The sequence below is a fragment of the Akebia trifoliata genome, chromosome 3, assembly GCF_017979445.1.
Source record: "Akebia trifoliata isolate Shusen 1 chromosome 3, ASM1797944v1, whole genome shotgun sequence".
NCBI classification, from domain to species: domain Eukaryota; kingdom Viridiplantae; phylum Streptophyta; class Magnoliopsida; order Ranunculales; family Lardizabalaceae; genus Akebia; species Akebia trifoliata.
In genome coordinates, this window is record NC_141377.1 from 36817839 (window position 1) to 36874239 (window position 56401).

The window sequence follows — 56401 nt, forward strand, 5'->3', positions numbered from 1 at the left end:
AATAAATGGAAGTAATTTAAGAAAAAAAAAGTATTTTTAAGGTTGAAAAATGAAAATCAGTCCAACCAAATTGAATCAATCTAACCAATTTGATAAATGTTTGGTCCAATCATCGGTTCTGTCCATAAATCGTTATTATCTTCTTTTATTCCTTATTGAAACCCAAATCCTTGATCGAATGAAAACGAACAACAGATGGTTCGTTCAATGACCCATTTAAAATCCTTATTTTCTTACAAAATCCAAACCAAACTGGTTGGACCGCCAGTCTGGTCCAGTTTTGATACTACTTTATTTCTCCAACTTATTTGCAAGCTTTAGGCCTAAAATTGCTGAAACATTCCTCTTCATTTGCAGGGATCTTGTTTCCTCTACGTTTTCTCACATATCTTTTCGTTAAAAAGTTGGGGAAGTTTGTGAACTTAGGGTTAGGAAAACATCATGAAAAAGAAAACACCCTTGTTTCTAAAGAATTACAAGATACCATAATTTTATCAAAAAAATAACTATAATACCCTCTCTATCAGGGACCACCAAGCACCAACTAGGGTTAGGTATTTTAGTTTCAACTATATATTCCTTTAGATTCTATAAAACGGTTATCTAAAACTTCTTTCCATCCTAACTCATGTTTTTTGCATGAACCATGCACAATCATCAAGCTGATCTCTGCTTGAGGTGGGACCCACATCAAGTATCGCCGATGCCATGATAATCATAGAGGGATATGGCCCAGATTCAATATTAATATTTTGTAATATTAGAAACTCTTAACTTAATTATAGACTATAAACTAATCTATATCTTAATGATCTTAATGTGAAAATGATGTAATTAGTACATGAAGGCGGGTTTTGAACCACTTATATGCTTAATCGTCATTTTTTTTACTTTTTTTAGAAATACAATAATCACCTTAAGACCTATAGACCGTTCGGTCCAATCCCATGGCGGATTGGCCCATGACAATCCCCTTATTTCCACATCATTATATGATAATTCTTTATTTTAATGACTTCCATGTTTGTCAAGAATATTTCTTCACTCTACTTAGGAAGATCTCCTTGACTCACTCAATGTGGAAATTTCTCAAAAAGGAAGGATCCTCCAAAATATATTGATTGAATAAGAAGGATTACTTTTCTTATTGATCATTATGGAAATTCTCTAGCTAAGAAGAAAAATCACCCAATGATACTCTTCATAATAGAAAAGATCACCTGTCCTAGATGGAACCAAAAGTTTTGAGGTTAGTGATGTAGGGGATCCAAAAGTTTTGGGGTATATATATGGGTGGCGTTCGGAGGTTGTAAAGCGAGCCAAACATTGTGCCAAACAGTTTTTCACTGTATGGGTTAGAAGTTTTGGAATGGGCTTATTTTTTGTGAGGGTAATATCTATGATGAGCAGATCATCCTCACAAAAACTCAGCCCATTTCAAAATTTATAACCCCATCAAAAGTGGTTTACAAAAATCGAACAGTCCATAATTCTTTAACTTGTAAATTAGGGTTAAAAGTTTTGGAATGAGCTGATTTTTTGTAAGGATGATCTCTTCACCATAAAGATCATCCTCAGAAAAAATCAGCCCATTTTGAAACTTCTAACCCTTATTTTGAAAAATGTTTGGCTCTCCGTAGGGCTTCTGAACACTCCCCTATATATATATATGAACATACCAACCCCCCCCATAATATAATAATAAACTAAAAATAAAAATAGAGATAAAAAAAATAGAAGAGAAAGTTAGAAAATATTAAAAAGATGAATGAGTCAAAAACACTATCCTAAAGGGTTGGAAAGATCACGCGACGAATCACTACGTTGCCCCTTGAACAGAAAATTCGATTTCACCCAAAATGCATATGCCATGTTCAAAAAACAAACAAACGTAGTATAAATGACTACTTAAAGAAGTTAAGATTTTGACACAGCACCAATCAACTAAATGAATCATTTTACTCCATTCCACTCTGTCAAAATAAAAACGATTATGAAGGCTTAGAAAGATCATGCGACGAATCATGACGTTGCTCATTGCATTGAAAATTCGATTTCACCCAACATGCATATGCTATCTTAAATAAATAAATAAATAAAAGACAATCTTAGCATAAATGAATACCAAAAGAAGAAGTTAAGATTTTGGCACAACATTAGTCGACTGAATGAATCATTTTCCTCCATTCCACTCTTTCAAATTCAAGTCTTCTGTAATTGAGAGTGAATAATTAATATATGCTTTTTTTAATTATCTCCAGCCACGCTCTTTTGGATCTTGCTCTTGTTCTTTTAGGACCTTCAACTTGAATGTTTCTCCTAATTAGGATAGCCTTCATTGAATATGTCCAAACATCTTTTGAATGAAAGAACCTAACCTTTATAGTATTTACATAGAAAATTTTCAATTTATCTTTATCTTCAATATTCTTCCTCTCATTTTATATACTTTTCAATATTTAATAAATGAATATACAAATACATCATTACTAGATAAGTACTTCTCAAAACTTTAGGCTTTTATATTATTATACATTTTGCAATTTGTCAAGAGAATTTTAAAAGATAATAATACATTTTATTATATATTATTGATGTTATCTTGATTAAGGGTTTTTTTATTTATTTATCTTATCTAGATAAGCAAATATATTCATACATGAAACATCAAGATCTTTTTAAGTATGTTGATGGATCAAGAAATCTACCTCCTGAGTTTATTGAAGCAAAGGATAATGAAAATCCTATGGTTCGCGAGTGTAATCGTAACTTAGTTTATTCTCTCTAAATCTAGTCAGCCTCAGTACTTCTATTTTACGAGAGTCGCTAATGGAGAATCTTGCGAGCATCGCAAATGCCTTGGCTGCCATTTCACAAATGTATCTAAAAAGATCCAACCGATAATGACACCATTTAAGACCCAAAAGGAACATGTAGCCAATGAGAACATGCCTATGATGCAGCTAATGTTGAGCCCATTTTAGGGCCCAATGGTGATCATCTGATGGATACTTCGGTATTTTAATCTTTTTCTCAAACACATGATTGTCAATTGAATAATGATTTTATGATGCCCCGTTCTGACACATGCCCCTGATGTAACATGTGCTAGAACCATAGATTATTTTTCTAGGGATACACAATTGCACATATTTATGGGGATGTACAATTGTGCATCCAAAGGGGGAAAAAATCTATGGTTTTAGCCCATGTATGCCACGTCAGGGAGCATGAGTCAGAGGGGGGGTCCTAAAATCACGACTCTTATCAATTTATCATTTGATCACCATGAGATTGTGGGGGAGCTGTAATAGAGTATTAGTAGATATATTGTGAATGCATCCTATCGTAATGTGGTGTGGATGATATACACCATAACATAATTCTTTATCTAATTCCCATCAAGATTAGGATTAATAATAAGATTAATTAGAAAAAATTATCTATTATTGATAGTTTTCTTCTAATTTTGATTTCTTTCCATCAAACTCTACCTAAATCTTAAGGTTTTGAAAATCAAATCCAACATTATTCATTTTACCTAAAATTAACCACACTTTATGTTATTAAACCTTTTAAAGACATCAAAAAAGCAATGATCCAATGTTGGCGTTATTTTTAGTAACCCATTGTTAGATTATTCTTACAAAGATTTTTTTTTTCTTATCTTGGGTATCCCCACTCTTCGGGTGAGACTAATCCCACAATCACACACACCACCCTCTCAGAAAGTCTTATTTGCAACTGGTGGAGTCGAGGGTCAATTGTATCTTAGAGGGTGGCCCTAAGGAATTCATTGCTTCGTGGGGTTGCGAACACTTGACCTACCCTACCCGAGGAGCTTATCAAGGCTCGGCTTGCCACTAGGCCAAATCCTTGGGGTTAGTAAAGATAATTACTAATTGAACTATGATTTTGAAGCTTTTCAATCACTCAAATATGTAAAAACAATAGTTTACAATAATGTAAAAGAACGTAAATAACATTAGTTAAACAAGAATTTTGGGCCCTATACTGTTATGCCATTTGGTAACCTATCTCCTAATTTTAATGTAAAATCAATAATCAATAATCAATTATTGGTCTAATAATTTGATTATGAGGGATGTTCATGGCGTTTAATAATTGCTTGTATAAGCATTTAGTTTAAAGAAAATTTAAAGATTATCTTAAAAATAAAAGAAAGTAGTTTACATATCTCATTGAAGACTCAAAGTTCCGTTTGATAATCATCTGAAACGACCCTAAACCCTAATTAAAATCAATTTTTGGTATAAAAAAAAAATTTCAAGATGAGTGAAGTTATTGTTGTCTTTTTTTTTTCCCCTCTTTATATAACGGATTAATTTTATTTTTAATTTTTTGGTAGACATGGTAAGAAAATACAAAGAAATATTTGAAATAATTGACCGTGTGATATTAATGAATGATAAGGTTATTGAAATTGTTTTGTTATTCCAAAACAAAATTCAAAATCTAAAGAAACTCTTTATTTAATTTATTCTTTTTGAAAATATAATTAAATTTCAAATGTCAAACATAGTTCATATTCAAAATATATTATAGAACATGATGAGAAAACATAATAATTAATTATTACACTTAATTAAATTAACTCAATAAAGTATGATATAGTTTTGCATAGAGATGTAAGGGCATTTTCGTAGTTTAATTAAAATAAGTGGGTATTTGCATGAAGCAAAGTCTAGGTTGAATCTTCCCCAAGGCTGAGTAACCTGTAAAGTGAGTCCTCTTAACAACCTCATGTTTTTCTGCTTTTAACGGACGTTATGTTCATCAAAAAGACAGCTCAGCTCCTTTCCCCACACTACACTCTTTTTATTATTATAAATAAATCAGTTAAAATCCACGTGGAGATCTAATAGATAGTACAGGTGGAGAGAAGAGAGAGAAAGAAACCCCACTTCAATCAGTCTATCCTATTGTAAGGAGTTTCTTACAAGACACTTTGTAAGTAAAGTTAGACAAAAAGAGAGACGTGAGGAGCTCAATTAGTAACGGCATGTCTATCTCTGTCACTGTCACTATCCCATGTCTTCACTTTTCACGTGTTATATTTATTGTTTTAAAACTCGTCTGATTCGACTTGAAACTCAGCCGAGTTGACTCGATCGACTGAAACCATCTTTTTATTTTTTAACTTTAGGGCTGCAACCAGGGCAGGCTGACCTGGACTCAACCCGATTGATGGCCGAGCCTGGGTTAAGTTATTTTTTATGTTGTATTTTTTTTTTAAATATAAAATTTATTTATTTATTAAAATAAAATTAGAGATATTCAATAACCCTATCATTACCTAACTCGGACTTACCCGAGCTCAACCTGATTTTAGAAAATCAAGTTTGGGTTAGTGAGCTCAGGCCTGATGGTCGGGTTGAGGATTCTATGACTTGGGTTGAGCCTGGGTTTACCCTCCAACCTGTCCAGATTGCAACCTTAGTTAACTTGACACATCATCTTCTCAACTTGGTCGAATCAATCCGAAATACATTAAGTTGGGTTTAAAATATACAATTTATGCGACTATATTTAATATTTCTGGAAAGAGCAAAAGCTAAATATTTTTGTGAAATAGGCTTCCAAGGTCGTGAGATCGAATCCTCTCACTTTGCAATTTTACCCGATACACCTGTTTATAATGGTAAGTGTACTTGGGTTAGTCTCATTTCCAAGGGGGGAGGGGATACCCTATCATAAAAAAAAAAAAAGTCATCTGAGTCAACTCATTGGTTTGATTGATGGATCTTCATGTTGAGTCAAATTTTTGAGTTTTAAAACTATGGTTATATTTGTGTTCGTCCAACTTATTTGCAAGGAAAGTTCTAGCTTCAAGCAACGTTTGAGGATGCCCATCAAACAAACAACTAAGGTAGTAAGGTGGGAAGACAATTTGTCAACAAAAAAAGGTCGAAGATAATGAATGAATCTCTAGGAAATTTGTACTGATCCCTACATTCAAGATACTAGTTTTGATATAGGTTGAAGAGGACATTTAGGTCATTTTACACAAGTCTATTAGAGAATACTGAGATCAAATATTATTCCCATATTTGCAAAACAGAATCCGAATAAGGGTTCCCGAGTTTCTTTGTCCCAAATGTTTTTTCCATATGCATTTTGGAATTAAATACAAATATGTCATTTCTAAAGAGTCATGTTCTCCCATTGTTTAGAGAGATACATTCTTTTTATGAAAGAATTCTTTTACAACTTGTAGATACTTAAAATCGGTAAGAGAATATGTCACAAAAAAAAAAAAAAAAATACAGGAGGATATACATTGTATCTTATCACAAAAGGAAGGTAGTGATGGAAAGTAATATATAGCAATATCAATTAGGATATTCTACATTAGGTTGTACTAATAAATTAGAATATTTATATTAGGATGTTTTCATATCTTGGTTAATATATTCTTTATAAATATCCTATTAATATTAATGTATTAAAAACAATTTCTCTTCAGAATCAATTACAATCTCATTTAAAAATTTTCATTGCACCCTATTGGTATGATTTCACTCTATGAAAAAGAAAAATTGTGCTTCATCTTTTCTTCTTGTTCTTACTCTTCAATGGAGAAACAAAAAGATAGAATTTACCTTTTTCATACCAACAAAGAGAGTTTAAAAAAATTTAAAAATTAAAAAAAAAAAAAAAAAAAAACAAACAAATAGGGAGAGGTGTGCAATTTAGCAGAAGTAATATAAATTTAAAAAAATTAAGTATTTTTTATGTTGAGGTGCAACTGGGCAATGTTGGTCTACACGTATTTGATCCTTTCCCTTTACAAATGATTAAACCATTTCAATGAAAATTTTCTTAGTTTATCATTTATTAGGTTCTACTATATTTTTTCCTTGGGGCACCCTCTAGGGTCCAATTGACCCTTGAGTCAACTAGATGCACGTAGGACTTTTTGAGGGGGCAGTGCGTGTGATGATGGGATTAGTCTCACCCAAAGGGCGAGGATACCCATCATAAGCAACAACAACAATAACAAAACAAAAATAAACTATAATATTTCATGAATATATTCATTTTTAATTTTATCATTTTTGTTTCTTATTTAGTTTGCCGTCTATTAGGTCTAATATATTTTGTCTTATTGTCAGTCTTATGAATCTTTTATTTTAATTTGAGTAGGAGGTGAATACACATCAACGTCAATCATGTGTATATATATATATATTAGACAATGTAGTAATGCATTTATAGTAATCTCAGGAGAATTATCATTATATCTATGTGATTTTCAAGTTCGAAAAATCAACACTATGTGGATTGGAGTCACCACCATTCATTTTTTGAAAAGAGTGTGAATGACCACCTGGATAATAGTTTTGAAATTTTGATTTTTGGGCCTCATAGTGACTCTCAAAATTGGATAAGATAATTAGGGATGTCAATGGGTTGGGGTTTGGCCCGATCCGGTCCAAATCCCAACCCCGCCATGGATTGGGTTTAATTTAGTAATTTAGAACATTCAGTTATCGAGCCAAACTAAGACCACGTTATTATAGGTTCGAGTTTGGATTTTGAACATAGGCCTATTGGGCGGCACTATACCATATTAAAATATATTACATAATATTTTTTTAATAAATTAATAATGGTACCCATAAAATAATATAGAATGCAATTAATTTTGTCAAATCTAATGATACAATATTATTTTGATCATTTTATTGTTATTTAGTATGCTTTTAATACAACAAAAAATACTTAAAAATGGGTTTAGCCTAGCTTGGCCCGAATATAGTTGAATCGAGCTTGGACTAAGGTTTTATTTCTTAAGTTTGGCTCGATATTGGGTTCAAGCTAAGTTTTTTAGCCTTAAAATGTTCGACCCAGTTAAAGCTTAGCTCGAACCTAGTCCGATCTATTGACAATCCTAAAAGTAATCGATCTACCTAGAGTTTTGGTAAGGGGTTCAATTAGGGATTGTGGAAGATGTTAGGCACCCATCTCTCTTCAAATTTGGTGGTAATCTTAAAAACATGACCATTTTTAGAATAAAAGAAAGAAAATGACCAAAAATGATTGTACCCTTAAATGTAAAAGAATATCGATTTTGACTTAGATCATGAGGATCATCTCATGTCTTGCCTCAAAATCACATAATTTTTAAAAGTTTAGACTTTTATAGTCATGGATCTATTCTTATGAAAGAAGGGCCCAAATACCTTTAGCCTCAAAAAAGTTTTTTGGTGGTGTGAGCAAAAAGTGTGTATGGTTCAAAGAAAATAATTTTTTTTTTTAAATGACTTCAACCCCTACACTTTCGACCAAGTCAAAACTCGATCTACTGAGAGTAGGAGAATGACATCATTACATCTTAAGGGATTTCTAAACTAAAATTAAATAAAAAGGGAAGAGATAGAAGAGGGAGATGAAGAAAGGAATAAGGGGATTAAACTATATTATCATATTTTCAAGCCTATTTTGTCCTTGAGATCTTTTTCTTTTTAATATGTTTTTCTTGAATCTTAAAGGATGATTATTAAATCTTGATTTTTTTTTTTTTTTTTTTTATGTAGAGGTTTTAGATTAGTAGTTAAAATGATCAAAATGTAGGGATTTGAGATTGAGAGAAAAAAGATTTTTGTGTAGGGATTTGAGATTGGGAATTGAAATATTTGAGACTTGAAAGATGGGTATTCAAGCATGAGTTTTTAAATGGGAGATAGAGGTTTTTATAGTGACTTGAGATAGCTTTTAATATCAAATGGGTCAAAAATAGAAAGTGGGGGGAAAGACGTGAGATTTAGGCATAAAATGCTTGGAATTTTAGGTTTAAGAGGGGTAAATGTGGTAAAAGGAAAAAATTGATTGCTTTTGGCTCATATCGATAGATAAAATTCAAATAAATTGATTTTACAACCTATATCCTAGATTGCATGGTGGTTAAGTTAAATGGGTGTGGGTGTTTGGTTGAGAGAATAATTAATGTAAGAAATTAATTAGTTAAATTTTAGAAGAGTGACTATAATGATGATATGTGGCAAAAGAGTATAGAGATATATGGGTCAGGTGAGTTGATTAAGGAGAAGAAGTGTCGTATCGTATGAAGATAGCTTGTGATAAAAAAATTTAGAGAAAATGATGGAATTTGGTAATGACATTTGATATGGTGGAGGGGAAGGGGGTGGTGTGTATAGCTTTTGAAAATGATGAGGAGATTAGGTAGATTAGATTTGAGGGGTTGATTGTGATGGTGACATGTTACAATCTTGTAAGAATGAGCTTTTAATGTCTTATGAGATATAAATTGAGTTTTTAGATAATGTTGGATTTGGACTTTAGTTAAGAGTGGGCCTGGGTATGGCTTTAGGAGTGGTCTTTGGATATGTTGGCTTAGGTTTTGATTAAATAGGTTTTTTTAAGTTGGATTTAGAGGTTAGTTTAAGAATGGTGGGTCTAGAAATTGGCATTGGTTTAAGTTGTGATGGCTGAGGATTGGGAAGAGAATTATGGATTTTGAATTGAGAAATAGGATTAGGGATTTGTTTGGGCTAGACTTTGAGAAAATGTTCAGGTTATGAAGTGATTTGAAAATGGAGGCTTAAAAATGTATTTTGTTGTGAGTCCATATGCCAATTGAAGGCTTTAGGACTCTTATTTAGAAAAAGTGGTAGATTTTACACACTTGGACCTTTGTCAACAACTTAATTTAAAAATATATTTTTTGAGTGGGCCCGTGTAAATTGGAGTGTCTACAATCATTTATGAGAGAGAATGTTAAATTGGATGGCTATGTTCATATATGTATCAATAAATGTGGTCAATAAACACGTATCATACTATTATCTATGTATTAAATTTATAAGCCACAATATAAAATCAGAGAAAAGAGATTGGGCAAAGATTAAGGTAAAAAAAATGAATAAATAGATAACTAATTTTATTTTGAATCCTGATTTTCTAACTCCCCCTAAACTCTCTTGACGTAGATGTGCACAAAACCATATATTTCCTCGAGATACACAATTGCACATCCCCATAAATGTGTGAAGTTGTGTATCCCAAGGAAAAAACCTATGGTTCAATGCACAACCACGTTGGGGGAGTTTGTTAGGGGAGAGTCATTTTATCATTATTCTTTTATTTTATGTTAAGTAGGTTAATCATGAAGATAATAAACTTGGAAAAAATTGATTAATATGATTTTGACATATTTAACAAAAGTTAATTATAATCCAACTAAAAGAAATGTTCAAAGTTGAAAGTTTTAAAAATAAAGTAAAAAATAGATATAGACACTCATTCAATAAGATAAGGCGAGGAATCCATCTGAAGGATCTTCCCTTTTAAAAGGAACGTAATTATTTTATTTAAAATTCTATATATTTTTATAAAACTTGAATGTTTGAAATTAAAATGAAGTTTGTAAATATGAACCATTCATGTGTATTACTCAAATGCCTTCATCTTCAACATATAGAAGAAGAAAAAAAAAAGATCACTTAAACAACCTTGTCAAAGGGATTATTTCTACATAGTCTCTAAGTTTTTGGTGGTATCTTGATATGACATTTAGTAACTTTTGTATTTTTTAATGGTCCTTCATTATTGGCAAACTCAACGCTTTTTTATTTATTGTTGAGTTTGCAACTATTATTGTTGAACTCACTACTTTTTATTTATTGTCAAATTCGACAATAAATAAAACGGTGAATTCGACACCGGAAAAACCCATCCATTTTTTATTTTTGAGTTTTTCAACTAAAATGCATGGAAAGATCAACTAAAATTTTGAGATAATGACTTGTTTAGATGATTTCAAATAAAAAGAATCATTATTAATCAATTTTCATCTTGTGTACATTAATATTTTTAAAGAACCTAAATGATTGTGATTAATATAAAATGAGATTTTGCATCATCTAGACTAAATTAAAATAAATAATTATCTTTAAAAGAATAATAATAAAGTGACTCTAAAAAAATAAAAATAAAAATAAAAACTCAAAGTCTCAAATATACTCAATTGTCGTGGAATGTGTACAGAACCATATATTTTCCTTCTGTATCTCGAGGAAATCTATGGTTATGTGTACATGCCACAAAATCCGAATGAGATTGGATCGATTGAGTCAAATCACACATGGACATACTGACCTGACCTTAAAAATTGGATTTTCAAACCAAACTCAAAGAGATTCATAATGAGTCTTGTTACTTGCCCGCACTTTATTCACTCTTTGCGCTTATTTAAGTTTAAAAAATGAAATTACACTAATAACCTCATCAAATTACTCTACACACCCATCATCTTCTCCATCTACTTATCTATCGAATGAAATTTCCAACCATCTCTTCATCTACCTCTCTCTCTCAATCTTCATTTTCTTCATATTCATCTCCTTTTGAGTTTTATAAGAGGTTGAATAAATAGAGATTAGGTTATTTTTTCAAGAATCTTATTTCTTTGATATATATTGTATTAAATCATCAAAGAAGATGGAAAAATCACTATTAAAACCTTCAAAAAGACGATTTCAAATCAAAGAATTTAGAGTTTTTTTGACATATTTTATCTAGTAGATTCAAACGAAACTTGTTTTAGCCAATTCGGTAAATATCCTACCGAACAAAACTTTCTATCGAATCGAATATTACAAAACCAATTTGATGAGAGCCTACCGAAGCATTTATAGATTTTTTTGATAAATATTGTTTAGTAAATTCAGACCAAACTTGTTTTAGAAGATTTAGTAAGTATCCTCCCAGATGTAATTTTTTTATTGAACATTAGAAAATTTTCTTTGGTAGGCATCCACCTAATCAGTTTTGTTATATTCAGTAGGATACTTACACTTAGAATCAACTAAAATAAGTTCGATCTAAACTTATCGAACAAAATTTGTCAAAAAACTCTAAATTCTTCAATTTGAAATCATCGTTTTGAAGTTTTTATAGTGTTTTTTTTTTTTTCATATTCTTTGATGATTTAATGAAAAAATAATAATAATAAAAATAAATAAAATTCTTGAAGAAAAAAAAAATCTAAAACCTAATCTCCATTGCTTTAATCTTTCACAAAATTTAAAAGGAGATGTATGCCAAAAACAAGAAAAAGAAAATTGGAGGAGAGAGAGAGAGAGATGGTGGAGAAGAAGATGATTTGGATTTTTCAATCCATAAATGGAGAAATGGTGGGCGTAGGAAATGGGTAAAAATGTAATTTCCTCTTTTAATTTTTATTTTTTAAATTTAAGACGACTCATTCATAAATCATAATTCAGAGCTGCATAACCGTACGTGGGACACAAGGAAGATGGAGATGAGAGCGTGCGAAGACGTAACCGAGATAGGCCAAGACCTCACAACCCAAATCCCACCTATCGCCTTCTCTCTCTCAGATTCCTTCCTTCACTGCCATTGTTCCTCTTGTTTCCGCCCTCTTCTCAACCCTCATTTCCCTCCATTTCTCCCCAACTATCCCATTAATTCCCACTCTATCCCCATTCTCTACTGCTCCTCACACTGCTCCAACATCGATTCCCCTCGCCACGTGTCAAGTGGCGAATACCATCTCTTCCTCATTCTCCAATCACAACCCAATACGTGGCAAGGAGACACGTCAGATCTCCGCACCGCACTTCGTCTTCTCTTCGTTTTCGATAAGCTAGGGTTCCTCTCTCCCCAATCCGATAGAATTGGTGGGTTGATGTGTAATCGCGAGAAATTGAAGGAATCCGAAGAGAATTTGGCGAGAATTAGAGAGGGCGGGAGGTTGATGTCACTCGCGAGAAGAATGCGAGATGGAGAAGTTGAAGTAGGAGGAGAGATGAGGGAGGAGGAGGAGAAGGTGTTGTGTCTGGTGCTAACGAACGCCGTGGAGGTGCAGGTTAGTGAAGTGCGCACCCTTGGTATTGCTGTTTATGGCTCGAGTTTCTCTTGGATCAATCATAGTTGCTCGCCCAATGCTTGTTATCGGTTTTCATTGGTTGGGTCGGACTCAGATTCTCCTGGTTTTGGTGAATCGAGGATTATCGGACACGGGGATGAATCAATTGTAAGAAATAAGAACTAAGAAATGCTCCATGGATTTTTTATTATTGATTTTGATGTGTGTATGTTTGGAGAATTACAGAAAATTTTAAATTGGTTGCAGTTGAGGAGATGGGTTTGTGGTGAAAGCAAATTGAACAATGGTAATTATCAAAATCGGATGATTTTGAGGTTTTTTTTTTTTTACTAAGTTTGAAAATGCTTGATTTGTATAGATTATTATGTTAATGGTTCTACATTTTCGATTTTCTTAATTCAGAATTGTGTGATTATGGACCGAGAATCATTGTACGTAGCATCAAGCCAATTAAGAAATGCGAGAAAGTGTGTGTTTCATACACGGATTTGTTGCAACCGAAGGTAATTCAATATTTGTACCTGTATTGCCAATTTACGAGTGTAAAAAAACTTAATTTAGGTATTTGTGTGGTATGGGTGCGTTTTGTTCGTAAGATCCTAACTATTACACCAAAAGAACCTAGGCAGTAATGGTATGGAAAGTTACTCTTGGACTTGTCACACAACACCATGCTATGCAAACGATGTCTTCAATGACGCATTATGTATTGGATTTCACTCTGGCACCCTTCTTTTTGGTTCCCTAGGTAGCCCATTTCCTAAATCACGCCTTTTGAGTAACAACCTAACCAATTCACCAAAAGCCCCTTGGCAATAATGGTGTGGAAAGGTACGGGCTATCTCTTTGGGTGGTATGTTTGTATATTTTGATTTGGAAATCGAAACTTTTATATTCTGGAATTAAGAAAACATGTAGCCTTATTTGATTACATAATTTGCTAAATCGACACACATTTGTCGTGGATATTTGAGCCTTTGAGAACTGTAATTTATTATCGCATGAACTCTCAATAATGTTATCAACGTTGAGTTTATGAACAAGAAATAAGGTATTCTACTAATTGGTTTTTGAATCTGTTTTTAGCTAATGTGTCTTCAATTTTCACTGTTCATCCTTTCAAATTTCAATTTTGTTTCATGTTTGCTGATGTTTTTCATGCTCATATTCTTTAGTCAATGAGACAGTCGGAACTGTGGTCGAGGTATAGGTTTATTTGTAGCTGCGGACGGTGTAGTGCATCCCCACTAACATATGTAGATCATGTTTTGCAAGTAAGAAAATCTCATAAAACAAATGCCATATTTGAATCTAAACTAATCACATTCAACATTCTTTTGTTTTTAACTTCATTTAAAATTTTAACTCGAAGACTTATGAACAAAGATTAATATGATGATGTGTGGTGCTGCTCTCTAGGAAGATTCTGCTGCCAACTGCACCACAACGAACTTGAGTTGGGATCACAACTTTTATAGAAATGAAGCGTCTAAAGAGTTAAGTGAGTACCTAGATGAAACCATATCTGAATACTTGTTGGTCGGGAATCCCAAATCGTGCTGCGAGAAGTTGGAGAACATACTTGATGAAAGTTTTCGAGAAGAGTGGTTACAGCTAAAAGAAGATCCATCACGGCTGAAGTTCAAGTTGCATCCCCTGCATCATCTTTCTCTAAATGCCTACATTACATTAGCTTCTGCTTATAAGATCCATGCGAGTAACTTATTGGTTCCCCATTCAGGAACAGACGATCATAGGTCGGAAGCTTTTGAGCTGAGCAAGACTAGTGCGGCTTACTCGTTGTTACTCGCTGGTGCAACCCACCACTTGTTCCTTTCTGAATCGTCTTTAATTGCCACTACCGCCAATTTTTGGGTTAGCGCTGGGGATTCCTTATTGGGTCTTGCTAGAAACTTGATATGGAATTTGATTTGTAACCGGAAACTGCCCGAATTAGGCATGTCATTTCTGCCCACTGATAGACCTAGAAAATGCTCATTGGTGGAAAAATTGGAACTTGATTTGGTTTGCGGGCAATCTCAAAACATCTCAACGAAAGTGGAGTTTGAGGAGATATCCAAAGGTTTTATTCACTGTGCTTCGAGGATTTCTTGTAATATTTGGCCTTTCTTGACTAACGGTCACCATCACTTAGTTGATATCAAGGATCCCATTGATTTTAGCTGGCTTGGAATGACCAAGGATTCAAATGCAGGGGAGTCCCGATATATAACGGGCGGCACTGATGTGGTGTCTTATTGTGGGAATGGAGTGTGTTGTGGTTGTAGTCGTGAAGCAGAGGAAGAAAGGATAAGCTTTTTCTGGCTTGGTGTTCATTGCTTGCTCTATGGAGGATATCTAGCGAGCATTTGTTACGGTCATCCGTGCTATTTGACTGGTTATGTTAGAAATCTGCTCGCTGGCAGCTGATTTAATGAATTTGATTGATTGATTATTAACATGAATGTGGATCAAGTTGAGGAAGATTGTTCCTCTACACTGCGCCTGATCTGGCTAGCTTTGAGTTACTGAAAATTGGGATGTTGTAACCAAATTTACTCTTGTACATTTGAAAGATAAATCAGATTCTTCCTTGATCAAATACATGTCCTAAACTCACTTGATCAATTTATTTGATTTTTCATGGTGGTGCTTGATGTAGTAGTTGAAACATAACATGTGTCACAAATTTCTTCTGATGAAGCGCACCTTTCTTGGAGGTATATTAGAATCTAATGAACTACTTGAATTTGATGTGGACACACTTGAACTTGGAGGAGAGGAACAACTTGAACGAGAAAAACTTGGAGTAGAACTAATCTTTGGTATATATTCTCAGGTTCTTCAAAAGTCTATAGCACTCCCATTTCCATGCTGCCATCTCATTCATATATGTATCTCTAGAAATCACCAATTTACAAGAGATGGGATTGTGTAGACTTTGGATTCCTCTCTATATATATCTAATAAACATTCATTTTTCTCCCTTCGATCTAACTTTTCTTTTCTTCTTTCTAAAGGTGTATATATGAGGGAAGGCTCTAGGAATACCTGTTATGCTTGAACCAAACTTGTATCATGCAGTAGTTGTTTCTAGAGATCAGAAAGCCAAATACATGTATATATGTACAACGATGATGCTAAAGAATTATGTTGCTTTAGAACCACAGATAATCTCATAAGTCGTCAATTTATTTTATAGAGATTTAATTGGTTGTAGCATATTTCTTGTGTTATCTCAACTTCCTATTTCTTTAGAACTCTTAGTCCCAATAAGACAATTCCTTCGAAAATGTGTGCTAAAGCCCATATGAACTTCTCAATAAACAACAATGTTTGTAGAAGCTGTAAAATGTAAACCTTATATTTTTGTTGGAAATCCGTTTAGAATGTGGACAGTGTTCACAGCTTCTATCCAGTAATTATTATTTGCAAGAACTTTCTATTATAAGTGGCTCAGTCACAAAATCTTTTTATTTATTTGTATTTTTAAATGCAGATGATATTTAAATCAATCAAAATTAAACATTTTATACCTGTATTTGCTGATTAAGACCAGAGAACAGTGGATCTACCCAATGCACAAGTGCCACGTGTCTTAACATCCATAAAATAAACCACACCATTAAGTAAAACAGATTAAAGAAAACCATAGATCCCCTTGATCATTAATAGGTAAAACGCATACAAACAAAGATTTTACTTGGCAACACAGAGACTCTAAATAAAAATAAAAGGATACCTCAAGGCCCAAGAGAAACGATGAACGGCTAAGATGGATATAGAGAAATGCAAATTTCTAGGGATTGATACTGATTTCCTAGGGATTAGTTGCCCATCTCAACCATCCCCAATCACATTGAATTCTAGACAATAACTATATAAGTAGAACCCAAACTAGACATAACTTAGGGAATACTAAAAGCAGTACAATAGCAGTAACAGCAGACTCTGAAAACCCTAATTCTACTAAGGAACCAAGTTTGGTACAACAATAGCAGTGGGACTAAGAGAAGGTGGTGGTGGAGTGATGGAGTCAGTGGCATCGCAGTAGCCACGGAGAATATCACCTTCCTCGGCTGTGAAGCCGAGTGAGCCAAGCATGGATGGCCAACAATGGTGTTCGATGATCCCAATGGCTCGGCAACAGTTTGGTCCTAGGTATGTCTCACCATTGAGGAAGAAGAGGATCACCTCTCCAGTGCAAGATCGAAGCTCAACTAACGAATTCCAGCACTCATATTGACCATCTGATTGTAATCGGGCAGCCAAGCTTGTCCCATGGGGATGAGACCGTGCCATTGCCATGGATTCCATGCTCCATGTTAGTAACATAGTGAGAAAGAAGAGCTTGAAAGCTAACTGAGCTGCCATTGGAGAGAGAGAGATGTTGTGGCCATTGTTGGGAAGGTTTGGCATATTTATGGAGTGGAGATTTACGTTACGTGCATGGGGAGATGAGGGGACCATGCGTGTGTTTTAAAACATAGTGAGTCGACTCAAAAATCATCCGAGTCTACTTGACTCGATTGAATTTTAAAAATTGAATTCGGCTGTGTTTTTAAGGACCCAGACTGTACAGGTGGTCCAACCAGATTTTGTGATAAAATTGATTCGATTTATGAACCATCAGTTATATATTTCCTTCCTTAGTAAGATTTTAATCCTTAGTAAGGGTTGTTTTACTCAAAATAGATTACGAGTCAAAAGTACCTTGAGATTTGTAATCAAGTCCTTGAGATTCGTAACAAATCTTGAGATCATATGTTTCTTCAGAAGTCATTTTCATGTGACATAAATCACCGAGTTGACCTGTGAGTCATCAAGTTCACTCGAACGAGTTGCCATAAAACATTGATTAGAAAATCTATATAGCTTAAAACTTCCATTATTAGGATACATTATTTCATCATCAAAGCACTAATCCATCTCCAAAGTAATAAACAGTTTGTAACGGTTCTTTAATATCATATCTGGGTGATTTAAGGATATCTTTCGTCTTCCTCTATCTCATCTCAATCGGCTGATCGGACGGACCAGGTCACAGCTTGGATAAAGTAGTTCAAGTTTTATGATTGCTTTAGTCGTTTTCAGTTTTTTGCTAGCTTCAAATTTCATATTCCCATCTCAGCCGTTGGTTGGACATCAGGTGCCCAACGTTTGTGGGCTGCTTTGGGCTCACATGGATCTGTCACATTGGTCAAATAACATCTCAACCTGCTAAAGTTTATGGCTTAAATTAGATTTTAAAAAAAATAAAAAATTAAAACATAAATAAATAAATGTTTTTGATAGGATGAAAAACTTTAAAACTGTATGTCTACTAACTCTCAAGTTTTAAATTCAAATCCAACAGTTAAAAATTACCTCTTGATCATTCCTTGGAGGTATTAATTTTAATGGGTCTGATTTTATCCAAAATTTGAGTGATCTGAACTTCGCAGGTTTGGTTCCTTGGAGTAATTCAGAATTAAAAAAAAAAGGGTTAATGACCCTTGATGGAGTCGGATCTGGGTCAGATGCAGATCCATACTTATATCCACCTAGATTTGAATGATATATATTACTTTGAAAATTGCACTTATATTTTTCAAGATATCTTTCTTCCACTGCATTAATATAACATGAATTCCTATATTCAAAAAAAAATTATAATGCCAAAATAGAATAGCATAGCAATTAGAAAAGAAATATATAAAAAACAATGTCGAACGTTTTCAAATATCTAACCCGATTGTAATAAATTAGCTATACACAAATATAGCACAAAAATGTTCGAACGTTTTCGATGATGGTGTCATTCCTCTGCTCAATGAATCAATAATAATTTCGAAGAATAAAAAATGCAAAATCTGCAAATAGCAGGTATTACAAGTTAAATCACATCAACAAACTAAATTACAACTTTGCTGCAAACGAACCATCCGCAGAGTGGATTTAGTCTTCATCAAAGCCACCATCATTTCCATCTGCATCATCATCATCATCTGCATGAGCTTCATCACCGTCACCAACAGGATTGCTGTAGATGACTGCATTATTTTCCATCTCATTGACATGGCTCTCTAGTGCATCAATCATGAGTTCATCCTTCACTCGCATGGTTTCCAAGTTTTTATCACCGAAAAATGCAGCATAGGGTTTTGAAACCTGCAAGAAGAATTTTGTTTATAATGGATTTACAAATGTAAAATGAGATGTCAAAGAGTTTTAGAAGCAATAAAAGATATTTAACCTTGAATAGACAATTCCGTTGTTGAGCACTCTCGACCAAGTTGCACCAATGCCTATCTTGCTTCAATGTCGATGCAGAACCCACCACCTTAAGGTACATAATACAAAACTTCGTCAACCACACAGCATCTCAAAATGTCTTGGCAGAGATCAGAATGAAATGTTGATCCCAAGACATTGTTTCAGAATTGTCTCAGCCAATAAGATCTCCATTTTTATTATTATAATAATGACTAATAATAATGCTTTACCAGGACAGAAGACCTTGCTCTGGTAATCCCGACATTCATTCTCCGGAAGTCTGCCACAAAACCAATGCCTCCATTTTTGTTAGCTCTAACACATGAAAAGATCGCAACATCTTTCTCCCGGCCCTGTAAAAAGAATATAGGTTCTACTTTATATCAAAACTGGAAGAAAAACAGTACTCATGAGACCACATAGATGTTACCAAAGGCAACAAAGGCTATGGTTCACATGCAGGTGGAATGCATTCAATAGGCTCAGTTCTTGTCAAGATCTTATCAGATTGGCCCCAGAATCCAGATTGATCCCAACCAAATCCAAACACGAGAACAGCCCTAAACCATAGCTTAACTAATGTGGATGTGTAGAATGTTTTTTTTCCAACAATAATATGGAGCTACATCACCTGGAAACCATCAACTGTATTTATATCCACCAATTTATCTGACTCCACACCAAAAGTACTGCGAAAGCGTTCACGCAAGCGCTTCACTTGATGTCTATACGGGGATATGATTGCAAGACGAGAACTTGACTTAAGCTCCGGATTACTGGTCACCAATTTATGATACATGAGGAGAATAAACTCAACCTCATCGGCATTTACCCAAGATCCGCTTCCTGAGGGTTGGAATTCAACCCCTTCTTCAATGTCAAAGAAACAAAATGGCCCAAAGCAACGGTAATCATGCCATGATCTTTTAGTCTGGTCCTTGACATCTGGTCCATCCTCCAAAGCCTCAGAATAGAATTCTTTTGAAGGAAAGCTTCTTATCTGTTAGAGAAATTGATGTTTAACTATTAGGTCACCACACGAATAATTGATTTTTCACAATTATACGTTCATGTTTTGCAGACTTAAACCTCTGGATGCATGCGATATTGGGTCTTTAGCATCTGTACTGGATAACCGGCTCTTTGGAATCTCTTGAACAAACTCGTGCCATATCTACAATAGATGAATAAAAAAATAACAAATTTAAAACCATAGAAATAATTATGCAACAGTACAATAGAAAGGTTCAAATCATGAATGAAGTGTTTTACCCGAATCTCTCAGCGGTAGGAGAAATTACAGTAGCAGGCAATTGAACTGGATCACCAACCTAAAACATGACACTAGCGATTTGAGAAAAAGATACACACTTCTCGAAGTAAATCTAAAAATGAAAATGGTCATTAGACATTAAAAAAAATGAAGTTCCAAAATAGAAGAGAATATTGAGATGCTCATTTCTCAGTTTGATGATAAGAGCCTGAGGATGACCACTGGAAATTTCTTTAGTTATTGAACAAAACGACAACAGTTTCCTCCTTTTACCATCATAAACTCAATAATCAGCATTTCCGACCAGTTGCCATGCTGAAATTGTTGAGAGTATGTTTTCCTCCACTCTCGGGTGTCATACCCCAGTCTAACCCAGTGACCCTCTTATATTCATAGTTCTCCCCCTCTCCAACTGATTGGTCTTTTAGAGTAGTTGGTTGGTTAACATGGTATCAAAGCGCTAGGCTTGTATAGGTCACGGGTTTGATTCTTTCCAACCTTATGGGTGAGGGGGAGTATAAGTGTATATTTCCTCCACTCTCAGGTGTGTCATACCCCAGTTAAGCACTGTGACCTTCTTATATTCATAGTTCTCCCCATCTCCAACAGATTGGTCTTTTGGAGTAGTTGGTTGGTTAACATGGTATCAGAGTGCTAGGTTCGTATAAGTCACGGATTCAATTCTTTCCCCCCTTATGGGCGAGAGGGAGTGTTGAGTGTATAGTATCCTCCACTCTTGGGTGTCTCATATACCCCAGTTAAGCCCTGTGACCCTCTTATAATCATTGTTCTCCCCGTCCAACTGATTGTTCTTTTGGAGTAGTTGGTTGGTTAACAGATATGGCCTTATTTTGCTAGCCACAAAGCCTTGAGCATTGTGTTTTAAAAAGTCTGTAAAGATAACACCCTAGCTTTCTAGACTTACATCACAGAAAATAGAAACAGAGGGGGATTTGAATAAAGAATTCAGTAGTCCTAAGGTTTCCGAAAACCTGAATCCCGTATCCTTCATTTCTAAAATGGAAAATGTTATATTGAGTTTCAGAAAGAAAAGTGCAATCATGGTACCAAAAAGGCAATTGATATACTACACACTTCCAAAATCCCTAAATAATGATTATAGAATATGAAAGAAGCTACAAAGAAATGAAAAGGTATCGGATTCTATTTATACTGTATCTGAAATGATATATGAGAAGATAACTTAGCCGCCCCCCTCCCAATCAAGGCCAGCTGCTTCGCAGGTAGGCCCACTTAGGTTAGGGGGGCATTGTCCCTCAGTTCTTACCAACCTCCGGTGTGTAATCGACATGTTGCTAGCTTATTATCGGTCGAATAAGAATCATTGATTCCCTCTGCTGTCCATTTCTTAGCAATATAAATAGAGGTACGGGCACGAGCATGTCAAGTAGATAAAGAGAAAGCACTTGAAAATAATAAAAAAATTGACAGCACAATAATCACAGATTTTGGAGAATCCCCAAGTGCATTCCTATAATTAAGGAATTAGCATAAGAAAATTACCAGAAATACTTGTTTGCATCCATGGGCTAATGGGACAAGAGTTGCAGGTTCCACCTATAATAAAAATATCACATATCAGAATGAGGTCCTGATGGGACTGGAAAAAACTCCTAACACATATCGAAGGGACAAATGCAAAGCCATTGAAACATTTCCTTGCAGAGAACATTTGGAGATCTTAAAAAGAACATACCAAAATGTGAAATAAAAGTGCACATGATCATAACTGAAAGTCACAGCAACTCAAAGCCCCAAATACACCCAACCCCAACAACACCATGCTCTACAAAGTTCAACCCACTTGAAGATGGTCTTCAACAAAAAAAAAAGCACCTTTAAAGTATTTGCACAGTTTACTCCAAAAAGATAACCCAAGACATCAAGAGTCACTTCTTGTGGAGTCTTTTCCTCTCCCTGGAATACCCTTTTGTTCCTCTCTTTCGAAAGCCCCCAACTTACCCCCAGTGTATTAAAAATCGTAAGCCTTGAGGCATGAGGTTTAAACTTCATGCCTTGAGGCTTTAGCCTCAGCAAACCTCAAAGGTGTAAGGTGTACACCTCGAAACTCACGCCTCAATTGGTTCGGCAGTCACCAATATCATGAGTCAAAAAAATCGATTTTTTTTTTGTTTTCTTGCTCTATTTTACACAAATACCCCCCCCCCCCCCCCCTCTCCTCCTCTCCCAAAATGTCTTTTATTAACTAAAATCTACTACATAGAAGTGTTTTTTGTCTTCAAAACATACATTACCAAGAGATCTCTTAAGATCACTCTTTGAAACCCTAAAAACTCCGTACACCAAGATTTCTTCTAAGAGGCTCCAATACTCATTTGATTTCGAATCTGTCGGTTCCTACAACTTTCTTACAAAGATTATGGTCAAATAGAACCAACAAATCAAGGATTTTCTAAGGTTTGAGGTATGTGGTTTTTCTATGTACATTCTTGAATTTTTTACCTATTTTTTCTTCAAAAACTCATATTTCTCTTTTGGTCCTGCGTTTGATACATTTGATTTTTGTTTTATTCTTCCTATTTATGATGGTGGTTGATAGAAATGTGTAGAGGAAGTGCAAAAATATGGGGGTAAAAAAATCTCCCAATGTCCAAGCAAATTTGGTTTCTCAATTCTTTTTTATTTGCAGTCGAAGGAGCATTTTGGGGCAATGGATTTACACCATCATCGTCAACATTAACAACATACATATCCATAGGTCCCCTAATCCCCCTAGAAGAAACAACTCCAAACTTCGAACCCCCATCACTACTACCTCCTCCAAGACCCAATGCGGAACCAACATCTTCTATAGGGCCACCAAAATATACTCCTTCATTAGCCAAGTTTTCAAAATGCCCTTGGGTCATGATTTTCTTTCTTGCCTCTTCAATAAATAATCTTTCATCACGATTTTAGAACAATATAAGCATTTTATTGCTTAGACATTAAGAGTTTTTTTTTTTAAATGTTTTTTTCAATGTGTAATAGTTCATCTTTTGTGAACATGATACGTTCAGTTGGAAGTTATGGGAAAGGTTGAAGCCACCAACTGCACCTGAAATGTGTACTTGGATTTTGAAAGAAGAGGTGAAAATTGTAAATAAAATGATGGATAAATACGAGAAAATTTGGATATAATCGGGAGTACCATTATGATGGCTAGTTGAAAGGATAGATGAGGAAAATAATTGATAAACTTCCTCGTTAATAATCCTAAAGGGAGTATGTTCTTGAGGTTTGTTGATGCATCTAATGTGACTAAAGATGCTAATTTGATGTTCGAAGTGTTAGATGCAGTCATGCAGTTGTTGATGAGGTTGGAGAGGAGTTAACTGTGCAGGTTCTTATATTCGATTTTGGGTGTAGCCCTTGCATCGACTTGATTCTTGACGAACTACTTAGACATGTTCTTGCATTAAAGAATGCAAATAAGGTAGCAAATTTTATTTATGGCTATGGATGGGTGCTAGCTTTGATGAGAAGCTATACAAAAAAAAAAAAAAAAAGATTACTAAACCTACACTGACTCGATTCGCCAATGCTTACTTAACAACGTAGAATATAATGCAACGTAAGCAACCTCTTGAGGCCATGTTTACATCCGAAAAGTGAGCAATGAGCTCTTCGGCAAAAAAAAATAAGTGAAAGATTTGGTTTTGAAAGACAATTTTTTTGTCCGATATTTTTTTCGCAATAAAGACTATGAAGCCCTCAATAGGTGTTTTGAGAAGGGTGGATTCAAAGAAAGAGCCGACAATGGGTTTATATATGAGTCTATGTATGCTGCAAAAAGAAGAAATTGCAAAGAACTTAGGTGGTGATGAAGACAAGTACAAACCCATATGGGTAATAGTTGATTGGAAGTGGGACTTTCACTTGCATCTACATCTTCATGCCACGACATATTACTTGAACCCTCAATACCATTATGAGCCTAACTTCTCTACCCACCATGAAGTCAAGTATGAATTGTATAGTTATATGAAGAATTTGATTGTAGATCCAAACGAGAGAGGAGCCTCACATGCAGATTGAAGACTTCACACATAAAAAAGGCTTCTTTGGTCTCAATCAAGCAATTTCTACTTGGAACAAGCGTAATCCAGATAAGTTTTTAAAAGAGTTTTTTACTTCTAAGTTCTAATTATTATTATTATTTTCTTAATCATATGTTAAGTTTTCAGCATTTCAATAATTTATCATACTTATATCTTGTTAATGTCAATCATGTGATAGCAAATTGATGGATTGCTTATGGAGATACAACACCAGCATGGGCAAGATGTTGTGAGAATCTTGAGCCTTACATTCACATTTTCAGGGTGTGAAAGAAACTAGAGTGCATTTAATCAGGTAATTTATCATACTTATATCTTGTTAATGTCAATTATAGAGTGTTACTTATTATTTCCTTCCTCAATAGGTGCACACTAAGAAAAGAAATCGATTGGAGCAACATCTAGGCTCAACTTCTTAGTATATGTCATGAACAATAGGAGGATGAGGCAAAGACAATTGAAATTGAGAGAGAAAATAGATGAAGATCCATTGTTGGTGGAACAAATCGAGTCGGATAATGAGTGACTTATTGACCATAATCATGAGGATGGGGATCATGGGGTTGATGAGAACGAGGCCCATGAGGGCAAAGATGAGGACATTGAAATGACATCCTCTTCAATTCTAACATCTCATACCACATCAACCACTTATAATCGGAAGAGAAAAAGACCAATGAGTCAGGATAAGGGAAGAGGTGAGCAATTAATTAGTTTAGTCTAGGTTATTCACTTGTTCTTAACTTATACAATTATACTTACACAAGTTATACATAATTCCAAGCTTTCTTCAATTCTATTTTATAGTAATTACTATAATTTTGAATTTGTTTAGATGCAAAAAAAAAACAAAGGCAAAGCAACCAACCCATTACATTTGATAGATGAAGATGAATACAAAGACATAAAGACAGATCTAGAAGATGATAGAGGAATCCAATATCATGATGACTCTTTGGAGGACCCTACTTGTGAAGATGATTTTTAATTGTTTTAATTCTTATCTCATTTATAATAAGGTCTAAAACTTCATTCCTAGGCCTAGAGTAGTTGTTTATTAGATGTTTGATACTCTTTGAGTCATGATACATTGTTATTTTGCTATTATATAATTTATTACATAGCTACTTCCCTATATTTTTATTGTTTAATTTTTCTTTGATGCTTGAAGGTTGCTTACTTGTCTTTATATTTTTTCTGAATTTATTATAATTTTTATATATTTTTTAGGATTTAAAAAAAAAAAATTAATTGAGGCTGACGCCTCACCTTAAGTACACCTTAGGTACTTTAAAACACTGCTAACCACTAGGGGTGTCAACGGATAGTCGAAAATTTGAATCCAATTCGAATTCAAATTCGAAAAATCGGATATTATTCAAAAATTTCGGATATCGGATTCGAATTCAAATAGTTTTATACATTCAAATCCTTATTAGATACGGATTTAGATATTACCAGTTCGAATCCGATAATATCCGATTCGAAATAATATATAATATATAATATATATTATTTTATTTTATTTATTTATTATATACATAGTATAATATATAATAGGATTTTTTTATTAATGAAAAATCAGTTGGATAAGGAAAAATTTTATTTTCTTTAATATACAAATTAGTCGAATTCAGATAGAGTTTTAGAACATCCATCAGATTCGATTTCGAATTCGGATATTAGATAAAAATTTTGGATTCAGATTCAGATATTGTTGTATCCGAACCGATAAGCATCCATTGACAGCCCTACTAACCGCAAAAGGAAGGATAGCCCACAAGAAACTTTTTTCTTTTGGAGCAAATATCATGGGTCCAACGTAGGAATAGAGAAAAAACTGAATTTGGGAATACCCCATCCAATTGAGAGAGAGGGTGTTAGACAAATAGAAGAATTAGAAGGGAAATGCAATAGAGTGAGAATTCTGGATTCCCCGTCTCTCTTACCAAGGAAACAAAAATTTGGAGAAATGAAATCACGCTTAATCAAGTTATCAAGGGTAAGGGTTCTTTCAAGGGAAGCCGTCCAAAGAAAGCAACTTTGGTTGGAAAGAGGAGACTGGAGACCAAATTCCTTGCTTTGAGAAAACAAGATCAAATGGTGGCAATAATACTTTGTGAAAGGAACGGACGGAGAATCTTTTGTCCTTGCTCTCACTCCACTCTCTTTGGTCTTCCTCATTTTCGGTAAAAAGAAGGGGTGATAAGATCTAGAAGGCGCTGCCTCGTTGATTTATCAATCGTTAAAATTTCTTCAGAAGCCCAAGTCCCAAGAGATTTTTTGCCCATTGCGAATCAAACAATCTTGCACTGTCGAATTCTTTTTCAGTGAGGCTGCATAAAGGGAAGGAAACTGTAGCGACTTGTACAACCACACATGTCCTCCAAAAACCTCACCTTATCCCTCTTCCCACCCTAAAACTAACCCTTTTATTGAACTGTTGAGACCCCTTTCCAGACACTACAACCAAAGGAAGACTTGGAATCTCCACTCTCCCATTCGAAAATTTTCTCCCCTTACTTTGCTTTAATAACTCTTCTCCACAAACTACTACTCTCCTCTCCAAACCACCACAACCACTTTCCCAGAAGAGCCTTATTTGTTCTCTTCAAACCTCTGATCCCCAAGCCACCATTCCTTTTTGAGGAGCAAACAACTTGTCACTTTACCAAATGGAACTTCCTATTCTCCTCTTTGTCATTCCACAGAAAATCCCTCACAATCATGGCTAAAGGCATCAATTGAATAAGCAGCACCTAGTTATAACAATAATTTTACAAAATATTAAGATACTTACAGCTTGAGCAGCTTCATCTATTATAACAACATCAAACACACGATTCAATTTACTGAAAAGAGTTGAACCGCTGAAACTAAGGGTGGAAAAGACCTGCCAATTCATAGAGAAATCACCCAGAATTTAAATAAATAAAAAAATGATGCCTGATACCAGTTTCAGTATTAACATAAAGTTAACCACATACAATTGCAGCTTCATCAAGAACTGAAGCACGGATACTATCCCGATCCCCTCCTGTAGCTCCATGTTTTCTTGTATCAGCCAATGAGTGAACCATTGCAGAAAGTTTTTGGTCCACCTGCACACGGAAATCCTCATATCACACAGGTTTGACCAGAAACAAAGTGCAGTTCAAGATTTGTATAGAAGGTTCTCGGATACGCACAAGGTAATCCATCGACACTGCCTGAACAGAATGATGCGGCTTTAGACCAATTCGCACAATTTTAGGATTATATGCATGGTTGTTCTCATCACGAATACCTGAATGTATAAAATATAACAATAAGAATTCTTCTTATTGAAAGAATGTACAGATAAAAGAGGGGGATAAAAAGAAAACTGAATATTCACAAGAATAAGGTTAACCACACTAAAATGCATACTAGCTTTTCTCACTATAAATCATTTACAGGTAAGTGTTCTAGATCTTAAACATTTCCAATTACTTGCAACTAAAGCATTCCACATGAACAGCAGCGTCATCAACCATCCATTCATCTCCAAATAACAATTCTATTGAAACGAAAACAATAGAAGTAAAAAAAGTTAGGCCACTGTGTTGTCCAGCTAAGAAGTTTATAAAGAAATATTAAGCACTGTCTATTGAAGCTTGTGCATGCATGTGGCAGGTTTTCTTACAATAGTTGTGCAGGTAGCACAACCATGGAAAAGGGATATTTGAAAATATTGTGAATAACTAGAATTACCATGATCAGTCATGTAAACTAAGTTGATTTAAGTGACCTAGGCTAAAATGATTTATAAATAAAAGGGAACATAAGTATGGTTCAAAATTTCATTCTGTTTTGGAATGTTTTGATGGAACATTCCGATTCCACCGAGACTGAACGAATGAATCGGGAATGTTTCGGATTGTCTCGGAATGCTTTGGGGCCAAGACCATCTCAACTTTTCTCCTAATAGAAACATTGCCTCGAAATGAGATTTTAAACCTTACGTTACATTATATATATAAAATCCTCATACTCATAAGAGGTCAAACTGTTTTAGAATTCACCCATAATATAAGAGATTCAAAATGTATTAAATTTCTTATGTACCATACTTAGAAATCTGTACACCTTCAGAAAAACCTCTGATCTAAATGACAAGTCCCCTCATCAGTACCAAACCGCATTCATTCTGTTATCATGAAAAAGGTAGCAGGACCAAGTTAGAGACTGGGAAACTCCTACCTGTATTTAGCACGCGTAGCACAATCTCATCCAGTGCAGAATTGGATGGAGCACAAACCAGTACACGTACACGATATTTGCGATTGGAGTTGACTACTTCAGGTTTCTGCAGAAGAAAGTAAACAATAGGAACATATGGAACTTTGAGGGCACCCTCGTAAAGAGTCTACACCTACATAAACTTCTTTTATATGAAAAACCTATATGAACCTACCAAATCATTGCCTGTGGTCGGAAAAAAGCCATCATCACCATCAAGGGGCATAATTTTGTCTCTCGGATTAGTATCGTATAACCAAGGAGATGCTTGTTTCCAATGATTGTATCTGTAAAACCTCTAAAGACATTTCAGAAGCCATTTGCACCACTCCAGTGTTTGACGCTATTTACAATAATAATATACTCTTTGCATGCAGGAATATGATATTTGCCTATAAACCATGATAAACAATTTTGTATACGATGAATTGTCCAAAACTATAATGCAACTCTGTCCATTCATATCCATATGATTGATGTTGATACATGGGAAAACATAGAAACTTGTGAGTTTGTGAAAATATGGCATTTCAAAACATAAACATTGCATGCCACTCTATAAGAAAATTCTTACAGCATTCTCGTGAAGCATCATGTATTTCAATTGAGCTTGCATACCATGACATGGACAAGTAATGCTAATACAATATTGCATGTTTTTCATACCACCACACCACACATGGTTCAAAACATTTGCATCAGGAATGCTTCGGGTTTCTCTTGGATTGCCTAGGTTTGTCTTGTATTGTATCAGTCAGGACTCCCCTGACCTGAGCAATAGCCTGACATGAGGTTTGTATGCCACTTCATGCTATAAAAAATTCCATATCTATTATTAGGCTATGTTACCCTTACTTCTACAAGGTTTAGTTAATTTTGTGAAATTCCTGCTGATAACAACACACATTTGTGTTCCATCTACTTGCAAACAAGGACTTCCACAAGCTATAAGCATTCTTCAACTCACACTAGAAAGATTGTCTATCACCAACCTTTGTTTGCACCACACAGCCCTTGAAGTTGATCAACAGAAAAAAAAATTATGGGTCGATCAACAGAATTTTTAAATACAACCAAAATGGCGATATACCACTTTCTTCGTCACCCTAGAATTTATCATCACCAACTCAATCATGATAGTACCTAAGATTTATTTAGAGATAAGAGCATATCTCTTAGGCATACCTTACAAAACCCTTCAATGAGCTGTTGACTTCATGGAAAAAGTTTAAATAGAGGCATAATCAGTAAATATGTAACTTCTCTCCATGTTTGTTTTTCCAGTACAACCTTACCAATGGCCACACTCAAATATACAATTATACATAAATACATACATAAAGTAGTTGCGAGATCAAAAAAATACATGTAGACAATAATCAATAATTCAATATCACTAATGTTTTTTTTCCAGCATAAATACGTACATTGCTAGATCAAAAAAACATGGAGAAAACAATCAAGAATTCAATATCACCCATGTTTTCAATTTATGCGTTGATGTAGGCCTAAAAAATGGCCCCCTTGGTCCTAATTTCTTAACTTTCTCAATTTTGTAATGCAAGCGGATGCAACCTTAGTGACTTTTGTCAAACAAGAGAAATTGCCCAAAATTACATTGAGATATATAAGGATGATAAAATGTCTACCATATAATGAATAAGATATTCTAGGAAAAAAAAAAGATATTACTCTGATCCTAACAAAACAATAAATAATAAGTGAATAAGCAATCACATTTACTTTTCAGGCATAGGTAACTCTGGCCCACGTCTTAGATCACGCGATCCCCACCTACATGAAAAGGAAATAAAATTATAGTTTATAAAAGTGAATATAGGAATGGGAAAAGTGAAGTTAAAAAATCCATTAGAAAATGCAAATTTTTGTGACAAGTTGTATACAAAAGAAAGAATGAAAAAAGTACATTACTTAGTTTGCACTCTTGCTGGAGTTGCATGCAAAATTGCACTTAGGAGTCCAAGAATGGTTTGAGTTTTCCCTGTTCCCGGGGGACCCTAAAAAGAAGCATTTGATCAGTTTTCACACATGCCAAATACCAAGCATATAAATTGAACTTTAGAAAACAAAAACTGTATTTCCAAAAACAGACATACCATTTTGCAAGTTATTTGCATGGACAAACAATATAAGTTTTGGGAGCCTTGTGCTAAGTTGGTAAGTTACACTCCATAAATTTTCTCCTTGGATGATGTTAACCAACCAACTATTCTAGAAGACTCCGATCTGTTGAAGAGGGAGTGAACTATGAATATAAGAGGGTCATGGTGACACACCCAAGAGTGGAGGAAAATATACACTCAACACTCCCCCTCACCCATAAGGGTGGAAAGAATTGAACCCGTGACATACACGAACCTAGTGCCTTGATACCATGTTAACCAACCAACTACTCCAAAAGACCAATTTGTCGGAGAGGGGGAGAACTATGAAATATAAGAGGGTCATGGGGCTTAACTGGGGTATGACACACCCGAGAATGGAGGAAATATACACTCAACAGATGATAAAAAACAACATACCAGACAGGCATCAGATATTCTATTACTATAGAGCTCCAATGATGCAATGAGTACACTGCAACAGGCAGTTGTCACAAAAGGTCACATGAGACTAGTATGAAAGTAGGGTGTTAATGAGGGGGGCCAAGGGTCCCAGTCCACCTAATCCCAACGTGTGAACCTAGAGTCTTAAGACAAAGCTCAGCTGGCATCCAAGAAGGACCCAAGTGCGCAATGAAAAATGGGAAAGCATGGTTAAATTTGATCCAAAATTCTAAAATTTGGCTATGGTGAACTTAAATCCTCAAGATATCAATACTAATTCATGAAAGTTTATAGAGTACTTGTACAATATATGGAAACTATCAATAAAAAAATTGCTGGAAATTTGAGAAAGCTGGAAACTCTGAGAGCCAAATTAACACACTAACTGCTCAAAAGTCATGTCACTTTGGTACGTAAATAAAAAAATAATCCAACATAACAGCCTGCAACCTAAGGAAGTCATAACCAACAAATCCCCATTAAAGAAATTAATCATGATTCAATTCAATAAAACTAAAGATCAAAATTACAGGTTATAAAATGTTTATGCAAGTTATTTAAATTTTTATTTCAAATAAATTAAAACAAAATATTCGTTTAGTAATTTACAAAATCATATATAATTTGTTAATATATTATTAGTGCACGTACTTATAGCCAACAATAGAGTCTCAATAAAAAATTTGTATATTTAATTAACAATATAGATTCTTGACCGTTGTACATAATAAGTTTCCAATTGATTTCCTATTTCTTAATAACTGATTTTTTTAAACTTAATCTTATTTTCTCAAAAGATTAACTCTACGAAATTTCAATCAATTAATGCTACAGAACATGTATAAAATCAAACATAAATATGTATTTTCGCATCCCTTTTTTTCTTGTATATTTTTTTTGTTGATTAATGAAATTGCTTTGCTTATCAAGAAAAAGAAAAATCAAAAGAAATATGAGCTTTCTCAATTGTTTTTTAATTTTACCGTAAAAAACTCATAAAAATGCGTCATTAGGCTCTAATCAATTTACACACATTTAACCTAAATTTACCCTTATAAACAAATGGAGAAGAAAAAGCTCAACGTGAAAAAAAGAAATAGTGTGTTTGAGCTTCATTCAATAAAGATTTGAAGTTTTTTTTCATCCAAAACAGTGCAAATGGAATGATAGCTATGTATTCAAAACAAATAAAATTGCAATTCCAAGTGGAAAGAATGAGCAAAGAGAGACTCTAGAACTGTTTAGAGAGGTGTTCCATGTCTATTAAATTAATTTGATACAAATCGACTAACTTTTGCAATTTTAAACTATTTCCAAAACATATAACCTAAAAGTAAATTGTATTGAATTTTCTAAAGTAAACCATGGGGAAAGTAATTGTAGAAATAACTAAATAATGTATTATGTTATGTTAAAGTGGTTCTAGCATAATATTTAGTAGTATGGGGAGTATCTTGTAATTATAACAAGTTTTCTATATAAATTATAAGAGAAGGGCTAATTAACCCTAATCTCATTTTTTCCTGTTCTTAATCTCATCTTCTCCTCTCTTCTCCATTTATTTTCACTCCTTTGTTCTTCTCATCGAATTTACAACTTGGTATCAGAGCATTTGATCATCAAAGGAATCCAGTTGTTTTTTCGCATCTCTGTCGAAGAACACAACAGTAGCTGCTGATGTCAGCAGAGTTTGGTCGAAAAATAAATGGCTTGAATCACCATGATTTGTAGAGGTTTTTAATATTTTTTTCCCGAATTTTAGATGAGTTCTTAATTGAGTTTGTGGAGTTTTTTTTTTTTTGAATTGAAAAAATCAGATTCTTGAAGTTTTGTTCGTTTGATTTCGTGGTTTTTCGCAAGGGTTTGCTTGATGGATTTGGTCAATATGAAAATTCTTTACACATTGAAAGTGGTCTCGCTCAATTTCGTGATGATTTGAAGCTTTGGTGAAGAAAATACTCCAATAGTTTTGCCGCCCAGCCTATTTTGTTCCGTTTTTTTTTTTTTTTTTTTTTTTGTCTTTTCTTCGATTTTTGTTAGATCTAAATCATATCCAACAAGTTTCTTTGCTCGTTTTGAAGCAAATATGTCGGTGGATAGTAGTCCAAACGTTAGTGGATCCAATCAGGGTGCTTCAGTGACTATTCCTCCAATAATGGGTTATGGAGATAACCCGGGAGCTCAAATTATGACAATAAAATTGGATGGTACCAACTTCCTAGAGTGGTCTCAATCCGTTAAGATATATATCGGCGGAAGAGGAAAATTAGGGTACCTCACAGATCGTATTGCAAAGCCCAAGGAGGAGGATTTTTTGTATGATCGGTGGGAACAAGATAATCTGACAGTAATGTCATGGTTATTGAATTCCATGCAACCCCAACTTAGTAAGAATTATTTATTCCTAGATACAGCAAATCAGATTTGGGAAAAGATTACTAGGACTTATTCTTAGAAGAAGAATGTTGCTCGTGTCTTTCAACTTCACCAAGAAGTGACCAATTTTTATTAGGGGGAGACAAGCCTGGCAACATATTACTCAAATCTTCAAGCATTATGGGAGGAGTTGGATCACTATCAGGTGATTAAGTGGAAGAATGATGATGATGTTGAGGAGTTTAGAAATTTAACCAACCAAAATAGTCTTCGCATTTTTAGCTAGCCTCAGCCCAATTTATGAGTTTATTCGGGTTCAAATTTTGGATCGTGACTCCATTCCACATATTGAAGATGTATACTCTCTTGTACAAAACGAGGAGAGCCGACAAACTGTGATGCAACCTCTCAACCCCCCCCCCCCCCCCAACTCTCATCTCCTCCATGTCTAGCAAAGGTAATAAAGGAGGATTTAAACAGAGTGTGAAAGGGGGTGATGAAAAAGACCATCTTCAATATGACCATTGTGAAAAAACTAGGCACACCAGGGAGACATGTTGGGATTTGATTGGTAGACTGACAAAGTTTAACAAAGGCAAACCACAACTACAAAAGTCTTATGCTCATATTGCCATACACGACCAACCACAGTCTAGTTCCACTAGTTCTAATCTTCAGCTAAATTATCTACATCCAGAGAAGAAATAGAGCATCTAAGCAAGCCCCTTACAAAGCTCGAAGGATCCACCAGTTCCTCCTCTTTTGCCCAATTAGGTAATACATATCTCTACAAATACTGTTAGTTTCATTTCTTCTCATCCCTCCTGGATCATAGATTCAGGAGCCTCTGATCACATGATTGGTACGCCTTCCCTATTTTATTCTTATTAGTTATTGTCTCGTAAAGACAAGGTTAAAATAATAGATGGTTCACTCTCTACCGTTTTTGGTAAAGGGGAGATTAAAGTTGGTGACTCCTTGTCTTTATCATCTGTGATTCATGTTCCTAACATGTCCATCAATCTTCTTTTTGGAAGTAGCCTCACAAAATCCTTACATTGTTCAATCACATTCTTACCTGATCATTGTGTTTTTCAAGACTTGGGTTTTGGGGAAGACGATTGGTAAGGGTCGAGAAGTGAATGGTCTCTATGTTTTTTATTCATCTTCAGCACCATCCACAATTCTTCGGTCAGTTAGTCAAAGTAGTTGTCTTAGTCAATCTTATCAATTCATTTTCTTGTGGCATGCCTGCTTGGGCCATTTATCTCTTCAGTCTTTAAAAGTTTTGTTTCCTTCCTTATTCAAGTCAGTATCTGTTTTGAGTCTTCAATGTGAAGTTTGTCAATTGACCACGCATTGTAGAACTTTTTTTTCATCCAAATGATAAAGATCTATTTCTACTTTTACAATTGTGCACACTGATGTATGGGGACCAGCTCCTACTATAGCTGACGGGGGATACAGAAATTTTATTTCATTTGTACATGATTACAACATACACACTTGGACTTATCTGATCCGCACTAGAGATGAAGTTCCTCGATAGATAAAATAGTTTCACAAGATGATTCAAACTTTATTTGAAAAGTTTATAAAAATATTCAGATTGGATAATGCTCAAGAATACTTTGAAGGAAAATCGAAACAGTACCTTATAGAGCATGGGATTGTTCACTAGAGTTCATGTTAGGAGTGCACATTGGATTGGATAAATCCGAGATCCAAACCAATCCGAAGCCTTTGGATTGGATTGGTTCGGATTAAACACACCCACGGTTTGGGTACGGATTGAAGAAAAAAAATCCGAATAATTTGGTTCGGTTCCGGATTAGGATATAATAGAACCGAACCAATCCGAAATCCGAACCAATTATATATATAAAATAAAATTTTCGATTTTTTATTTCTTTTTTCTTCCCATTCGAAGAATTCTGAAAACAAAACCCTAGCAGCTGTCGTTATCAATCTCAGTTGTCTCTCTCACTCACCTCACCTCACCGCCTCGCCAACTTATCAGAAAATGAAGATTGAACTTTCTCTCTCTCTCTCTCTCTCTCTCTCTCTCTATGATTCAAAAAGCTTCGATAAATCTCAAAGCTATCGATCTCTCAGGCGCCTTCAATTAATGGTAAACAAATTTAAATTCTTCTCGAATGGATCTTCAATATATTTCTTATTTGTTTAGGAGAATAACATAAAATGACTTAAATGCCATTATTTTAAACCTCAAGCCAAAACCTCTTCATTTTTCTTTGAGAATTTTTTTCATTTTCAACTTATTGAACTAATCCTCTATCTCATCTTCTATAAAATATACTGTTTTCTACTTATTGAATCTCATCTACATCAAATTTCTTAAATGAAATATAGAAATTTTTTAATTTTTTTATTACCCCAAAGTCTACGCTTAAAAAAAGTCCTACTTGTTTTTAAGGTTTGAAGATTTGAGGACATAGAATATTTGGATTGAGGAAGAAGGTATCCATCTTCAATAAGTATGAGAACCGAGAACCGATCCGAATCAATCCGAACCAAGATTGGATTGGATTGGTTCGGTTCTATAGGGTAATTGGATTGGTTTGGTTTCAAATTTGTAGAACCGATCATGTTTAGTTTGGTTCCAATTTTGTCAAAATCCGAACCAATCCGAACCATGTGCACCCCTAGTTCATGTCTTTATACCTCTCAAAAAAATGGTGTAGCTGAGAGGAAGAATTGCCATCTTCTAGAAGTTGATCGAGGGATGCAGTTGTCTATGTTTGTCCCTAAGAAATTCTAGGGTGATGCATTGCTTATAGCTACCTATCTTAGAAATCGTATGCCATCGTGGGTCAACAATTTCCAGTCTCCTCTTCAACAGTTAATTCCAGGTCATTTTCCGATCCATTTGCCTTTACGGGTTTTTGGTTGCTTGTGTTTCATTCATATTCTAAGTCCCAACCGTACTAAGTTAAATGCTAAAGCTAATCGAGGTGTTTTTTTGGGATACTTGTTTACTCATAACGGATATAGGTGCTTGGATCCATCCACTAGAAAATGATGTCTTCAGGGATGTCTCATTCTTTGAGTCTACTCTATTTTTTCATTGAATGCCATTCTTTAGAGGGAGACGAGTATTGAAAAGTCACAGAATCATGATCCAAACCCATTACCTTCGTTGCCATGTAGCTCCTCTACAGACTAATATATGTAACCCTTCATTGTTAGAGTCTGTGTCATAGAAGTCAATAGATAAGGGAAAAGAGCCTATGTCACGGGAGTCAACAGATAAAGAAAAAGATCTAAAAGTTTATTCATGTCACACGAACTAGTTGGATTCTCTGTCACACGATCTTGATATACCTATTGCCTTACGTAAGGGAACTCGCTCCTGCACTATGCACCCAATTTCTAACCACATCTCTTATTCTTTACCATCTCCTGCATATTGCGCATTTGTTTCGTTAATTTCTTCTATTCTCATTCTTAACAGCATTGCAAAAGCTTTTAAAAGTCTTGAATGGAAAAAGGCAATCTAAGAAAAAATGGATGCTTAATTAAAGAATAATACATGGGAGATAGTAACTTTGCTAGAAGGAAAAGAACCAATAGGTTGCAAGTGCGTGTTTACCATAAAGCATAAAACTGATGGCACAGTGGAAAGATAGGGCACAACTTATAGCAGAAGGATATACTCAAACTCAAGGAATTGATTAAACAGAAATATTTGCTCCTGTAGTCAAGATGAACATTATTAAGGTGTTGTTATCCCTAACTACAAATTTATCTTGGCCTTTACATCAGCTAGATGTAAAAAAATGCCTTCTTAAATGGAGAACTAAAAGAAGTATACATGCATCCTCCTCCAGGGTTTCAAACTCTAAAAAATGAAGGAAGAGTGTGTAGATTGAAAAAATCAATTATGGGTTGAAACAGTCTTCCCGGGCTTGGTTCGATAGGTTCAATAAAGTGGTGAAACAAGTAGGATACACTCCAAGTCATGCGAATCATAGTTTTTTTGTGAAAAAGGAGAATGACTTCATCACAATACTCATTGTATATGTTGATGATACAGTGGTGACGAGAAATTGCCCCATGAGATACAGAGGTTGAACAAGTTATTGGCCACTGAATTTGAGATTAAAGACCTAGGAGATCTAAAATATTTCCTTGGAATTGAAGTGGCTCGATCCAAGAAAGGAATTTTTATTTTCCAATGCAAGTATGTGTTGGACTTACTTCTTGATGTCAAACCTTCAGATACTCCAATGGATCCCTATCAGAGGCTTGATAGCACAAAATGTGAATTGTTAATAGATATTGAAAATTTTCAGAGACCGGTAGGTCGTCTCTTGTACTTGCAATTGATTAGACCAGATATAGCATATGTGATCAATGCTATTAGTCAATATATGCGTGCCCCAAGGACTCCTCACCTTAAAGCGATAGAAAGAGTCCTAAGGTACTTGAAGGCTCTCCTTGGTAGGAGAATTTTATATGCTAATCATGGTTATTTCATAATAGAAGCATTCACAGATGCAAATTGAGCTGGAGCCAAAGATGATTGTCGATCTACTTCAAGGTATTGCACACTTGTTAGAAAGTTACTTGGAAAAGCAAGAAACAAATTGTGATTTCTTTGTCCAGTGCTGAGGGAAAATATCGAGTCATGGCTCGAGGTACGGTAGAGATTATTAGGGTATGAATCTTATTAGGTAAACTTGGTGTTAAAGAGGCAGAACTTGTGAGACTTTACTATGATAACAAAGTAGCCATCAATATGGCACTTAACCCTATCATACGAAGCATATTGAGATTGACAGACACTTTATTAAAGAGAAAGTGGAGTCTAAAATTATGTGCCTCTCATATGTGAAGTTAAGAGGATTAACTAGCAAATGTGTTGACTAAAAGGGTTCCAAAGAAACAACTGGATAAAGTTTTTGGCAAGTTGGGCATAATTAATATCTATGCCCCACTTGAGGGGGAGTGTAGAATTAGCTAAATAATGTATTATGTTATATTAGAGTGGCTCTAGCATAATATTTAGTAGTATGGGGAGTATCTTGTAATTATAACAAATTTTATATAAATAATGAGAGGGGCTGATTAACCCTAATCTCATATTTTCATGTCCCTAATCTCTTCTTCTCTTCTCCTCTCCATCTATTTTCCCTCCTCCTCCTCATCGAATTTAAAACTGTAATTTCATTTTGGGTATCAAAAATTTAGATTTTATTCAACCAAATTTAACTGAATTATATTTATGTCTATTTGAATACCTTGGCTTGGAGTTTGAGATCAAGCCTCAATACCTAGATGACAATTTAAAAAGCATACGGAAAGAGAATGGTACATATGGCTTCCAATCACAAAATAAAAGCATTGCATGAAAGAGCCAAACCTGTATCAAGACAAACTTTTTACGGAAAGAGCAATAGAGGAATGTTTTGATTCAGAAAATACTAGATGGACTAGCTATCCATTACTTTAGGCTACAAGGAAATAATGTCCCAAAATAAGGGCAATATACCCTACTTAAAGATAAATTCAGCCGATAAAAAATGCTTTGAAGAGAGCCAAACCTGTATCAAGACAAACTTTTACGTCAAGAAAGACCCGCCTGCAATAGAGGAATGTTTTGATTCAGAAAATACTAGATGGACTAGCTATGAGAAAACCAAAAAGAGAGAAGAAATAAAAAAAATTACTTTAGGCTACAAGGAAATAATGTCCCAAAATAAGGGCAATATACCCTACTTAAAGATAAATTCAGCCGATAAAAAATGCTTTCAGTTAAGAATAATGAAACAAGAATGAAATAATTGAAGTGTAAGACTCACACGTATAGCTTCCAGTTGTGATACATTGTGATTACTTTCAAGAAATTCCATAAGAGGTTTAGGAATTTTCCAGGCCCGATCTTCAGAATTAGCATCACCATCAGCAGCTGACAAAATCAAGTCCTTGAAAGAGAGAGAGCCGATAGACCACATACCCACATATTCACGAACTATTGTTGACAAACTGGCTATCTGTATAGCATGTCGCATTTCATCCAAAGTTTACCCAAAATAAAATAAAACCTTGTGTAACCAATCTTCATCAGACTCAAAATCATATGATGGATGGAAAGGGTAAACTGAAATTTAAAAAATCCAAAACTAATATATTAACAGACAAGGTCGAACATTTTCATGGATTGCATTACAAAATGTTCATTCACCTACTAATTACAAACTACTAACTCACTTATCAAAAAAATGTTTATCTAATCCCTAGGTATTTCCATCGATCAATTAAATAATCATCTACAAGCTTGTTTCTTTAAAGAGATAACTATTGAAAGCATGCAAAGACATTCAAACTCTACATGACTTTTACTAACTTAGAAAAAGTATGATAAGGTACCTAGAGAGTAAACTAGTTAAGTATTAGGAAGGAAAGGAGACACAAATGGATATCTTGACAAAATTAAGGACATGTACAAGAGATCTATGATTAGTGCATGAACAAATGGTGAAGAGACCATTGAGCTCCTAGATGTAGTTGGCTTACATAAATGATCATCTCTAAGTCCTATATGTTTGTTTTAGTTATAGATGTAGTAACTTTTCACAACAAGGGACATTGTAGATGGCATCGTATTATTTGATGAGTAGAGAAGGAGTCAACCCAAAAACTATAACTTTAGAGAGTTACTTTGGATGCCAAAGGCATTAGACTAAGTAGGACCAACACAGGGTACATGCAGAACAGCTTTAGTAAGGGCATGCATAAAGCGACAAGTAAGGTCCAATAAAAATCGATGCTAGGAAATAACCTGAAGTAAACATGTGACTTATCTTGATTTATTACTTACGAGGATGGAAAGATGGAGGAGTACGTTACATAGAATTAGAACTGATGGTTAAAGTAGATGTGTGCTTCTAGAGTGCTATGTGACCGATGCATTCCCATCAAATTAAAAGGGACATTCGATCAGATTTCAATAAGACCAGTTATCCTTTACAGAGCTAAATGTTGAGCAATCAGGAAACATGTTCACATCTTGAGCATAGTAGAGGTGTGGATGTTGAGATGGGTGAACTTTAAGACAGATAAAATTAGAAATGAACTCATCCATGAAATCTTTGCAGTATCCCTAAGAGGTCCCTTGTCGATAAGTGTTGTATGTGGAGCCAATTTGCTCTCTAAATGTATATACATATAGATATATCAGAAACCATCTCTTCTATATATATAGGAGATTGTTTACAGCAGTGAAGAATGGATAATGTAGAATGGTTCGAGAAACTAAAAAAATAGACTTAAAAAAAAAACACAAAAATGTTCTAAGCCCCCAGTAGATGCAGGTAATGTATTTTTACCATAATCGGAATTTTTAAGGGATGCAATATGTTATTAATACGAATATGATCATGTTTGCCAGGAAAAAAAATTAAAATATATTAACTAATGAAGTCAACCAAAAAAAAAGAAAAAGACACAATAGACTTAAATCAAAGAAGTGTCCATTTCATTTCGAAAAAAACATACAATGCTGCTCATTTCACTAAATCATTGTTTCCATAATAGAATCTTACCTTTAGAATCCACACTCCTCTTTTAGATTCATCTGATGCAGTAAAAATAGAATGCATCTTCAATAGCCTCGGACAGGATTTGATTTCATCTATATTCGTTTGTTGGACCTCCCCAGCTAGAAATGTGCGAAGTTTAAGACGATCCCTACCCTCGCGATGTAACACCAATGCAAAAGCATATGTACTAGGAAGTGATGATCCCTCTTGAAACTGCAAAGTAACCATTCTAATTTGTTGATCTCGAGTCATCAAAAAAAAAAAAAAATTCCATTTACCGACTGATGATTCATGAAACATTTAATAGGAAAAAAAAAAAAAAAAAAAATCTACAACTTTTACAAAGAGAAAAGAATGCACAAGTCAAGTAAAGTACAAAGGTCAAAAACTCAAAGGACCTTTGGACTTCAATCAGACAGAACCCATAAAAACAATCAGAATGAAAAATCAAATTAATTTTAAAACCAAAAAAACAAATAGTGTGGCATCTCAAAAAAATGAACTATCGAGAAATTTATGACACTTAAATCGCTTATACAATAGGATGGATGAAGGGCCCCAAGCTCAGGGCGCATTGGCATGCAATTCAAATATGCTACAAATTTCTCAGTTTAAAAGATCACACACAGACGCACGCACAACACACAAGCGCGCGCAGACACACACACAAACGCACATGCAGACCGTAGACGCATGCAACCACCCCCCCCCCCCCCCCCCCCTCCCCCCCAAAACCAACCCCACTCCACCCACCCACACACTCACACCAAGCACAGGGTGCATTGGCATGCAATTCAAATATGTTACAAAAGTACTCAGTTCAAAAGATCACCCACATATCCCCATGCACAATTTACAAACACATAAATTATAAAATCCATACAACAACAAACAAATAAAATTTCTAGGCACTAAATTAGTCTATTACCTTCTCTTTAGAAAGAAGTAAAAGATCATTTTCTGAGATTGCTTCACCCTCATCAGGGTCATAGCCCACCACTGCTAAGTGAAACCCATCAGCCTCACTACTCATAGTGATTGCACCCAACTTCCATTCTGTCACTGAAATGTCAAAATGAAGACACCCAAATCCATAACAACAATTTTGCTCCCCTTTGTCGCAATTTAAACCTCAAAACATAAAAATTAAGTAAAAACGAGCTATAAATTTAAGGAAAAAAGATACCCTCTTCTTCATCACTTCCTTGAACAATCTGGGCTTTCACTTCTTCGAACAAAAGGGGTTCAAATGTTCCAATATAATCTTCGATGTCTTTGTAAGTTTCTTTCACTTTCTTCAAAACCAAGGCAGTTTCTTTGCCAATGTCTTTGCTTTTCTTCTGCTTCAACAATTTGCAAAATAGAATAAAATAACTAAAAATGATAGAAAATAATGAACATTGCACTGAAGTCTGAAGATGAAAGAAAGAAATTGAGGAACGAAAATTAAAGAAGAATATTACACTGGATTCCCTAAGGAGTTGAAGGTAATCCCAACTGAGAACGATTTTATGAAAGCGTGCAATGATATGGGCATCTTTATTCTTCTCCACCGCCATCCCAAGATCTATGGGAGAGAGAGAGAGGAACCTAATTTGAATTGAGAGAAGAGAAACCTAATTTCTCCCGCTCTCTTTAGATTGAAAGAGAAGAGAAGAGAAGAGAAGGAAAAGTTTCCCCTGTTTGGTTAGCATTCATAAAAGAAGAGAAAATAAAATTATTTTTATCAAATAACTATTATACCCTTGGTAGTCTAAAGAATAAAATTCTACTTGTACAATGATACAAAAAATAAATATCTAAACTCATTTATAAAGAATATGATAAATATTCATTTTTCAACCAAATATCATACTAAGAAATTATTTTTAGTCAAATGACTATTATACCCTTCATAGTCTATAAATAAAAATTACATTATATTAAAGAGTCGATAAATGAGGTGAGCTGTAAGAAATTATTTTTATTCAAATAACTATTATACCCTTCATAATCTACAAATAACGATTGCACTCTACTAAAGAGTCAATAAATGAGTTGAACTGTAAGAAATTATTTTTAGTCAAATGACTATTATTCCCCTCACCTAACACAGTCATGCCAAAATCTATGTCAATATATGACTCAAAATAATCAACCACCAAGCTCTATTCGGATATATGGAAGTATAACAACACCCTTCACGAAAATTGCAAGGGAACGATAAAATGAATTAACTTTAAAGACTCCATTATCAGTCTTTGAGCATAATTCTATTGTCTTCTTGTAAGAGGGAAAAAGGGAGATATTAGGATTATGATTAATGAGACTCGCTAAAGAATCGATCTCCTAGCCATTAATATTTTTCCTAAAGAAGCATCACAACAACATCCTAACATACGATCCTATAAATATGACATGAGCAAATTCCATTAATATTGAATTATTCCAGCATTTAATGCAGATCTGAGAAAAAATCTTAACGAAGTCTGAGCAAAATTTGAAAAAAAAAAATCTTAGCAGGGTCTAAGCAAAATTTGAGAAAAATCTCAACAAGGTTTGAACAAAATTTGAGAAAAATCTTAACAGGGTTTGAGAAAAATCTGTGAAAATTCCCAACAAGGTCTGAGCAAAATTTGAGAAAATCTCAACAGGTCTGAGAAAAAATCTCAACAGAGTCTGAGCAAAATCTAAGAAAAAATCTCAATAAGATCTGAGAAAAAATCTCAACAAGGTCTGAGCAAAATTTGAGAAAACATCTCAGCCAGGTCTGAGCAAAATTTGAGAAATAATAAATGTTTTACTCTACCTATTATAGATAAAAGAATAATGAACTATTCTCTAGGCAAAATCAAATGTGAGATAAGAAACACTTATGCTTGAACCTTAAGGGTTTTCAAAAAAATGTTAGCAAGAGGGTAACCTTAAATTCAGGGTAACCATTATCCTTAATGATTGAAATTGATCAAGCTTGAGAATAAAATACCCCTAGTTTGGCAAAAAATATTGCACTTGAGATAATTGAATATAATTTGAAAAAAAACAAATGCCTTTAGTATAAAGGGGAAAAACTATATGTTTTAGAAAAGGAAAGTGCCCATTATTATGAAGGTTTGAAATATTTGATTACTACAAACGTAATAAAGATTTAACTTTTAATTTTAACTTTTTATATTGAAGATTTTGAGTTAGGCTTAAGGGAACAAAATATTTCCTTTTGTTATTCATCATAGAATCCATCATTCTCCCTCTTGATTTACTTAGGGAAGCAAAAAAAATTTAAATCAATCGTAGATAAGATACTCGTGACTTCTGAGTTTTTGCTAGATTTAAGCTGGGTATTGAAGCTTAGTCATTCGGACTTTTGATGTTTCGGCTCAGATCGTCTTTTCAGATTTTCAACTCGATAGAGATTTTCTTTTAATCGCTCTAACTTTTACCTAGATTGCTTTTTTAGATTTTTAATCTAGTGAGCATGCTACTAGTTTTTGCCCAGATCGTCTTTTCAAGTTTTCGATCTAGCGAGCTTACAATTTTTTTCTTTTATTTTTTTCTTACTTTGATTGTTGTCAAGGTCGTCATTTTAGATTTTCAACCTTACGAACTTGCCTTAATTGTTGCCTAAGTTGCCCTTTCAAGTTTTCAATCTAATAGGTTTTTTTTTCTTTTCGAACTTCTGGAATTATTGTCTGATTATGCTTTGCTATCTTCCTTGACTTTTTCGCATGGTACTTAAGAGGACCTCCATACGTAAGCTTAGGTTTAGGCATAGAAAGAAATAAAGTTTAAGGCTCAAATCCCGAATGCCTCTTGTATGATGTTTCTTTTATAAAAAAAATTTCTTTGAATTTTTTTTTTACGTCGTCGAGCTTGAAGTAACTTCTCAAGTTGCCTACGTATCCTAGAATTTTAGGGTCAAACCAAAATGTAGTTCGAATCATTCCCTCCCTTGGGTTAGGTGGTCTGGTTGAGAAAGAAATAGGCAATTTTTTTAAAAAAATCACTAATAATTATGGGTTAACAATGAGTTATATCTTATTAGAAGGTTTAGTATATAATCTACTTGTAAAGTCTATGTATTTAGGACTTTAGAAACCATTTTCTAAATCGTGATCATCATGCGGTATCCAAGTTTATAGATTTTAGGAATGCCTTCTATAGCATGCTAACAAATGATTAATTATCGTACATTGATGTTGAATATTATCGTTATTGTGGTGATCAATAGAGGGTGGTGTAGTTCTTTTTCATGGGTTGGTCTTTTATGAACTTTTTTGTGTACACTATGTGGTTAGCAAAAGAATGTTTGTTTCATGGATTATACTTTTATTGCTTTGAAGTTATTATTAATTGAATAATTTATATATTTTGGTGAATTCAGTATGTTTCTATTATATAAACATCTTTGTTTATTAATATGACGATCACATGTATATTTTGTTGATGGATGTTTTTATTTTATTTTATTTTACACTTGTTGGTGTGATTATTACAGTTTATTATGACTTTTTATTCCTCTTGCGGACGAGATATGGCGTTGCATACGTCCAACACAAAATGTAGTAAAGGTAGACAATTCTATATGTGTCCATTAGGGAAGGTAATGAATAATTTACATTAATTTGTATCAATCATAAATATAATATTACATATTTTTAATAAAATGTATATATTTTTTCCATTTATAGGATCATAAAAATGATTTCACATGGTTTGATGAAATTGTGAAGATAGATTATGAAGATAATAAGTTTGTAAAGAAAAGACAAAAACAAGTCTTTGGGGACGGGACTGGGTCTTATATGCATTAATAGACTGCAATATATTATAGTATATGATAATATTAGTTTAATAATCTTTCATAGTTGTCATTTCTTTATTAAGTAATTGTATGTATTATAAAACATGTTATTCTTTCTAGAATATGGTTGACCATGACATATAGTAGGCAATGATCAGTTATGAATACAGATTTTTTCTTTATATAGTTTATGTATGATGATACAAGTTTTATTATATGGTAGCTATCATATTTTTATACAAGTTTTCTTTTTCATATGTCCAATATTTAGGGGAGGTTTTGCCAAATTTTTTAAAAAAAAGAACTATATTTTGAGTTGAAAATAATGTTATAATGTTTTATTGAACAGAAATAGTAACTGTTATTTTTTTGGAGTATAAGTTGTTGAGTTATAATATTAAAAATAGTAATTATTACATATAAGGGCATTCTGGTCATTTTAACAAAATTCAAAATAGTTTCCAAACATAAAACTCTGTCAGAAGTACTTTTAACAATACTTCTCAAAATCTACATCCAAACATATAACACGTATTTAGCTACTTCAGACAGTATATCAAAAAGTACTTATACGAGTACTTATGTTCTAAGTACTTCTGGCTCTTGTATCTACACAGGCCCTTAATTTTGAATATGGTAGAAATAATGTTGAGAATTGAAATAACTGAGGTGAAAGACTGAAAAAAAAAAAATTATTGTATTCAAATATATATATGAATAATTCAAATTGACGATAATTAAGAGAAAGTTGATTGAGATGTCTTAGGCACGTTTCATGAAGACCGGTTGGATTACTAAATCGAAGAAAATGTGTGGATGGGTAGGTAAAATATGATATGTTCTAAGCGAAGAACTAGTCATTTGAGCTGAAGTTAAGGAGATTTTAAATGGGTTTAAGAGACTAGCTTTCTTTTAAATCCAAAAGAAAGTCAAATAATAGTACAAAATATAGGATTATCTTGTCTTAAGATTCTTATTTAGTAGATATGACATTTTGATTTAAATGATGACATATGTTGCGTTGACGATCAAAACGTTGGACGTGTTGAACGTGATTAGTCAGTATGACCCAACACACTTAATGCCGGTTAACGATCACACCCATCAAAATTACTACCTTTCAATTTCAGTTGATACCAAGTCACCAAAGCTCTTGATTGCCATTGTTGAAGTAATACTCATTTAATTATTGTTTTAGTTCAACATTTCTACAGGAATTCCCTTTCAACGCTCTAATTAGGCCCTGTTGAACTAAGATGTTGTTGCCCCATTCTATACCATTGACTAAAACTACCATTTTCATTGAATCTCTTAACCTTGAACTATGTGTTTGAACTCTTCACTATCATCATATTGAACACCAAAATGAATATTGTGAAACAACGAAATAGTAATGAAAACAAAAAAAGAGTAGTTGTGTTTTTTCTAATTCGTGGTCGTAGGTATACTTCCAAACCACATAAACCATTTTTTTTCATGTGCAATTTGTCTTTTGTTCTCTTTGTTGCTTCGTTATTTCATATTAAGAACTATGAGGAGGCCTACTTGAATGTTAAATATCAAGGCCTTAGTACTTGTTTTTAGGGTTGGGTAGGTGCAAGTTATTAGGCTAACATGTCCGATTACCAATCTTATTTGAAGTAAATATTGATCCATTGTATCTTTCAAAAGATTTTCATTCATAACTATTTTTTTTTTTCAAATTTATATTTCTTTTAAGCTAAATTTTTTATAACATCCTTAACAACTAATTGTAAGATATCAAAATATTAGATACAGATAACATTATAGTAGTTTTCACCAGCTCATTTAACATTTCTTGGGGAACAGTTAGCTTGCGCGTCACGAAAGTAATACGTGTCATCCATCTTTAAATTTTAAAAGAAATTTAATTTGTACATTTAATTTTAGCATAGCTAAGATTTACATTCACTTAATTTTCTTCTTGTCAAATTTGGAAATACTAGATACATTTTAATATTTGTGTAACAGGCGCCAATCCTACTAACTAACTTGCGCCAAGTAGTTTTATATTGGTTATATAGAAAATAATAGGAGAAAAGTTTGTTCCATATCATTAAACATGCCATGTGACACACTCTTTTGGGCCCACATTTCTATTTGTGTATCGTCCCCAATTGGAGAGTTCTATGTGATCCAAATTAGTAGATCATTTGCTAAAGGTATGATTGTGATCATTATCTATCTTAGGTGAGAGTAATCCAATATGGATTCCAACCCTATTCTTATTTTATTAAGTTACTACTGAGAGTGCAAAATCATAATTCAACAGTTACCCTTAAAACACTCCCTACATCAAATCTATAAAGTCTATCTAAACTATCAAACCCAAAACATCTTTGAAATATATCTAAGAAAGAGAAAGACAAAGAGATCCTCTTCTTATTTAATTAAGTTACTACTGAGAGTACAAAATCATAATTCAACAGTTACCCTTAAAACACTCTCTACATCAAATCTATAAAGTCTATCTAAACTATCAAACCCAAGACATCTTTGAAATATATCTAAGGAAGAGAAAGACAAAGAGATCTAAATCTTCCAAAAAATCTATAGTCTTTTAATGGAAGAAGTTCTACAAAGTCTAAGAAAAACCTATAGTGGTTTAACAGAGATGGACATCGTTGCGGCGCAACTATTGGTTGAGCTTAGTAGAGACGAGAAGCTGTTGTTTCGACCAAAGAACAGGAGGTCTCGTTCCTTGGCTAGTATTTACGAGACAACCGCGCCATTGAAAGAAGACGACATGTTAAGGAAGCCCAATGCTTGATCTTGGGTTTTAGTTGAAAAACTAGAAAGATTGTTTGTTCCTTGATTTCTTGGAATAAGCTTTCAAATTGTTTTTCAAGAGATATTGATGTATTATTAATAAAGCAAGTATTCTTCTTCTTGCAGGGAAAGAGAGATTGATGTGTCTTATAACTTTTTTGTCATTGATTTTGTTGAATTCATCATCATTTTAGTTGTAATTAATAACTTATATTACTATCCAATCATATGAACTCACTTCTTAGAGTTTTTGAATCTATATCCTATTGTTGAATATGTCAACATAAGACAACTTTTGAAACCATCAATCCTAACAGCTATTCTTCAATGAGTTCTTTTTTTTTTACTATTCGATGAATTTCAAATTAGTTATTTTTTTAGTTATATTCTTCAATTCTAGTCATAATTTTCTTTTATGTATACATTTTTTTCAGCTAGTGCAAGCTATCTTCATTGTGTTAAGGATTGACTTTTAGGAAATTTGGGGCAATTGAGATAAGGTTAAAGATGCATTAATTATGATTAATTGAATCAGATTCAGAAATTTTGTTGAAGGCCTTAAGGTGGATCATATTGAAGGTTAAAGAATGGATGAGATCATTATTGGATAAGTTGTTTTACAAAAGAGCCTCATAAAGTTTCGATGGGAGAAATTTTGGGGTTTCCCAACTTTTCAAATAAGAGCCTTGCTACAATGACTTGACATAACGCTCAAAGTAGCAATGTATTTGTAGAGAGAATCATCGATTTTCCTCAAGTGCATAATACTCCTATGTCAAGAAAAAGCGTGCGTAATTTTCTATGTCAAGTGTAACAAGTAAGAGGGATGAAAGGATTGGAAACAGAAAAACTTGGGAAAAGGACTCTGAAGCTTTTGAGTTATTTTAATATTCTGCGCTCATCATTAAGGACCCACAACAATCAGATGACGAATCGTTAAATCAGACAAATGCAAAAATAGAGTGTCTACAAATAGACCCAAAGTTTGGTTTTGCATTTTAGTTGAAGATAGTTTGCTGTTTGATTTTCTAGGAATTCGTCTTTCATTTTTTTTTTCTTTAAGATATTTTGATGTCATCGTCATGAAGTATGATTTTCTTCGAGTGAAAAAGAAAGAGATTGATTAGTGCTCTAACTTTTTTTTCATTGATTTGATCACTTCTTCATCGTCATTTTAATAGTAATATTATTATCTCTTTTATATTCAATAAATAGATTTATTTTTTGTGGTAAATTTTGAAGGATTTTCAGGTATTCTCGTTTTGTAATTTTAAAGAGTTAGACCTTTTCTAATTGTATTACTTCTTCATTTATAAAATTTATGCTTGCTTAGCAAATGAAAAAAAAAAAAAAAAAGTTTCTCACACATGGAGTAACTCATTCATAGAGTTCATAATTACTTTTCATTTGCAGTTGCAGATGACAACTTTGTCTAAATAAAGCCATTGTTGAATAGATCAATGTAAGACTTGTGAAACCCATCAATCCAACAGCTTCTTTGATGACCCCCCCCCCTGCCCTCTCTTATTTTATGAGTTTCGAAGTATTATTTTTTGGAGTTATATTCTTCAATTTTAGCCATCGTTTCTAGTAGGAGTTGTTTTCATGCGTTTAGGATTGATTTTTGCGGCCTTTGAGAAAAGAATATCATTGTTAAATTTTACTCTTATTTTTCTATCACCTGATGTTTATTTTACCTGTAGATTCATTAATTTTATCCACTTTCAAATTTAGGGCCATCCTATGACACAACTTAGGGGTTGACCCGTATAAGATTTGAGAATGTTTTCTAAGGTAGAACTCTAATTTCATTTTTTTTTTTTCCTAAAAATATTATATTGGGATATTTTATTTGGTACTAGGATTTTAGATTTATGTAAACCATGCATATTCTAAAGCTTTTATTCATATATTTTCTATTTGCAAACGGCCAATAATGTTGTTGTCGGAGTAGTTTTTTTATGTTTTGTTTTTTGTCTTTTCACATTGTGTTTAAACCTAGTTTTTACAACAAAAATGGCTCTTAGTAATTGGATGATAATGACAACCCAAGTAATTTAAATAAATAAATATATATATATATTTTTTAAACAGAAAAAAAAATGTATTTTGTTTTGTGAGAAATATAAGATGTAAGAAATGAAAATGGAAAATGACCAATAATTTATAAAACATTTAGTAGGAAACCTTGCATGGGAGTTGAAAATCTTCCAATATTGAAATCCAACCCTAGTGTGAGTAAAAAAATACTCCCACCAATGTGTGCCCAACCAACCCTTTATTGTAAGGCAATTTAGTTTTTGGTCCTCTCCCAAATCGCCCTTCACATAACCATTTCTCTAAGTCTTTCTCATGCCTCTGATCACCCAAACAAATGGGCGTTTTGATGATTCTCATCAATCGATGAGACCTTATCTAGTGAACATGAATATTTCCTTATCCGACCTACCAATCATCTAAGGTTTTGTACGATCGCGATGGTGAAATTGACAAGATTATTTATTTATTTTCAGGTAAGAGTAGTTAAGAGAAAAAAATATTGGTTTTAAAACTTCGAACCTGGTCTAGGACTTATGATCCTGAGGATTGGATTTTATTTCTTATTTCTTCTCAATAAAACAAACATATTTATTTTACTTATTCATTTTTCTTTTTTTTTATCGGTAAGCTGAGGTTGAAAGGACCCCCTTCCCCTCCCCCACAATGTGAAAAAAGTCCAAATTTGATGGCCCAAGGCATCAAATTTCATAAAATTCGACGGACAAAGGGGTCAAATTGGCGTTGAATTTTTCATTGTAAAATTTTTATTTTCGCCGGGTTGAAACTGTCGAATTAATGAAAGATGGGAGAAATTTGACAACTCTAAGCCATCAAATCTGGGAACATCAAGAATTTCGATGGTCCTAGATCGTCAAAATTCAATTTCTAAAATTTGTGGGCCTTGGCCCGTCAATTTTTTCTGTCGAATTTTCCAATTTTCACGTAGTGTCCCCCTCCCCCGCCCTTTTTTATTTTGTATTTAATTAAGTAGAATAATTAGAAGATAAGTAATCATACAAAATTCTCGACAACTCTTGAGGAATGGAAGACATATCCTCAATCAAAATAAAATCTCTACCTATCACCCCCAAACGAGCTAGGATATCTACAGCTCGGTTTAACTCTCTCCAATAGTATTCAAAGATGCAAGAAAAAGAAGAAGAAGAAAGTTCCTTAATTTCTCTGACTAGGTCCCAATATTTCCAAGAAGGTTTGGATTTACAGTTAATGCAATTGATGGAATATAGTGAGTCAGAACTCACTAGAATACGAAGGAAGCCTTTTAGATTCGCACATTTCAAATCTTCAAGAATGGTCGTCATTTCAAAGGCAATGATGTCTGATAAATCTGAACCAGACGCTCCAACAAAGATGAGAGAACCATCATGGTTTCTCCCTATGAAACCGAATCCACCACCCATGGAAGAGAGAGATCTATCAGTATTTAATTTGAGAAGATGAATGTATGGGCATGACCAGAAGATACTCTTTGTAGGCTTAAGCTTCCAAATGAAGTTACAATTCCATGCTTACATAAAAGGAGCACAAGCATCGTGCAAAATCATCTTTGATTTCTTTCCCCATCACAAAAAAATCTGATTTCCTTTGTGATTTTTCCAAGAATAAAATCAGTAGAAGAGTTCTTTTAACTCCAAACATGATTGATAAGAGCCGAAAGACTGAAGACTAGAATATCCCTAACAATAGATCAAGGAAATTTAAGATGGAGAATTACGAGAGCTTCTTCTTCTACCTAGCCCAACTGAAAGTTTTCTAATGCCGAACTTGCAGAAAATGGTTCTCCATAGACTACTGTTGAATGGGTACTTAAAGAAAATATGCGAGTTATCTTCCGATGAACGTGCACTCAATGGTTACTTCTTCTTTAATACTACCATCTTTCAACTTTTGGGCAAGACTTCGACTCAACTTGGGGTGGCCCAAGTAAAATTGAGAATGTTTTCTTGGTAAAACCTTAATTTTGAATATAATAGAAATAATGTTGAGAATTGAGATAAATGAGGTGAAAGATTATGAAAAATAAAATAAGAAATTATTGTATTCAAATATATATGAATTGTTCTAATTAATGATAACTAAGAGAAAGTCGATTGAGATGTCCTAGGCACGTTTTTCATAAAGACCAGTTGGATTCCTAAATTGAAGACAATCTATGGATGGGAAGATAAAATTTGATATGTTCTAAGGTAAGAACTAGTCATTTGAGCTAAAGTCAAGGAGATTTTTAATGGGTTTAGGAGACTAGCTCACTTTTAAATCCAAAAAAAAGTCAAATAATAGTGCAAAGTCTAGGATTATCTTACCTTAAGATTCTTGTTTAGTAAGCATGACATTTTGATTCAAATGATGACATACATTGCATTGATGATCAAAATGTTTGACGTGTTGAACGTGATTAGTCCGTATGACCCAACATACTTGATGCCGGTTGATGATCACACCCATCTAAATTACTACCTTTCAATTTTAGTTGATACCAAATCGCCAAAGCTCTCAATTGCCATTGCTAAAGTAATACTCATTTAATTGTTGTTTTAGTTCAACATTTTTACAAGAATTCCCTTTCAACGCTCTAATCAAGCTAGCCCTGTTGAACTAAGATGTTGTTGCCTTTTCTTTTCCACTTATTAAAACTACCGTTTTCATTGAATTTCTCAACCTCGAATTCGAACTCTTCACTATCATCGTATTGAACACCAAAATGAAAATTGTAAAAAACAAAATAGTAATGAAAACAAAAAAAGAGTAATTGTTCTTGTTCTAATCGGTGGACGTAGGTATACTTCCAAACCAATTAAATCCTTTTTTTTTTTCATCTGTAATTTCTGTTTTTTGTTCTTTTTGTTGCTTCGTTATTTCATATTAAGAATTATGAGGAGCCCTACTTGAATGTTAAATATCAAGGCCGATTACCAATCTTATTTGTAGTAAATATGGATCCATTGTATCTTTCAAAAGATTTTCATTCATAACTACTTTTTTTGTTTCAAATTTATATTTATATTTCTTTTAAGCTAAATTTTTTATAATATCCTTAACAACTAATTGTAAAATATCAAAAAATGAGATAGAGATAGCACTATAGCAGTTTTCACCTACTCATTTAGCGTTTCTTGGGGAACAGTTAGCTTGCGCTTCACGAAAGTAATATGTGCCATCCATCTTTAAATTTTAAAAGAAATTTAATTTTGTTCATTTAATTTTAGCATCTAAGATTTACATTCACTTAATTTTCTTATTGTCAAATTTGGAAATCCTAGATACATTTTAATATTTGTGTAACGTGCGCCAATCCTACTAACTTGCGCCAAGTAGTTTTATATTGGTTGTATTGAAAATAATAAGAGAAAATTTTGTTCCACACCATTAAACATGCCATGTGGCACACTCTTTCGGTCCCACATTACTTTTTGTGTATCGTCCCCAATTGGAGATTTCTATGTGATCCAAATTAGTGGATCATTTGTTAAAGGTTTGATTGTGATCATTATCTATCTTAGGTGAGAGTAATCTAATATGGATTCCAACCCTATTCTTATTTTAATAAGTTACCACTGAGAGTACAAAATCATAATTAAACAGTTACCCTTAAAACACTCCTTACATCAAATCTATAAAGTCTATCTAAACTATCAAATCCAAGATATCTCTGAAATATATCCAAGGAAAAGAGCGACAAAGAGTTCAAAATCTTCCTGAAAATCTACTGTGTTTTAATGGAAGAAGTATTAAAAAGTCTAAGAAAAACCTATAATGGTTTAACCAAGATGAACATTATAGCAGCTCAACAGCTAGTTGAGCTAAGTAGAGATGAGAAGTCGTCGTTTCGGTCGAAGAATCATTGGCTAGTATTTACAAGACAACTGCGTCGTTGAAAGAAGACAACATGTTAAGGCAGCCCAATGTTTGATTTTGGACTTTAGCTGAAATACTAGAAAGATCGTTTGTTCCTTGATTTCTTGGAATAAGCCTTCAATTTGTTTGTCAAGAAATATTGTTGTTTTTATTTATAAAGCAGTATTCTTCTTCTTGCAAGGAAAGAGAGATTGATGTGTCTTATAACTTGTTTGTTAATGATTTTGTTGAATTCATCATCATTGTTGTCGTAATTAATAACTTACATTGCAATCAGATCGTATGAACTCACTCCTTAGAGTTCATGAATCTATCTCCTATTGTAGAACAAGTCAACATAAGACAACTTGTGAAACCATCAATCCTAACAGCTATGCTTTGATGATTTTTTTTTTCTTATTCGATGAGTTTCAAATTAGTTATATTTTTCAATTCTAGTCCTAATTTTCTTTTATATATACATTTTTTCAGCTAGTGCAAGCTATCTTCCTTGTGTTAAGGATTGATTTTTAGGAAATTTGAGATAAGGTAAAAGATGCATTAATTATGATTAATTGAATCAGATTCAGAAATTTTGTTGAAGGCCTTAAGAGTAGATCATATTGAAGGTTGAAGAATGGATGAGATCTTTATTGGATAAGTTGAATCAAGGATCTCTTTCAGTTCACGAAAATTGGTTTTATGAAAGAGCCTCATAAAGTTTTGATTGTAGAAATTTTGGGGTTTCCCAACTTTTCAAATAAGAGCCTTGCTACAATGACTTGACATAACGCTAAAAGTAGCAATGTGTTTGTAGAGAGAATCATCGATTTTCCTCAAGTGCATAATACTCCTATGTCAAGAAAATGCGTACATAATTTTCTATGTCGAGTGTAACGAGTAAGATAGATGAAAGGACTAGAAACGGAAAAAAATGGGAAAGTGATTTTCAAGCTTTTGAGTTCTTTCCATATTCTCTGCTCATCATTAGGAACCCACCACAATCGGATGACGAATTGTCAAATCAGGCAAATACAAAAATAGGGTGTCTACAAATAGACTGAAAGTTTGGTTTTGCGTTTTAGTTGAAGATAGTCTGCATTTGATTTTCTAAGAATTAGTTTTAATTTTATTTTTTCTTTGAGATATTTTGATGCCTTTGTCATGAACTATAATTTTCTTCGAGTGAAAAAGAGAGAGATTGATTAGTGTTCTAACTTGTTTTTCATTGATTTGGTCACTTCTTCATCGTCATTTTAATAGTAATATTATTGTCTCTTTATATTCAATAAATAGATTTATTTTTTGTGGTAAATTTTGTAAGGTTTTCAGGTATTCTCATTTTATAATTTTAGAGAGTTAGACATTTTTCTAATTGTATTACTTCTTCATTTATAAAATTTCCGCTGGCTTATATATATATATATATTTCTCACACATGGAGTAACTCATTCATAGAGTTCATGATTTTTTTACATTTGCAATTGCAGGTAAACGAGGCCATTGTTGAACAGGTCAATAAAATTTGGGAATGTTTTCTTGGGTAGAACTCTAATTTCTTTTTTTCTTTTTTTCTTTTTTCTTTTTTCCTAAATATATTATATTGGGATATTTTATTTGGTACTAGGATTTTGGATTTATGTAAGCCATGCATATTCTAAAG

General features: G+C 33.7%; 3 protein-coding genes across 6 annotated transcripts; 1 reads left to right on the forward strand and 2 right to left on the reverse strand.

Moving 5' to 3' along the window:
- Positions 1 to 12255: 12255 nt before the first annotated feature.
- On the forward strand, positions 12256 to 15388 carry LOC147406696 (SET domain-containing protein). 3 transcript variants are annotated; one of them, XM_086434858.1, is made up of 5 exons: positions 12256 to 13042; positions 13121 to 13181; positions 13298 to 13398; positions 14071 to 14169; positions 14315 to 15388. In XM_086434858.1, the coding sequence occupies exons 1-5, from the start codon at positions 12302 to 12304 to the stop codon at positions 15323 to 15325; spliced, it is 2013 nt and encodes a 670-aa protein (XP_086290984.1). In that variant the 5' UTR covers positions 12256 to 12301; the 3' UTR covers positions 15326 to 15388. The 3 variants fall into 3 exon arrangements, with proteins under 3 accessions (XP_086290984.1, XP_086290985.1, XP_086290986.1); XM_086434859.1 differs by having other exon boundaries at positions 13142 to 13181; XM_086434860.1 differs by lacking the exon at positions 14071 to 14169.
- A 1093-nt stretch (positions 15389 to 16481) lies between these two features.
- On the reverse strand, positions 16482 to 17277 carry LOC147406697 (egg cell-secreted protein 1.3-like). Its single transcript, XM_086434861.1, has one exon. It carries the CDS (start codon positions 17267 to 17269, stop codon positions 16865 to 16867), a length of 405 nt encoding a protein of 134 aa, XP_086290987.1. The 5' UTR covers positions 17270 to 17277; the 3' UTR covers positions 16482 to 16864.
- A 1297-nt stretch (positions 17278 to 18574) lies between these two features.
- Positions 18575 to 42941, reverse strand: MAA3 (P-loop containing nucleoside triphosphate hydrolases superfamily protein). Of its 2 annotated transcripts, XM_086434857.1 has the most exons (20): positions 42737 to 42941; positions 42460 to 42613; positions 42202 to 42335; positions 41277 to 41486; positions 39689 to 39725; positions 39534 to 39613; positions 30698 to 30783; positions 30509 to 30559; positions 28941 to 29052; positions 28727 to 28832; positions 27694 to 27791; positions 27493 to 27606; positions 27306 to 27398; positions 21948 to 22001; positions 20423 to 20481; positions 20240 to 20324; positions 19782 to 20150; positions 19381 to 19503; positions 19131 to 19217; positions 18575 to 19045 (listed from the first exon to the last, which is right to left on the reverse strand). In XM_086434857.1, the coding sequence occupies exons 1-20, from the start codon at positions 42830 to 42832 to the stop codon at positions 18833 to 18835; spliced, it is 2361 nt and encodes a 786-aa protein (XP_086290983.1). In that variant the 5' UTR covers positions 42833 to 42941; the 3' UTR covers positions 18575 to 18832. The 2 variants fall into 2 exon arrangements, with proteins under 2 accessions (XP_086290983.1, XP_086290982.1); XM_086434856.1 differs by having other exon boundaries at positions 39534 to 39725.
- Between the last annotated feature and the right edge of the window lie 13460 nt (positions 42942 to 56401).

Bases quoted from the DNA above. Each gene is read 5' to 3' on its own strand.
- LOC147406696 (XM_086434858.1), top strand. From the start codon at position 12,302: ATGGAGATGAGAGCGTGCGAAGACGTAACCGAGATAGGCCAAGACCTC. The intron at 13,182-13,297 runs GTAATTATCAAA...TTCTTAATTCAG, and splicing joins TGAAAGCAAATTGAACAATG to AATTGTGTGATTATGGACCG. The intron at 14,170-14,314 runs GTAAGAAAATCT...GCTGCTCTCTAG, and splicing joins ATGTAGATCATGTTTTGCAA to GAAGATTCTGCTGCCAACTG.
- LOC147406697 (XM_086434861.1), bottom strand. From the start codon at position 17,269: ATGGCAGCTCAGTTAGCTTTCAAGCTCTTCTTTCTCACTATGTTACTA.
- MAA3 (XM_086434856.1), bottom strand. From the start codon at position 42,832: ATGGCGGTGGAGAAGAATAAAGATGCCCATATCATTGCACGCTTTCAT. The intron at 22,002-27,305 runs GTAAGTATCTTA...TTTTTATTATAG, and splicing joins TAGATGAAGCTGCTCAAGCT to GTGGAACCTGCAACTCTTGT. The intron at 19,504-19,781 runs GTGATGTAGCTC...TTCTTTTTACAG, and splicing joins ATACAGTTGATGGTTTCCAG to GGCCGGGAGAAAGATGTTGC.